This window comes from Phyllostomus hastatus, unplaced genomic scaffold, assembly GCF_019186645.2.
Source record: "Phyllostomus hastatus isolate PE091 unplaced genomic scaffold, TTU_PhHast_1.1 phas_scaffold_78, whole genome shotgun sequence".
Classification (NCBI taxonomy): Eukaryota; Metazoa; Chordata; class Mammalia; order Chiroptera; family Phyllostomidae; genus Phyllostomus; species Phyllostomus hastatus.
Genome location: NW_025334041.1, coordinates 91,388,151 through 91,460,239, shown reverse-complemented (window position 1 = coordinate 91,460,239; position 72,089 = coordinate 91,388,151).

The window sequence follows — 72,089 nt, the reverse complement described above, 5'->3', positions numbered from 1 at the left end:
AACCAGCAGAACACAAACAGAACCATAGATATGGAGATCATTTGGAGGGTTATCAGTAGGAGAGGATATAGGGAGAATGGGGGAAAAGGGGCAGGGCTATAGAACTATAAATTGGTAGCTACAAAATGGACAGGAGGATGTTAAGAACAGTATAGGCAATGGAGTAGTCAAAGAACTTATATGCATGATCTATGGACATGAACCAAGGGGAGGATTGCCGGAGGGAATGGGGGTGGTACCAGGTGGAGGAGGGCAAAGGGAGAATATTGAAACAACTGTAATAGCATAGTCAATAAAGTATATTATAAAAAAGAATTTGGGGAAGAGGAGAAGATAGTGTATGCATTCTTCAAATCTCCATTTTAAAGAAGGGAAAATGTATGATAAAAATAATGCATTTATAGTTCAAGTTCCATTGAAAAATACTAAAAAAAAACCTTCATCTGGAATCAAATGTCCCTTCTAATGGTATTATCTGATGATGAGTATCATTCACAAATGACCATGACCTTCAGACCCAGAGTTGTCTTCATTCAGCACTGAGTATGGAATAGCTTTCTAAGCAAGGTGTCATTTGTTACATGGTACCTAGGAAGAAAGGGACTACTCTTCTGCATTTTGACCACTTTTTGTACAACAGGGCAAATTAAGATAGGACTCCTCTTATAGACCTTTTCATTCTTGGTATATGCTGGCTTATAGTTTTTAAGTACTGGGAACACATTTCACTTATAATTTAGGCTTATTATAGGTAAGCCAAATAAAACTGCTTTTACTTTCATAGAAAAATGTTAAAGCAACTTCTTTAGCATTAAGAAAACAATACCACATGGAAACTTGGATTTATACTAAAGAATGAAAAGTGCCAGAAATGGTAATTATATGAGTAAGTATAAAAGACTTTTTCCCCTCATTAAAATTATTTTCAAAAGGCAATTGACTATTTAAAGCAAAAATTGTAACACTATTATAGAGTTCATAACATATAGAGGTAAGTTGTTTGACAACAGTGTTTCAAAGGATGGAAGGAGAAAATAGAATTATTAGAATTTATGTCATATATGAAGTGTTATACTAATATTAAATTGTGATAAACTAAAAATGAGTATTCTAAACCCAAGAACAGCCATCAAAAAGAAAACAAAGAGGTATAGCTAGTAAATCCATAGTGGAGATAAAGTTAAATCCTAAAAAATATGCTAGAAGGGGGAAACAGAAATATAGAAGAAATCTGTGTCCCTAATGATCATGGAGCTGACAGGAAGCTTCATACAGCTCTGGACTTTCTACCTCCTGACATCTTTTAAGTGAGAGAGAAATAAACATCTATCTTGTTTAAAACCATTGTTATTCTATGTTATGTATAGCTGAACCTAATCAGAACAGCCACAAGCCTACAGTATTCTCATGAAACAGAGAACATTTCTCAGGATCAAGTAGATCTGCACATTGCCCAGAATTTGCCACATTGCCAGCAACTTCAACATAGTTCTGGGATTCACCTATTTGTTACTAAAATTCCAGGGATAGTCCATCTTTTGGATGAACGACACTTACTACTAGTTCACTTGGTTTTTCTTGAAGGGGTAAATACATGTAAAGTACTTAGTGCAGTCCTGAGAATACAGTAAGTGTGCAGTCAGTATATACACTTTGAAACTGAGCCACAATAATAAGGCAGATATACCTCAATTTAGATATACTATATTGGAGTTTGTATCCAAAGTCAAGTGTAGAAAATCAAGGGGGCATTCATTTATATATCAAAAGCTGTGGATCTCTTTTTTGCAGTTATGACTTTACCTCCACCATACAGTTCTGTATAGTTCTTCAAAACCTGCAGTCTTTTGAATTCAGGACTGCTTAGTTATAGAAAATGAGTAAGCCTCCAATTACCATCATCTCTATCTTTATATCTAGCTTAATACCTACATTTCCTTGACCAAAACAACTGTATTTCCACTGCTATCTGTACTTTCAAATTTGGTACAGTCATTTCAGTAAGAATATGAATCCTAGGGAACTAGTAAGTTAGGTTTTTTATATCTCTTAAATTATAAAAGTATTTTTGATCTTAGAAAGTTGCTCAATAAATTTCAACGTTTCCTCCACCATCGACTATATGGAAATCAACAGTACATTTTAAAAGGTACTCAGGATATGAAATAAAGAAAAATCACACTTTTAACACTTTTCTCCAAATCATCATGCAGTAAATCTCATTTGCTAGTAAATGATGCAGAGAAAATTGGGCACACCAATCTTATGATTTGAAGAAACTGCTGCAAACCTATTTTTCTCCTTTTATTGAAAATATTTCATCTGCTGCAGATAAGTATATCTTTTCACTGTAGTCTAAATTTCTCATATCTTATACTGACAAATGATTATATTATATTATATTAGTGCACATGTTTGAAATATTTTGTTTTGTTTTTACTAAAAGTTCAGGCAGATTTCCCTTTGGGATGAGGAAAATCTTAAGCTGCATATTGAGCTCTTGTTGAGATTCTCAGATTTGAGAGTAATAAAGGTGAGTGTGTGTATGTGTTCATTTGAGCATTCAGATAATAAGTAGGTTATCTCTCAGAACTCTTATCTTCCAGCATCCCTCCACAAAATAAAATTATCTTCTAATGTCCTCAAAGTCTTCAAATAGCTCGTAGGCAGCATGGAACATGCTCCTATTTTAAACCTGTAAATGACACATAATTTGAAGGCCTGGGCTTTCACTCAAAAGATTTGTAAGCCCTAAATGCTGGACCTGACATTTTATATATATTTGGAAAATGTCAAAGACAAGCTAGTTAAGATTTTAATGTTTTAAAAGAATATGCTTGTATGTCAAAGAATGCAGCCTATATATTCTCAATATTAGTGCAACCGACATGCATATAAGCAGTCATTGGGAACTTTAAAAAATACTGCATAATGAGAAAAGCGGAAAACTCATGAAAAGAAAATTTAGATTGTGTTTCCATCCCTATTGATTTATTTGCTCACACAATAATGACATATTTTAGTATCTCAAACTTCATGCATTCATTCTTTCATCAAATCCTTATTGAGCATATTAAACTATGGTGCATACAAAGATTAATTTGTCATATTCCCAGCCCTCAAGAAGTTTATAATAAAGTGAATAGATAAGTGCAATATGATTTTATAGGTGCTTTTCTAGAAGTATGTCCAGGGAGTAGTGGGAATATAGAGAAGGGAATAATCAATTTTACAAGAGTATGCAGTCAGAAAACACTTCTAAGAGAAAGTGGGGGTTGAGCTGAGTCCTCACCAGGAGAGCCAAAGCATTTCATTAGAGGTAGGACTGTAGGAAAAGACATGAAGAGTGAACCAGCTGGGCTCATTTGGAGAACTAGAAGCAGGTCAGTATGGCTAGATCCCAGAGTGTGATATGGGCACCCTGAATGATGAGGTTGGCAAGTTTACTGGGATTAGATCACAGATCCCTGTATGCCATGCTGTGCCAAGAAGTTTGGAAGTAAGGAACTGTTGAAAGATTCTAAACAGAGGATTGATATAATTTATATTTAGGCTTGAGCACAGTGATCAGCCAAGAGCTGATTCAGCCGAGCAGTAATTCAGGTGAGAGAGGACAAACTAAGCAGCTGTGGAGAATGAAAAGAAGAAAACATACCAAAGATGTTTAAGTAGGGTAGAATGAACAGGGCTTGATTGCTGATTGGGTATGAGAATTGAGGAAAAGAAGATGGAAGGATAATTTTGAGATTCCTGGGTGTGTAACTGAGCATTATATATTGTATATTGGAGTTATTCATTAATATGGTGAACACTAGAGGAGAAGCAACTTTGTAGAGAAGGATACTAAATTTCACTTTGGACAGGTAAGCTGGAGGTGAATGTGATGCTATCCAGTAGGCATGAGTTAAATAATTAGGATTCACCCAATCACTGGACCTAAGAGTGTGGATAAGATCACCCAGGAAAAGTGCATAGAGTTAATAATGATGACACTAGTTAATATTTATTTCATTATTAAGATCTTACTTGTGCCAAGCATCTGCTAGAAGTTATCTTTGCTACCACCACATGAAATAAATACTTGCATATTTGCTTTTATGTGTCAACTTCACTGAGCCATGGAGTACCCCAAAATTTTTCAAACATTATTCAGTGTATGTCTGTGAGGGTATTTTTGCATGACATTAACATTTGAATTAGTAGACTTAGTAAAACAGATTGCCCTTCCTAATATGAGTATCCCCCATCCAATCAATTGATGGCTTGTTTGAATAAAATAAGAAGGCTGACTGTCCTGCAATTAAGAAAGAATTTCCTTCTGCCTGACTGCCTTGAGCCTGGATATCAGCCTCTTTTTTCTTTGGACTCAAACTGACACATTGACTCTTCCTGGATTCTACACCTGTCAGCTTTAAAACTAGAACCATACCATCCCCTCTTCTGTGTCTCTGTCTTGCTGAATGTGGATCTTGGAACTTGTCAACCTCTATAATCATGTGAGCCAATTCCTTATAATAAATTTCTTTTCTTTGTCTTCCTTCCTTCCTTCCTTCCTTCCTTCCTTCCTTCCTTCCTTCCTTCCTTCCTTCCTTCCTTCCTTCCTTCCTTTTTTCTTCCTTCCTTTCTCTCTCTCTCCTTTTCTCTCTCTCCCCCCTCTCCCTCTCTCCCTCTCTCTCTCTCTCTCCTATCTATTTTTCCTGTTGCTTGTTTTTCTCTGAACAGCTGTGACTAATATAGTACTTATTCTGTTTAACAGTTGAAGAAACTGAGAGGCCTGAAATTAACCAACTATAAAATTGTGGATTCAGAATCCAAGTCCAGTTTATTTGGTTTCAGAGAGTAATGCTTTAGCACCAGGGAAAGAATCTTAAGGAATACTAACATTAAAGGCGAACAAGAGGAAGGAAAAGGAAGGGAACAGAAGGGACAGCAGAGAAGTTGTAAGAAATCCATTATGGTGTTGAACAAACTCAAAAAGAGTTTGGAGGCTTTGGCTAGAAGTAAAATGATGAAGATTTACTCAAGGGTCTTAGGGTTTGCAAACCAGAAATACAACTAGACAATACCCAGAGTGCTTTGAAGAAGAAAAAGTTAAGAGTTATTACAGTTAAACAACCATTCTTGAGAAGAAACACTCCTGTATTCTCAGCCTCTGGATTTGTGTGAGACAGTTAGCAGTCAGATGTCAGGCGGTCTGAATATCTGAGTCATTCAGGGGATCATCAGAGGGTTATCTGGAGGTCTGATGTATGTCCAGATGTTGAGGTGGGACTGGAATGTTCAAAAGCTTAAGTTCCCAGCCTAATTAAAACAAGAAAAAAATTATTTCTTCATGCCTCAGATACTTGATTTTAGTAATTTAGCAGTTTGACTCTAATGACTCCATTTTATTTCTTTACTTTTTCCTTAATGCATTAGAATAGAATCCAAAGGAGGAAAGTGTTTTAAAATGGGGGAAGTTGGGTAGGATGAGGTTTGAAAGAGTCCAATACATTTGGCAACAAAGAGGTCACTAGTGGTTTTTTTTTCCAAAGCAAGCAGTGTCTTTGCAGTATTTCATTATTTGCAATACAAGGAAATAAGGAACTTTAAAATATTATTTATCAAAAACTTTTATTTTCTTATTAAAGATTTTTAAATCTGATAAGAGATAAAAAACTAAAAAATTAGATCGGGTCTCACCTATAAACTATTTGGTGTTGAAAACCCAGTTGCTTTATGGATTCAGATCAGTTAAGGGTGATCATTAATATATAATTCTAGATCTTTGAGATACTCCATTATTAGTTACTGATTTTAATGGAAACACTATTAAAAATATGTCTATAAGATCATAGTCGGTCTAGTTTTTTAGATTGGGTTTCATGGGAAAAGGGTGATACCTATGACCAATATAAAGGAAACTAGGTTCTTTTTGCCAAACAAAATATTCTTGTGAAAATACAGATGGTAAGTGAATGTCCTTTTAAATAAAATATCTTCTAAATCTAAGAATCTGTGAAATAAAACCAGTAGATATGACAAAGTTTTTTATTGATTTTTTTCTTCCTCCACCACCTCTCTCTTAGCTTTCATCAATTTGGTCATGTTTACTTTATCTCTCCCCTCACCATTTATCCTTCTAATAAGATCCTTCTCAATTAGTGGTGTCACCAATCTCCTAAAGGACATTTAGAAATGTGTGAGGACATTTTTTGGTCTTCACAATGACTAAGCATTACCGTTGGCCTTTCATACCACTTAAAGGAAAACTGTCTCACTCAAAACACCATTTACATTGACTGGTGTGGTGGTTACACATGCAAAATACCCATTGTTTCAATAGGTACCTTTAGATTTTAACGTAGTATACTTACTTTAATAAAGTTTAATCAACATTTTTAAGAAACTTCCAAGCAATGCAAGAAATATAGAAAGATTCTGATCATACCTTTTCATAGTGTTGTCATTAGTATTTGGTTCTGCCTTGTTTTTAACTTCCCCAAAGTTAGTTTTCATCATTATTTTATTGTTTTTCAACAATAAATTCTTTTTTATATTTATGTGTTCACTTCCTCACCAATCTTTATTGTTTTCTGTCACTTTCATTTTAGCTATTCCAATGAGTACATAGTATCCCCCTGTAGTTATACATTTTCTTATTGATTAATGAAATTGAACAACTTTTTAAAAGAATATTGGTCATTTGGAAATCCTTTCTTTGAAGGGTCTAAGTTAAATTTTTGTCCATTTTTCTATCTTATTGTCTTCTTTCTTGTTCAATTCATAGGAGGTTTTTTTTAAGTATTCTAGTTATAATCCTTTATCAAATGTGCATGTGTATATTTGATAACACACACATATCTCTCTATCTATCTATCTAATATATTTTCTCTCGCCTGGACAATTTTTATGTAAGTTTCTCAACTTGGGATTCTCTTACCACAAAGATAGAGTAAATTCAGGCCATATATTCACCAATAATGCAGGTTTCAATTTCGACCTGGAGAATTTTTTCCTATACTCAGAGCTGAGAGCAGGAAGCAAATTACTTGCTGCTTTTCCAGTTTGATGGACAAATCTTTTCTAGCTCCTTTTCACTGACTGTGTAGCTATTTGAAAGTCCCAACATTAGCAGGAGTCCCAGTTTTAATTTCTGCACTGCAGGTGCAAGGGTACATCTCCTATCCCTATGTGGGCACTCAAGCCCTGGCCCTCAGCCCTTGATGACTCAGATTCAGGTATCACATAGACACAAGATTGATTTTTTTTGCAGCAGCAGCAGGCAGCAGCAGTGATTTTTCTCTTTGTTTCTCTCAAACTCAGCTATGTATTCATTGTTGTTTCCATCGTTATAGTTACCCAGCATGTCTATGTGCTTGTATCAGAAGGGATGGCTCTGATTAGCTCAGTTGGCCATGATGTAATATCCTATTTTTCATTCATTTTTGAAAACTATTCCGAACACTTTTTCATAGCTACCTATATTCTTTTCTAAAACTTTTTACCTATACTCTTAAGAACACATCCAACCTTCTAAAATACTACTTCATTAGTGTTCAAGTAAAAGGAAATATACTGATTGTTAAGCATAAAAATCTCTAGAGCAGCCCTGGCTGGCATAGCTCAGTGGATTGAGCTCGGGCTGCGAATCAAAGTCACAGGTTCAATACCCATTCCAGGGTACATGCGTGGGTTACAGGCCATGACCCCCAGCAACCGCACATTGATGTTTCTCTCTCTCTATCTCCCTCCCTTCCCTCTCTAAAAATAAATAAATAAAATCTTTTTTAAAAATCTCTAGAGTGGTGGTATAGAAAATCATGTTACATGATTAGGGAGTACTGGGGAGCCAGGATAGGGTGGAGAGAGGGTTTAGGGTAAAGTTACAGGACTATAAATTCATAATAGTCCTTTATTTCCACTATTTCACCCACTCACCTAGGTTGATACATTACATATAGCCCAGTCTTTCCTTGTTAGTTTTTTTTAGTTTTCTGAATGACTTTAATAAATAAAACAGCAAGTTACTCCCTAAGCTCCTCAGTTTTTAAAAATCTTTTTGTAGATCTGAGTATGGTAATCTTGGACTTTGCCAACAGAATTTTTCTTTTTTAAAAAAGTTATATTTTATTGATTATGGTATTACAGTTGTCCCAACTTTTGCCCCTTTGCCCCCTTCACCCAGCCCCTCCACTCCCTCAATCCCCACACCATTGTTCATGTACATGGGTCATGCATATAGGTTCTTCGGCTGCTCCATTTTCTATACTATACTTTACATCCCCATGACTATTCTGTAATTACCTATTTGTACTTCTTAATCCCCTCACCTCTTTACCCATTCCCTCATACACCCCCCATCTGACAATCATAAAAATTTCCCCCATCCATGATTCTATCTCTATTTTTCTTGTTTGCTTAGTTTGTTTTTTAGATTCAATTGTTGATAGATATGCATTTATTGCCATTTTATTGTTCATGGTTTTGATCTTCTTTTTCTTTTTTTAAGATTTTATTTATTTATTTTTAGAGAGGGAAGGGAGGGAGAAAGAGAGAGAGAAAGAAACATCAATGTGCAGTTGCTGGGGGGCATGGCCTGCAACCCACGCATGTACCCCAGACTGGGAATTGAACCTGTGACACTCTGGTTTGCAGCTCGTGCTCAATCCACTGAGCTACACCTGCCAGGGCTTGATCTTCTTTTTCTTAAATAAGTCCCTTTAATATTTCATACAATAATGGTTTGGTGATGATGAACTCCTTTAGTTTTTTTTCCTTTCTGGGAAGCTTTTTATCTGCCTTTAATTCTAAATGATATTTTTGCTGGGTAAAGCAATCTTGTCTATAGGACCCTGCTTTTCATGACTTTGAATATTTCTTGCCAATCCCTTCTAGCCTGCAAAGTTTCTTTTGAGAAATCACTGACAGTCTCATGGGAACTTCCCTGTAGGCAACTGTTTTTCTCTTGCTGCTTTTAAGATTCTCTCTTTATCTTTAATCGTTGGCATTTTAATTATGATGTGACTTGGTGTGGGCCTTTTTGCCTCCATCTTGTTTGGGTCTCTCTGTGCTTCTTGGACTTGTATGTCTATTTTCTTCAACAAATTAGGGAAGTTTTCTTTCATTATTTTTTCAAATAGATTTTCAATTTCTTGCTCTTCTCCTTTCTTGTCACTCAGATATGGCACCCACCTGCTGGCTCTGTGACTCTATGGGGGATTAGGGAAGGGCTCAGAAAAGTGACAATGGCCTCTGCGTACCTTTCTGTTGTGGGAGAAAGCTGTTTCCCAGCTCCTGCCTTGATGATAGAACTGAAGACAGTTCAGTTCTTCCCTGTCTGCCACTAGTGCCTTTGAAGCTGCCTTTCTAGTGCTGGAGCCAGTAGGGAGGCAGTCTGAGTAGGTGAGTCCATGTGTGGGTTCTTTAAGGGGAACTATTTGGGACTCCAGAAGTTTCTTTCACTGACTTAATCCCTGCTAATTTTTTCAATACAAGTAAGGGAGACTTATCTTCCTGGCACTGGAACCTTGGGCTGGGGGGTCCTGGTATGGGACGGGGACTCCTCACTACTAAGATATCCCTCCTAAATTTTTATCTACCTCATGTGGATATGGGACCAGCCCATTCTGCATCTCTGCCTTTCCTGAATGGATGTGGTTTCTTTATTTTTGTAGTTGTCAGACTTCCATTCAGCTCAGTTTCTGATGGTTCTGAGTGTTCTGTATTTTAGTTGTAATTTTGATGTGGTTGTGCGAGGAGGCGAGCTACATTTACCTATGGAATTTTTCTATATGAGTGCTTCCTTTCTGAAGATTTATTCCTTACAACTAGCTCTCCCAAATTCGTCCTGCTTTAATATTTTCTCATAATTCCCCCATGCAGTTTCACACCCTGCTTTAATCAGTTTCTCCTGCCTGTCCTGCCTCCACAGTTACCTCTATGAGATCAGTTTCTTTACAACCCTACTCCACTGTGTCACTGTACGAAGCTCCCAGCTTCCCAACCTGAGTCACCATGAGCCTCCTTTTAGTGTTTCCAGCCCAGGTTCCTCCCCCCAGCCTGTCTCTTCTCAGATATAATTAGCATTGTACCATCAGCAGAGGTATAGTTCCATCCATTTGACTAGACTTAGCCATTCTACAGTTTTTCAGTTTATGGAAATATATTTCTAAAATGCATTATTTAGAAGCCTATTTTAATTTAGAAATTTTCAAAATATACAGAAGGAAAGAGAATAGCCTAATGAACCCCATGTACTCATATCTACTGTCAACAGTTTTCAACTCCTGGTAGATCTTCTTTTATATCTATTCTACCACACCCACTGGTTTATTTCAAAATAAATCTCAGATGCCATGTAATTTCATCTGTATTTTCATATGTGTTTCCTAAAAAGTGGGTATCTTTATTTCAAAAACAGTTATAATGTAATTATCATATCTAAAGATAAAAGCCCTGAATATTTTCTTAATATTCTCAAATATCCAGAGAGTTTTTATGAATTTGGATCCAAAAAGGCATATACATGCCATTGGTTGATATATCTCTTAAGTATCTCTCTCTTTAAAACAAAACAAAACTTTGCATTAGGAAAAATTTCAAACAAAGTAAGCAGACTAATACATGTACAGTACAACTTCAACAATGATTAACATTCATTCTTTACCAGCTATACTTCCACCTACTCCCTAATTTTCATTACATTATTTTTACAGTCTTTTGAGGTAAAGTGAACATGTCTTTAAAGAATACAAATCTTAACTGTATAATTTTGACAAATGGGTATACTAATATAACCCATAACTGTATCATCACATATGACATTTACATCTCCCTAAAGTGTTCCCATGTGCCTCTTACCTCCTCACAGGAAACCAATACTTTGATTTTTTTTGGTTTTACCTTAGATTAGTGACTATCACAGAATTTTATACTTTTATACCAAGCGTCTCAGGATAATGTCCGTGAGATGCATCCATGTTGTTGGATTAGTTTTTTTTCTTATAAATCTATCACTACTACAATATGTTTATCTTTTCTCCTGTTGATGGACATTGAGTTAATGCTAGTTTTTGGTTATTGAGAATAATGTTGGTATAAAACTCTTATATGAATCTTTTTGTGGGTATGATTCATTACTTTTGGATAAATTTCTAGGAATGGAATTGTTTGGTCAAAGGGTATATTTATGTTTAACTTTACAAGACACTACCAAACTTTTCCAAGGGGGTTTTACTATTTTACATTTCCACCAGTAATGTTTGAAATTTCAAGTTGCTGCATAATCTTGCCAACAGTTGGTATTGTTAGTCCTTAAATCTCTTTTAAGCTCCAAGTCATGTCTGTGTGTGTGTGTGTGTGTGTGTGTGTGTGTTGGGGGTTGTAGGATTTCTGGTCTAGGATTTCTGGTCTGGATTTTGATGATTGCATCCACATATGTTTCACATATTCCTCTTTCCTTTGAACTTTCTGTAAATTGGTAGTTAAATCTAGAGACATAATCAGATTAAAGTTCAGTTTTGCTAAGACTGTTTCAAAAGTGGTATTGTGCACTTCCATTAGAAGATTCATAGTAATTTGTGTTCTTTTGCCAGTATAACTTTGGACAGATTTCCAGAAAGATGATTGTTGGATCAAAGGGTAAATATGTATATATAATTATACTACATTTAATTTATAAGATTTCAGGGGATTATTATAAATTATAATATGCTGTTTAGGAAGGTATTAAGCCCTTTCAGTAATTTTATTTCATGAAAATTCACACACACACAGTCAAATCTCATTCTTTATAGTAGCTATGTTCTATAAAGTTGTTGTGAACATTGAACTATAAATACTGAATCTTTGTTCATAGAGGGAAATACAGGGGTAAGTTCCTGCAAGCATCTGGTAATGACATTTTAGTTAACTAATCAATACATAATCTTGTTTCATGTGTACTTCTGTATAAAGACATCTTATTTAACATAAACTGTTGATTCATTAACATTGAACTCACAGTCAAGAGCACTGTAAACTCATGCCTGAATGATGCTTATCTAACATACTTTCTTTGTATGGCAACATCACAGTCTTCTTGCATTTAGGAACATTAGACAGCATGTCAGCACTACATGTGTGGGCCATTTTAAACAATAGAATCACCAACAAAAAGCACAAAAATGTGGAAAACATAGCAGTAAATGGGCCACCAAAAGGCACTTATCTTTACAGTATGAGAGCTGAAACAAGAAGGCAGAGAGAGTATTATACTACATATAATTATAATATATAATTATACTACATTTAATTTATAAGATTTCAGGGGATTATTATAAATTATAATATGCTGTTTAGGAAGGTATTAAGCCCTTTCAGTAATTTTATTTCATGAAAATTCACACACACACAGTCAAATCTCATTCTTTATAGTAGCTATGTTCTATAAAGTTGTTGTGAACATTGAACTATAAATACTGAATCTTTGTTCATAGAGGGAAATACAGGGGTAAGTTCCTGCAAGCATCTGGTAATGACATTTTAGTTAACTGTTTAGTTAACTGACATAACAGTTAACTCTGTTCAACCCTCAGCTAGGAATTCGAGTGTCAGGAGACTCAAACTTCAGCTGTTCGGCATATGTCCATAGATGACCTGCAAAAGCACTACAAGTATTGATTTTGAGATTAGAAATACATTTTAGAGAGTAGGCAAATTCACAAATACCTACTCCATGAATAATGAAGATCAACTGTGAATATATACAATGCGGTTCTCATTTGTTCCAAATCCACAGAAATTGGGCAACGAAAAAAAAGAATGAACTTCCTGCTTCGGCCAACCTGATGGGACTATATTCCCACAAAATTTGGGTTTGATATGGTATCCTGCCCTTCAAATACATATAGATTTAAGGGTGACCATGACTTGTTGTGATAGAAGTAAATAAATTGGGTATTAGATATGCTTACCTTTTACTAAGAAAGTACTCTGCCTAGATGAGAAAACCAATATGATATGTAGAGGTGGAAATGACATGAGGTCTAGAGACATAAATACAAAAGTATCTAAGAGAACTACCTAACAATCCAACTAAAAATAAAGAGAAGGCTGAGGGTTGTGTACTTAAGGCAGAGAATCCAGTTCTAAGATATTTCAGTGCATGGGAAATGAGAGACATATTACCTAATGAGGATGTCTGGTGGCTAGAAGACTCAATTTACCTGGGAGCTGAGAAGTCGAGAGGGACACAAACAGAACAGACTTTGCCTCACCAGTGAAAAGGAAAATAATCTTGACTTCTGTTTGAGGTTGTATGTATAGAAATCCACAGTAAGAATAAATTAATTGAGTCCAGAATATGGGTAAAACAAAACAAAACAAAACAAAACAAAACTGTCTTAACCTGGGTGTGAACCTTAGAGAACAATTTGTTAAGAGTTTAATTAATTAATTTAGCAATATCAAATTAGTATAAAAATAAAACTGAATGTCTATGATTTACATATTGACATAGATTTGATTCCTGCCAAGTCTTCTGTAAATGGTAACTATACATTTTGCTTTAATACTAAGCAAATGCTGGAGTAAGGAACATGATCAGGGATACTATAGGGGGTATGTAAGATAAAGGACATATTCTCCAAATAGTAGTATAACAAGTACCTTTTTCATCTCTAACCCCTCGTACTATTCTCTTAAGAGGCAACAATAGAAAATATACCACTAGAGTTTTGTTTCAGATTCACCCTTAAAATTTCTTTCTAGGTCAGATATCCAGCCTAAGATACTTCTCACAGTCAAGTCACAGCAATAATCTAGTGTAATCTTGGGACCCTTGACCACAACACTATGGAGTCCCTATGCTAAGAGGGACTTATTTCCTAATCTCAACCAGGATTCATTTAAACTCTGCTGTAATTCCCTCTCCTAAGATGCCCTCTCATGTCATGAGAATGACATGTTCTAAAACATCTGTTGCTAGCCTGGGTCTCCCTTTTTTATTGGACACCTTCTTTGCATACACTGATTTCTCTCTGGTTTTAAGAATTCCAAAGACTAGATCTAGAAAGTTTAAAAAAAATCCTTGATATAGAGGGCAAAAAGGTGCTGAAAAATCCCACTGGTGTTGTATACTTTTAAATAATGCAACTTGGCTAATAAGAAGATTATCATGACTATCATAAATGCCTATATTTTATTATTTTCTGACTGTTCAGACTTAACATTAGGAAAACTGTGAGAAGTAATTCTTATCTTTCAGAAGACTAGTATTCAAGAAAACTCTCACTCAGAAGTAGTTTTACTGATTGATAAGAAAAAAAATGGAAGTCAGTAAAACTCTTGTCCTGGACATTTAAAGTAGTAGAATTGATATAAAATAAGAAAATAAGCCCTTTTATAATTACAGGTTCAGTTTGAACTTTTGTTTATATAATTTATGAATTTCATCTTTCAATTAGAACAATATAATACTACTTATAGATTATTTTGCTATTCACAGCTCAGCCATAGCTATCTACCCTCATCTTTTACTCTCCAATTCCAAATTCCAACAGATAATTCAAATGAAGGGGCAGACTGGGCTAGAAGTTGCAAATAACTTGGTGATATGTAATAATAAAATTAGAACAGTTCAAGTCACTTGGAAGACAGGCCCTGATGTAAAGTTTTGAGAGGTAATAAAGGGCCTGATTAGTGATCGTGTGTAATGTTAAATTTAGTGTCAGAGCTAAGAATTGGGAATAGTCTTTAGCTGGCAGTCACTTTTACCTCTCATCTTCCTCCTTGAAAAAATGTCTATGTTGAAATCATTGAGCAAATGCCAAATACCTTCTGGGATGTTCTGATCCTGCCAGGAATAACCCCCTTCCTCAAGCTCTCATGAAGTCTGTGGGAAAGCTTTTGAAATTTCTAGTCTCTAACATGCAACACCTAAATCCTAGCCACAAACAAAACTAGTGAGTATGTGGGTCAAGTGGTCCCTCAGATCACTTGAGTGACCAAAAATGTCCAGGGAACAGAAGAGAAGTAGAGCATTGTTGGTAACGTGCCTATTTAGCACTTATGTGTGACTCTTAACAAAAACAGAAGAAATTGCCGTCAGAATTCTACTGATGTTGGGACCAATAGTCATATTACTGTACGTTTTGACTAATAAACATAAAAAGGAGCACAGTCAAAACCTGTTCTATTGGTACAGTGTAGTGAGATTGATACAAAATAAGAAAATAAGCCCTTTCATAAATTGAGGTTCAGCTAAAACCTTTGTTTATTAAATTTCTAGATCTAATTGAACCATGAATACATATCACTTATGACATTATTTTGTTATTATAAATAATTTGTTGCTATTCACTCCTTAACAATAACTATCTACCCTTATTTTTACTCTCCATTTCCAAATTCCAACAGATTATTTAACTGGAGGATTAGACTAAGCCAGGAGCTGAGGACAAATAGGTGATACTTAAGCGCACAGAAATGGAATACATAATGCAAATATTTGACAGTTCTATTTGATTATGAAATGAGTTAGGTGTTAAGATTTAGAAATACAACTACTTTGAATTTTTACTGATATGCTGAATTGTGGCCTTGGCTACTGATATGGTTGACCACTTGAGAATAAAAGGTAAACATTTGTATGTGACAACACAGGCAAGGTGGCTGGCTTAGAAGAAACTTCAAACCTATCATTATAAATGTAACAGAGAAAATGTAGTCATATAACATAGTAAGAAAAAAGAAAGAAAAACAATAGGTTATCTCACAGGCCTATATGGTAAAAATCCCAATTATCTTGAGATCATTTATCCAGCAATCAAAATGGACCCACTAACCCAAAGGTAAAGGTAAATTTCTGAGCTGCTGGAAAGGAGAAGGAGCAGGAGAAGGAGGGGTGGGGTGGGGTGGGGGGGAGGAGAAGGTGGAGAAAATTTAAAAGATGATTTGAAAGCTATGTACTAAAGCTCACCAAACTTTATTAGTAGAAAATTTTCTAATATTTAAACTCATTTAAATAAGTTGATTATAATATTCCCCTAGCCACAAATTAGAGGCAAAATTATTTTTCCCCCAGTCATTCTAAAATTTGTTGTGTGTTTACTATGGGTGAGGGATAGTTGTATAAATAGTGAATTTAATCCTATGAGGTATATATAATGATTCCCCTCATTTCACAGACAAGGAATCTGAGGTAGAGAGAGGATGATAAATCTGGCCAAGATTACACAGGATAAACTGGTAAAGTCAGGATTCAAGCCCAAGCCTTTAACCAGGGACCATGTGTTTGGGTATTAATGGCAGACACCAGGGTCTGTGACTGACGGGTCAGCAGAGGTTCCTGCTATCACAGTCTACAAGGGACAAGGAACTGTGAGAGAGAAGTGAGCTGGCAGGAGCAAGGACTGCCGGTGACAGGAGAACAAGGAAGGAGGCTGAGGGCTGGGGGTCTTCAGACACTTTACAGTTTTTGTATATTTTATTCACTGTTTACCCTCATTCTACAAGTCAGCATCAGCAATTTGGGGTAAAGCAGTGGAGGCTGTAAAGAGTTAAATGAAATTTCTCAAATTTCATAATTAGTAAATAATGAACCTGGGGTTTGAATCTTGATCTGTCTGACTTGAAAACTTAATTTCTTTCTCTTATGCCTCACTACTCTAGCAAAACCCTGCAAACCCAGGAACTGTAAAAGCATTTCAGTCTGGGCTACTTTATATGAAAGGAAACAGCCTTGAACAATGCCACCCCAGCTTGTAAAGGCTTGTTGAATGCACAAATGTTTGAATGTAAACATGGTTCAACAATGAACATATAAAATTAAGACCCTAATAATCAAGAACCAGTTACATTATGTTGATTATTCTCTGTTTAAGGAAACGGGAAGGTATAACATATTTTTAAAGTCTAAAAATAGGATTAAAATAAAATTCAGTAATGGATTTAAAGGAAGGAACTTCAAGTATCTGGAAAATACTCCTTAGTGGAATATCTTTTTAGATAATTAAAATAAAATTTAAATTATACTTGATAAACAACGTTGGTTTCAGGTGTACAACAGAGTGATTAGACCGTTTATAGGAATATCTCCTTTCTAATAATACCAGATGAAGTTTTCTCTATTGGGAAACAGTACAAATAGACATGGTAAATGACGATTAATACTATTTTGTGTCACAGGGCCCAATAAAAATAGTCCCAACACTTTAATATCACTTCGTATTATGTGGTAATGCTGAACCATACCATATCTAAAAAGTGTTTCTGTAAGTTAGAAGTTATAATTTATCAAAAATTCAAACTATTAAAATGATAAAATAATTGGATTCCCCCACATACTGTACTTTTCTGAGGAAGGACACCAGATGTTCTTCAAAGACCTCTGAATTTAAAATTCAAGGGTTCACTTTAAAGAACAATGTATACAGCATGTCTTAAATGCAATGTTAAACTGTATTTCTTATACTTTTCCCATCTATAGTGCTTCATTGATTATTAGTCTCATAATGATAATTACGATCCATAGCATACCCTCTGAACTATAAAGACAAAATAGCTAAAAACTACATTCAATTTAATTTTGAGAGTAATTTCCTTTTTCTCATTTAAAAAATTAGTCAACTATTGCTGATTTAGTAGCTTTTATATAACTCAAATATTAATTAGAAAACTTCATTTTCTAGACTATTCATGAGAACATTTTAAAAAATGTTTATGGAAAATATTCCTAGAAATAAAAGAAAATTGTGTTTTTGTCTATTGCACATTACTTTTTTTAAGTGCTCATGTGAGGATTTGTTTTGATTTGAAAGAGAGAAAGAAAAACATTGATTGGTTGCCTCCCGTATGCTCCTTGACTGGGGATCAAACCTGCAACCTTTTTGTTGTACAGAATGACACTCCAACCAACTCAGGCACCCGGCCAGGGCTGTGCATTACTTTCGTTGACTTGTATGTTCTTTCAAAGTCCCATGTCCTGGGTGTTTGATGTATTTTTAATAAACAAATTTTAATAATTCAAAATAGCTATTAAAATTTTTTCAGTTGGTTAATAGTCATAGACAACATTCAGACAAATGAGAAATATCACTTTTTACTGAATAGCTTTAATATTTTGCTTTTGTTGCAAAAAAACTTTGTGTGGGAGATAACTACTTAGTTTAGACCTGGATATGTGCACTCAAAAGTGATGCTTTATGTCAATGACAACAAACATAATTATGCATGAAGTTTAGTTTTGTTCCAGCCCTTTTGCTAATTGTGGGGAATTTTAAAAAATTAAACAAATGATTGTAGTTTAAGGTACAAGAGAAAAAATTTTCTTCTTGAGTATTTTTACATGGTAGATGCAGAGCTACAAGTACTTTTTCTAGATTTTCTAAGACATTTCCAATTTTAATACTCCATTTTGAAACCTTGTTAAAACATTCACTTTGATTTTTGTTTCAAAATATTTGGACATCATAGAGAATAATGGCCTAATACTTCTAGGAAAACCTTACTTTTACTTTGATTTCAAATGGCATTTATAAGCATCAGAGTTTTTAAAGTTGGGTCCCACACTCAATAAAAACTTAGCATTTAATTAATACAGAGTAACTGATTTTGGATAAAGCTTCTGATTGGCTTCAGAATTTTATAAAATATGGTGTGAGTTTATAATAACAGAGAGATCTACTTATGAAGCTTTATTATGCCAGAGATAGTGAAAATTTTTCTTCCAGTTTAAGGCTTCATATAACTCATATATACTAATTAATCTGTACATTAGAAAGAGTCATCATATTACTAGGACATTTCAATCATATAAGAATGTACTTCTACTTTTAAAAACATTTACTATAATTATATTATCTAAGAAATCATTTAAATTTTGAATTAGTATGACAGGCCTTGTCAAAGCAACAATTGCATAATTGGCCTAGAATAGTCCTTTGCACATCCAGATGAGTAAACTTGTTAAAAGAACATAATGCCTTGTTTTTTCCTCCTTTAAAGAAACGGAAACATTTTAGCCATAGCAATGTGAAGACAGGACATACCTATTTCTTGCTTATCAAAGAAAATGTTTAAAGAGAAGCTTATTTCCACCAGCTTGACATCTTTTCAGAAAAGACCAGTATTTTAATACCCTTTCTTTTTTCTCCTTACAAATTTCAGTTAGTTCACATTTTCCAGAACTCAGGGGACAATGATATCTTTCATATTAATGTTGCATAACCTTAGTATCCTAATAACCATGCACACACAATGGGTGTGATATTGGTGGCTCCCAAGGCATATTGTTTTTGTGTCGTATCTGTGTTACAAATCTTCTGTGATAGTTATGATATACTTCTTATATAACAAAGATTTTAAATTTTCTTCTTATTCAAGATGAATGCTTATAGTTGCACAAAATGTTCTATATAAATGTCATTATTACCATCTTATATTATAACTCTGAAGGTATTTTTAAGTATATTTTATTGATTATGCTATTACAGTTTTCCCAATTTCTTCCCCTTTAACTCCCTCCATCCTGCACCCTGCCCTCCAGCATTCCTTTCCCTTAGTTCATGTCCATGGGTTGTCCATAAAAGTTCTTTGAGTTCTCTATTTCCTATATCATTTTTGACCTCTCCCCATCTATTTAATGCCTACCAATTATGCTTCTTCTTCCCTGTGCTTTTTACCCCCCATTTCCCCTCTTCCCCCCACCCTACTGAAATCTCTCCATGTGATGTCCATTTCTCTGATTCTATTGCTGTTTTAGTTGTTTGCTTAGTTTTTGATTTCATTGTTTTTCTTTTCTTTTAGGTTCATTTGTTGATAGTTGTATGTTGTCATTTTACTGTTCATATTTTTTGTCTTCTTTTTCTTAGATAAGTCCCTTTAATATTTCATATAATAATGGCTTGGTGATGATGAACTTCTATAACTTGACCTTATCTGGGAAGCACTTTATCTGCCCTTCCATTCTAAATGAAAGCTTTGCTGGATAGAGTAATCTTGGATGTAGGTCCTTGACTCACATGACTTCAAATACTTCTTTCTAGCCCCTTCTGGCCTGTAAGGTTTCTTTTGAGAAATCAGCTGATATCCTTATGGGTACTCCTTTGTAGGTAACTGTCTCCTTTCCTCTTGCTGCTTTTAAGATTCTCTCTTTATCTTTCATCTTGGGTAACTTATGATGATGTGCCTTGGTGTGTTCTTCTTTGGGTCCAACATCTTCAGGACTGTCTGGGCTTTCTGGACTTCCTGAAAGTCTATTTCCTGGGGAAGTTTTCCTTCATTACTTGTTCAAATAAGTTTTCAGTTTCTTGCTGTATTTCTTCTCCTTCTGGCACCTCTATAATTTGGATATTGGAACATTTCAGGTTGTCCCAGAGATTCCTCAGACTCTCTTCATTTATTTGAATTCTTGTTTCTTCATTCTGTTCTGGTTGGATGATTATTTCTTCCTTTTGTTCCAAATTGTTGTTTTGAGTCCTGGTTTCCTTCCTGTCTCTGTTGGTTCCCTGAATATTTTGTTTTATTTCATTTGGGGTATCTTTCACTTGTTTTTTTTTTTTCATTTTTCAACTAAGCTCAATCAGTTCTGTGAGCATTTTGATTACCATGGCTTTAAATTCTCCATCAGATAGGTTGGCTATCTCCTCATTGCTTAACTCTCTTTCTGAAACTTTGCTCTGTTCTTTCATTTGGGCCATATTTCTTTGTCTCAGCACACTTGTTAAGTAGTAAGAGGGCAGGGCCTTAGGTAGTCACCAGAGCAGGGCAACCCTCCTTGCTGTCCTGCCAGCATTGCCTGTGGGGGAAGGGCCAGAGAAGGAACAATGCAGCTCGCCTGCTCACCTATTGCCCATTTTCCAGCCCCTGAAGGTATTTTTTAATGACATCATACACGTGTACCAAACAGGAGAGCTTATTAAAACACTCCATATATTCATCCAGAATGGATCCAAAAGCTTCCATAAAAAGCACAAAACTCAATTCATGTCAGGGGACTGGAAGTGAGAGAGCATTTTTGTTTGTATTTGATTTCTTGGTGCTATCTGTTTATATAACTAAGAAATTTTGTGACTACACATAATCATGGCCAACAGCCAAATCTTCCACAAGCATTTGTGAATGTATGTTATGTTTGTGAATAGATATATCAAATATTCCTATCTTTGTAATTCATTATCTTTATGTCTAGACAGAAACAAATATAGTGCAATGTTTAAGCATTATTTCTGATGCGTGTGATAATAATTTGTGGGGACTATTTAGACAGACTAAAACTATATGAATCAAACGTGGGGCTTCTAAAGGAACTCCTCTTTTTTTTTTTAACTCTGGAGAAAATAATTTGCTCTTTTATTTAACTATTTTTCCCTATGACTCAAGGGAAGCCATGACTTGAATACATTTTTTCTTGTAGGTTATTTTAAATAATGTACTATAAAATAATATATAGTAAATTTAAAGTTCAATAAATAGGAAAATATTTAAGAGTGCAACTTTTAGACAATACTCTTCCTTGAAATTTAGAGAATACTGTTTCTTGACATTTTAGTGAGCATCAAAATTCATAAATGTTTTTGCCCATTCCTAAGTAGAACATCATTCAATATGTAGTTGCAAAAAAACTTACATATCAAAACATAATAACAATCTATTCATTGTGTATGATGCTACTTATATGATTCACCAATTTAATCTGTAAGTGACTTGTGTAGCAATAATTAGCTGCTTAAAACAGTGACAAGGAACTAGATGTTGACTTTTAAACTTAAAGAAAGCATTAGTGGTTTACTATAATTTCTCAGTTTAAGTTCCTCTTCTGGACAAAGTAAGACCTTTGGCAATCCTTAGTAGTCAAAATTTATTCTTCTGTTATGTCTTTCTATCTCCTTCAATGTTCACCTAAATGAGATTCATCAACAACTGCCAAAGCCCCTATTTCATCATCATCCTGTCTCACTCAGCTCACAGTACTGCTTCTCTTTGCTATATCTTTGATATCTCCACAAAGCCTTTCTGTGGGCTCTCCCCTAAAAATACCCCTGACCCTACACCTTCCTTTAGCTGTTACCCTATCTTTCCTCTTCCCATTCAAGTTTTTTGAGAGAGGGCTACCTTCAGTCCTTCCATTTTCTCATCTCTCATTTGTGTGTTTGTTCCCTCTCCTTTTTCTTTTCTTTTGACTAAAATATACACAACATAAAATTCACAATTTTATCCATTTCAAGCATGCAGCTCTATGGCAATAAATATACTTACAATGCTATGCAACCATTACCACCATCCATCTCCAGAGCTGTATGTTACCAGACTGAAACTCCACACCCACTAAACAATAACTCTCCATTCCTCCTATTTCACCACACGTCCCTGGCAACCACCATTCTACTTTCTGTTTCTGTGAGTTTGACACCTCTGGGTACCTCTTATAAGTGGAATTATACAGTATTTGTTCTTTGTTGACTGGTATTTCACTTAATACAATGTCTTTTTGAGCATGTCTTCAGCCATGTTTCCTTTATCCTCTTTGCTATGTGCTTGTCTTCTCCATGTCATTGGAATGTTCTTTGCCAAGATCACCAGTGATCACCTACTTACTCAATACTCTGGAAATTTGTCTTTCTTATATTTCAGTGGCATTCACCTGCAAATAAAACATCTTAATACTCTCCTCTCTTTCATTTCCAAGATATTCCTCCCTCCTGATTTTCCTCCTACATTTCTAGCACTTTTTGTTGGGTTCCTCTCCACCTTAAATAGTCTTTTTCTTCATGTCTATGTACATTTTAGAACATGTACGGTTGAGCTCATCCATTCCATGGCTTCTACAACCATCCATGGGTTGACTCTGACTCTCTATCTACAACCTAGATTTCTCTCCTGGGCTCCAGAGGAGGGCAAACCATTGCAGCTGGAGATCTCTGCATGAATGTGCCACAGACAGTATGTTCAAACCTGCATTTACCATATTTTCATCTGGACTTTTAAATTTTTCCTAGCCGTAACATTTAATTGATTTCTTAAGTCTTCTCAGTTTTGCTCACTTACTATCCCTGGAATATTATGCCCTCTTCTATCCATTCTCACTGTTACTGCTACTTGTCAATTCAAGTATTATTTTTCTCTCTGGAATCACTGTCACAGCATCCTAATGAATCTGCTTCTCTTCAGTTCTATCCCCATCTAATATATTCTCTACCTGTTGCCCGTATGATCTTTCTACAAAGCAAATCTGATTATATCACTTTCTGAATAAAATTTCTGAATGCCTTCCATTGCATTTGGGAAGAAGTCCAACTCCTTAGTATGTGCTGTAGGATCTGGCCTCTACATCAAATGTCAGCACTTGCTGTATTCCTTCTGCATTATTTGTCCCTACAAGCATGATAAACTGCCCTGAATGTACTCTCCTCAAACTGTCTCTTGTTTGTATATGCCATTCTCCTGCATAATATATACTCATCTTTTGGGACTCAGCTCCAGGGACATCTTCTCCAGGGAACCTTCCCTGAAGGTCAGTATAGTGAATGTGATGATATGCTTTGGATTCCTCTAACCTCCTCAGAACTGAAACACTCCTTCCTCAAACTGCTGAGAGTGTAAGTGATAGACCTCAGATAAATTTCATTTTGGAGATTGCCCTTGGTTGAAGAGAGATACTTGTTTAAAGTCACGCCTTCTTTCCTAGGTGCAGCCTGTATGGAATGAGTAATTGATACAGAATTATAAAGGCCTGTTCCCATTGCTTCAGGTGGGACACCTCTGCAGGTCATACTAACTCCATAATTCTCCCACGGAAAGGCTGAGGTTTTGTTGCAACTTCATCATAGCCCAACCTCTCCCCATTCAGCTTCTTTTACTTCCCCCTACACATGCTGATCTTGAAAGCAAGCATGAAAATCTCCGTCTCAGTGTCTCAGTGAACTGAAGAGCAACACTGGGTGAGGATCCTCAATACCACTTGTTTATTCCTATAACTCTTATCACACCATATCACAATTGTCTGTTTACTTGTGGGTCTATGCCTAAACATAGTGAGCATCTTTAAAACAGCGATTTCCAACCTTGTCTTTTTGTCTCCACTCATTAAATCTTTTTGAATAAATAAGTGTGTAATGATTGTATAAGAGATCATCATCTTCAAAAGCCTTGGAGGCTTTTCTAAAATCAATTAAATCCTTCCTGAACTTTATTTCTTTCAGGAATAGTCCCAGAAAATCTGGATTGTTTCTCCCAGGATGTATTTTAAATTTGATGCTGCTCATGCTTCATGAAATTGTGAGAAGCATAGATTTGGAGGTCTGGAAGCCTAAGTGGAATTTTCACAGTCATTTTAAGTTGTGTGACTTTGGGAAAATCAAATAACCTCTTCATGTCTTGGTTTAATCAGCTGGAAAATAGTAATATCTAGCCCATAGACACTGCTTGGTGGTAAATAAATGAGAGAATGTCTGTGGAAAGTGATGATACATAGTAGATACCAGTAAATTTTATCTCCCCCCTTTTTTCTTTTTAGATTAAATTTCTTCTTATAATAATAATAAATTTAAAAGAAATTGCTTAGGTTGGTCCTACTGAGATGATCTCATTAGCTCTCATTATCTCCCTCTCCAACCCATTCACCACCAAGTGGCAAAAATCCATCACTCTCTGCTACTGTTTTTATTTTAGAAGGAGGAAAAAACATCTGTTCAAAGCATCTACTCAATAATGCAAGTCCCTGCTTGCTACAAGTTTTGCTATTGATTGTGAGGCATCAAATTTACAAGTGGTAAGAGGTGTGGTCAGGTATGTTTGAGGGTGAATCACAGGTGAGTAAATGACATGAATGTATCACTACCTGATGGGTTTCAGTGAAGCTTAGGAGGGGCTAACATGATTAACATAAGGCACCTAGACGAGGTAAAAGTATGCCATAAAAGTATGGCAGCAAGGTGTCCCTACTTTAGGTACCAGATTCACCTATATTTCCAGGTTTTTTTCTCAGTATTTGGACAATCACATTTCTGAAGCTTCTTTGCAGTTAAGTGAACCATGTGATAAGCTCTAGCCAATGGCTTGGAGTAGAAGTGATAAATCACATATGTAGGAGAAGTATTTAAGAAGAGGTAATCAATCCTCAGCTAGAAAAATTTTAGAATATTGAAGAATGTATGCCCTGGACAGTCTCCATACCTGGTGCAGCTTCTGCAAAAAGTGAAATAATCTTTCGTTGTGTTAAGCTCAGATGTTCATGTTACTTGTTGCCACCACAATACTTAGTCATTTCTGACTAATACATTAAGGCTCAGGAGAACTCAGGATAAATATGAATAAACACAACAGCTCAGGAATAACAGGAACTATATCTAGCTGTCTCAGAAAATAGAGCTGGAAGGTTGTTCAGGACCCTGTGGATCTCTACTATCCCACCACTAAAATAACTTAGCTTCTCCATTTGAATCTGCTTTTTTTTCTGTGTCTGTAGACTTCTCTTCTTACTTCCAGTTGCCAGATGTCTTTCTCTGCATCATTTTATGTCAGTGTCATTCATCTTTCAAAGAGATAGAACTTAACTGGTTCAATTTGGACAATAGCCAGAAAGTGCTCTTGAACCAGACTACTTCATAGGCTGCTAGATAGTTGACAAATTGGTTTTCTTTGAATCAAATGCCTACCCCTCATCTAATTAGCAAAAACAATGAGACTAGGTCATGAGATACAAAACATGGTCACCCATACTTAAGGAAAAGTTTGGGGACTCTTCTTAAAGTCAAGAACTGTGGTTTGGTGTCCTGTTAGATAGGTGCTGTAGATATTATAGGCACCATGTTGACCTGTCCAATAAACTGGCATACCAAAGCTTAAGGTCAGGCTATTGATCCATTTATACTGACTGGGCATAAAACTGGTTGTACAAATGTCTTAGCCTTGACCTGGAAATTGACCTATGACTTCTAAGTTGGGACAAAATTGTCATTGAGCTATACTTCCTAGATGAGACAGGAAAAGTAGGTCAAATGTAGGAGATTTTTGTGTTTCTGGGTACTTATTGATCAAGAGCTAGATATTTGGGGGACTTATGATCCAGATGGTGGCATAGGCAAACATGACTTGCCTCCTTGCACAACCACATCAAAATTACAACTAAAATATAGAGCAATAACTCAGAACTGTCAGAAATTGAGTTGAATGGAAATCTGACAACTACAGAATTAAAGAAACCACATCCATCCAGACTGGTAGGAGGGGCAAAGACACAAAACAAGCTGGTCCCACACCCATGTGTGGTGGATAAAAATTTTGGAGGGATATCTTGGTAACAAGGAGTCACAGCCTCACACCAGGCTCCCCAACCTGGGGTTCAATGCCAGGAAGATAAGTCCTCACAACTTCTGGCTGCAAAAACCAGTTTGTATTCAGTTGGTAGAATAAACTACTGGAGCCCCAAGCAGTTCCTCTTAAAGAACCCACACATGGACTTACTTGGACTCACTCCCTCTGAGCTCCAGCACTGGGGTAGAGGCTTGAAAGGCACCAGAGGCATACAGGAAGAGACTGAAGTGTCTGGAATCAAGGTGAACAGAGGCCATTACTCTTTTCTGAACCCTCCCCTGACATATCCACAAAGCCAGCAGGCTGGTGCCACTTCTGAGCCTCCATCAACTTGACTAACACTGTTTGCCCCACCCAGAAGATCCCCAGAGACTCTGAAGCACCCAACTTACAGGCCCACCCAAGCTGCTTTTCCATATGAATGGCTGGTCTTGGCTCATGCTTCACAACTTCCTAAATCTTCCTAAATAAGCAACAGCCAGACACAATGAGTCCCTAATCCCCATATATCTTTCCAAGTGGCTTTAGGCCTGGCAGTAGCAGCAGCCAGCCTAGATTTATGGTGTGGCTTCACCTGGGAATCTCCAGCCAAGCACAAGTAGCAGCTATCTCAGATTGCTTTATAATTCAGGCAGGGTGGCCCCTGGCAAAACACCGATCAGGGCAGACCTTGGCCTGAACCACTCACTAAACCCCAGAGCCTGCACACCCAGTGGATATCTATAGACCATGTCAGAGCACCACCACCCTGCGCTTGCACAGCTGATCCTCCATGGAGGGCAGAGGTAGGTGGTCAGTGGTCACAGCCAGTCCTTGAAGCTAACTGGCCTGGGTAAATCCCTCCCATTGACCTTCTAACAATAGTGAAGGCTCAATTACAGGCAGAGGATGTACTCAGCCCACACAAAGGGCACCTCGAGTACCCAACTTGAGTGATAGGGGAGGCTGTGCCACTGGACTCTATAGGACACTTACTACATTAGGCACATTACCAAGACAGGGAATCATAGCAACTCTACCTAATACACAGAAACAAACACAGGGAGGTTGACAAAACAAAGGAACAAGGCCCAAATGAAAGAACAGATCAAAACTCCGGAAAAGGAACTAAACAAAATGGATATAAGTAATCTATCAGATGTAGAGTTCAAAACACTGGTTATAATGATGCCCAAAGAACTTAGTGAGGACCTCAACAGCATTAAAAAAGTTCCGGTCAGAAACAAGGGATACACAAATTGAAACAAAGAAAAATTTACAGGGAAACAACAGTGGATGGATGAAGCCGAGAATCAAATCAGTGATTTGCAACATAAGAAAGCAAAAAACACCAGTCAGAACAACAAGAAGAAAAAAAACCCCAAGAAGTGAGGATAGTATAAACAGCCTCTGGGACAACTTCAAGCAGTACAAAATTTGTATCATGGGGTACCAGAAGGAGAAGAAAAAGAGCAAGACATTGGAAATGTATTTGAAAAAGTAATGAAAGAAAATTTCCCTAATTTGGTGAAGGAAATAGACACGCAAATCCAGGAAGCACAGATAGTCCAAAACAAGATGGATGCCAAGAGGCCCACTCCAAGACACATCATAATTAAAATGCCAAAGGTTAAAGATAAAGAGAGAATCTTAAAAGCAGCGGGAAAAAAGCAGATAATTACCTACAGGGGAATTCCCATAAGACTGTCAGTTGATTTCTCAAAAGAAACTTTGCAGGCTAGAAGGGATTGGCAAGAGATATTCAAAGTCATGAAAAGCAGGGTCCTATAGACAAGATTGCTCTACCCAGCAAAAATATCATTTAGAATTAAAGGCAGATAAAGAGCTTCCCAGACAAGAAAGAATTAAAGGGGTTCGTCATCACCAAACAATTATTGTATGAAATATTAAAGGGACTTATTTAAGAAAAAGAAGAGAATCAAAACTATGAACAATAAAATGGCAATAAATACATATCTGTCAACAATTGAATCTTAAAAAAAAAAAGCATCAAGAAGAACAGAGACAGAATCATGGATACTTAGAGCATTTTGATGATTGCCAGATGGGAGGAGGGTATGGGGGAATGGGTAAAGAGGTGAGGGGATTAAGAAGTACAAATTGGTAGTCACAGAATAGCCATGGGGATGTAAAGTACAGTATAGGAAATGAAGCAGCCAAAGAACCTATGGATGACCCATGGACATGAACAATGGTGTGAGGATTGCCTGAGGGAGTGGGGTGTGCTGGGTGAAAGGGGGCAAAAGGTGGAAAATTGGGACAACTGTAATAGCATAATCAATAAAATATAATGAAAAACCAAAACAAAACAAACTAGATATTTGATTTAGAAAGATTAAAAATAAAGAAATGTTTTTTAGTTGATAATAAGCACTAAAGGCAATAGTTGTTTTAGGGAGGTGTAATAATCAGTGAATTAAATATGGCTTTGATGTTGAAATTAAATTAGGGACTATTTCACTTCACCCTGGGTATATTTATGAATACTTAACTTATTCATAAATATGAAATAAGAGCTTCCTTTTGTTCTTGATGTCACCTTTCTACTTGCCATAGTCTTTTACAAATTCTCTTTTTAAACTATGGTAGTCTATGCTTGGAATGTGTTTATTTACCCTCTTGAAATGTTTATTCCACTTTAAACTCCATTCCTTACCCCAGTCCCTATTGTTTAACCTTCTCCTGAGGTACCTTCTTATTTTTCCCAAAGTAACCCAAATTAATGCCCTCTCAAAATGGCTTCAACTCCATTGCCTCTGAGGTGATCTCAGTTGGGGTTAAGAGAAAATAAGCCAATTAAATTACTATAAATTCAGTTAACACTTTCAAGTAGTTAAGTGACAAAATAAAAATGTAGAACAAATGTTTTAATCAGCAATATCTTCTTACTGTTCTTTATATTATCACAGTGAGGTTTTTCAGCTTCCTTTTGAGTCCACAAATAAAATAGAGTTCAATAATACCTCATGGTCAGAGGTAATAATACATGATGGAGATAGTAGATTTAATATTTTTAGAAAACTGTTGTAACACTGCAAGTAATTTGGGAGGCTGTCATTTATAAAGTGCAACCCTATCTCGGGATGTTAAGCTGTGAAAAAGGTATGCCATGCATTCTACCGAAGTATGTTACATGGTAGACTTTGGGTTGTTGCATTGTGTGGATGTGGTGGTGAGGGAGTAGAGTGAGCACTAACCTTTCAGTGAGACCAGGTTTGGCTTTCAGCCCTGCCTCTTTTAGGGGTGTGACCTTGGGCAGAGCATTTAACTTGTTTGAGCCTAAGCATTACCTTCTGAAAAGTGGGGCTAATAATAACTATAGGTTTGTTAGATGTTTTACATGAGATGCTGTACATTAAAAGCTCTGACCTATAGTGGGTTCTCCATGGGTGTTTGCTGAGTTTGAATCTGCCTTTAAGCACCTGATAGCCTTGAGGAAAGAGGCTCCTGTCCTATCTGGTGGACTGATAGAGGACTGGAAAGAACTCTCATGTTGGGAGAGAAAAGGCCTCAGTCTTGGAGACCCAGTCTCCTTTACATTATTGTTGACTCGATAACAATTTGCTTGTTGTTCCTTCATTTATTTCTTCACTCAGTCATTATTTTTTGAGTCTCTATTTTTTGTCAGGCACTGGGGATAAAAAGGAGACTAAGACATGGTGACCTCCATGAATGATAGAACCTTGTAGGGAAACAAAATTATGTAAGCAAGCAAGTAAGAAGGATTAAATGATCTAGTCTGTAAAAATTTGCAACACTTTCCATTGAAGAAACAATTTTAAAAAACAAGGTAGATTCCCATTATCTTCTATGATTTAAACACTATTGTAGAAGCATGGGTGATCTAAACTAAAGTCTATCACAAAGAAAATTGCCTTCTCCAGGTTTTCTTTGTTAGAGTTGATTTCAGCTGTGGCATCGGGACACACTCTGCTTTTCTTCTGCTCTCACACTCCGCATCTGTTAACTTCCCTGTCAAGCAAGTATAGAAAGTAAATCTTCAAGAGGGAAAGGCATAAGTTAGCACCAGGGAGGTGGTAACAAGAGTTTGGCCTGAGGCTACACACAGGAAAACAACCTAGGAGGCCAGAATCTGGATGGGAGGAGAACTGATAAGGGCTGGAAGTGTGAGAGTGGGTATAGTAAAGAGATGTAGGACAAAGGCTGGAGGTGTTAGGGCTCCAAGTGCTGTCTTAACTGGGGATGGCTGCTGAAGGGTTAACCCTGATGGGTTGAAAGTAGTTTTCCAGGCTTAGCCCCAGAAGAGCCAAGAAACTAACCTTGTTCCTTGTTCACAGTGATTGTATATAATAAACCATTATTTATTATAACATAACATAATTAGTAACTATATTATTTATAAAAATAATTTTCTTGATTGATTGATTAGAGACAGAGAGAGAGAGATCTAATTGCTGGTCCGCCCATCCTTGCATTCATTGATTGACCCTTGCATGCACCTGGACCATGTATGTAACCTGCAACCTTGGTGCATTGGGATGACACTCCAACTAACTAAGCCACCTGGCCAGGGCTATAGTAAATAATTTTAAAATATTGCATTCTGATAGTATTCTGAGGCTGTGGTAACCTCTTAAGAGGCAAAACTCACTGAAATCTAGCAAAATAAATCCAGAAGAGTCTTCTAAAATTGCTACATTTTAAACAACGTGTTGCATGGAGCCTTTCTCAACCTCATCTTGGGACACAAAGAGGACAACTGGTTGTAAAAACAAATTTGGTGTCCCCTTGTCCCTTTATAGCCTAACCTCTTAACTAGGGACTGTGAAACCACGGACTGTAGAAGAAAGACATGGCCTAACAGAGAGACCAGATGGTTTGTGGCAAGATTATCATATCTTCTATCACTGTCCCCTCATAAAACCTGTTCTTCTGGTACAGTCTTGCCCAAAGCATGCTGAGCAATACTTAAAATGCAAGTAGGAGCAGTGCATGGGAAATTACATGGGATGGTGGTGAGGACGAGATGATTTGTCCTTAAGACAGTCATAATGTCCTCTCACCTCCATGCACACCAGGATATTTGAAGAGCTCTTCCTGTACCCTAGACAGAATATTTTTAGTCTTAACTGCCTCACAGTGGGAAATAAAACCCAACAAGATTTTAAATGAATTTCTGTTCCTCTTTGGCAGCTGTATATATTATACATAGTAAACATCTGGGGTAAATCAAGTAGCAACGTGGGAAAATATTTCATATCTCTATTTTGGAATTATGTACAAAGTTTGTCACATGTGGAATATCACATATTCTGTGATAATCAGTTCGAACTGATTATCAGTTGAACATGATGATCTGTAATTAATTATTAGTCATTGCTCTGTTGCATAAGAATATTCGATATCTCAACTCATGGAGAAAATCTGACTAAAAGTTTGCTGGTTTAGAAGTTGGTATTTATCACTGACTTATGCAAGGTGGTAAAAAATTGATTAACAAAGTCTAAAAAAGAGTGAATAATTTGAAAATCATTAAGTTCTCTGTTTAAAAACAAAATTATAACAAAATTTTAGATTCAGTTTCTAATAGAAGAATAAAACCAAAAGGGCATTTGCTTCCTCAACAACTGTACACCAGAACTCTGCAGTCCTCTGGCATGTATTAGTCACCTTTAAAATTCCCCCATTGTGGTAAAAGAGAAGTAATGGCTGAGCAAGTAGAGCTGCCACTATCCCATCCCACTTTATCTTTTATTACTTCTCACTCTTTCCTCCTCTCCCATTGCTTACCATGTAGTTCTAATTTCCTCCCAGCATCCTTCTCATTCCTCCTAGCCTTTTTATCTTCTGTTTCCTCCCTCCTTTTTTATAATCTCCAAGCCTTGTCTCTTTTCTTTCTTCCCTGTCTCCTTCCTTGTCTCTCTCTTCAAGAAAATGCTGCATAGCAGGGGCTCTGGAAGATTAAGGCTTCCAATTTTGGCTTCACCAAGCACTGAGTGACCTTGAGTAAGCTGTTAATCTCTCCTTGAGGCTGCTAACTTGTATCAGTCAAAATTCAATGAGGGAAGCTGAACTGCTATTGTGGGAGGCACTGGAGAAGTGAAGGTATGAAGGGGGAAATGGAAAATCAAAGGGGTCACCCATTAGGCCATCTGGGAAAGGTAGGCATATTCAACTACAGAATAGGGACTGTGAGTAGGTTGCTGGTGGAGAAATCTGTGGCAAGCTATTGCCTCAGAAGGTTCACATTCAGGCATTTAATGATGTGCACTTGATTATCAGGGCCAGAGGTCCCTCAAAAAGAGCAGGATGTAGAGTGGAGAAGAGCGGACAGCTGGAACCTACTGGCACCTCTATGCCTACCCATAACTGCATCTAACCATGATGACCTTCAGAGAGCAATGGATTCTGCCTTACTTCTGCCTTCCAAATCTCATGCAAATTCCACTTTTGGCCAAATCAAGCCCAGAACCATCCAAGGAAGAAGATTCTGAGTTAGGTCTAGCTTAACCAGGTTTTCACAGTACAAACCACTCAAAATGCAGTTATTAAGAGTTCACAACTAATGGGGCTATTGTCAAAAGTAAATGAGACTTCATGATGTAAAGAAAGCACTTATCGCAGTATCTGATACATTGTAAGCATCTAAGAAATGTTGTCATTTCCCCTTTGTTTTTAATCCATTTCCTTTAGTGTTGCACACTTTTCCCTAAGCACTATCACCAAATTTCTCAATGTCATTGTATCATCAATGTTCAGGATAATTAGTAAGTGATGTGGGAATTATGATAAAATAGATATTATTTATTGAATTTTTACTAGATGAATATACTGTACCTTTACATGTATCAACACATTTGACACTTAAGCAGCCCTATGTCACTTCAACTGAAAGTTGAAGAAACTGAAGTAGAGAGATTATTTACTTGCCCCAACTTGCACAGGATTTAAACATGGTACCAGGTTACAGCAGAGTCATGTAAGCCCAACCATTTTAAATGCTCTGTTCCCATTAAGAGTGGGAATCCCACCTGTAGGACAATCATCTTCAGAAATACAGCACCTTCAAAACTTACAAAAGACCTCAGAATTCCTTTTCTGTTTTTATTGTTTTACACAAAACTGGGACAAATTGCAAATCTGCCCTCCTTGGTTTGAACCATAACACCAGTGGTCAGCAAGAATTTGATATGTGGCCATGTTGGGCAAGCAGCTTTGATCAAGCCAATGGAAAGCTGAGGTTTTGGTAGAGGGAGATGGAGAAAAGTCGAAGAATGGTTAAAGTTAGTTTATAATTAGATACAGTTTTACAACCTAAAACTTGCTCCAAGTGGACTCCCTGGCACTTTTTAAAGCATGACCTTGTGACTTTTACTGGAACACAAAATTCCTTAAATTATTTGTCAGTAATTCTCTCTCCCCTGGCCCCACCTCAAGCTGTCTCTCAAAGTAGAAACTCCAAATTTGCACCTCCACAGATTGTACTCAGTGGGCTTTTGCTATTTTTCAACTACTTTTTTGTAAAGCTTAAATGTTTTCATACAGGGCTCATCACACAGTTCCCACTCCCCTCATTTATCTGTCACATAGCCTTACTTCATTCCTCAATGTTGCATGCCTCAACCTAGAAGCCATTTGAGCTTCTAACTCCTGAAAAGTTATGGACTTTTGGAGGACAGATTTCAAAGGGTTTGTTGTCTGGTCTTGGATTTCCACATGAAATCAGCAAAAAAGTAGGGGAAAACCCTTCCCAATTCTATTTCCTACTCATCTGTCCCCTCACTTCCCAAACCATTCCTGAAAGTTCTTTATGGACAAACTTCCAGTGTGACATTCTGACCACCCCTTCTGAGAAGCAAGATCTGAGTTGCTCAAAAGCCAATTGGTGGCACCATATAATTTGACCTTTGCCAAATGTGATGCATTTTATAAATGTGACATTCAGTACTTAGACATAAAGACGAAGTACTGAAAGAGTGAAGCAGAAAAACAAAGATTGTTCCTAAGTAGGCATACGTGTAATCCCTGCAAATGCCCTTGAAAGTGGGTTAATTGTGTGCTTTTCAGTGTAGGGCTTGATGTTTTAAAGTGTGCTATTAGGGAAATACTTGATTTCCTGTGGTTTGGAACACCTGTGGTATGAACACTTGATGGTACTAGAATATGATGAATAATAATGTTTTGGCTATGTTGACAAGCATGTTTGGCATTGATGTGGTTATGTGTCAAAAATAGTGCCAGTGTTCATTGCTTTTATTAACTGTCATTGAAACATGGGACATGAAAATGAGGGTGTGATAAAATGTACTTGACTCAAAAGCTGGTTTTGGTATTTCAAGGTACAGATGGACAAAAGTTTGTGCTATGTAATTTAAAACATGTGTGGTTAAGGTAACCATATTATTCACTGGGTAGAATCTTCCTTGTTTTCATAGAATTATGGAGAAAAATGGGATTATGTATAGAGTCTAGCTAGCTAAAAGAAGACATAAAACCTTGCTTCTTATTACAAGAGACAAAACTCCCTAGGAATTCGCATTTGCAAATTTCTCCTGGGATGCTAGGTTTCCTGATTTTTGTATAGCAGGTCCTCAAATTATGTCGTTTCCTTGTAACATTAATGAGATGTCATAGAAACTTAACTTTTGTTTTTATCAATAAGCCTATGGTAAAACTGTTTTTCTTATATGTTGTTTTGCTTAGAGTTACAGAAACTATTAATGATGTTAAGTGAAGACTTACTGTACCCAAGTTGAGCATGATATTATCTTCACCATTCTCTTACCTTTCTCTAACACATGTCACTAAAGATGCTTTTTTTTTGGTGTGGGCATTTAAATCAAATGGTTACTTTTGACTAAGCATAAATGTTATAGTTTTATTCTCTTTCTAGTCTCTGCTCTCAAAAACAAAATATATACTTACAATGTATAGAATAAGATGGCTGTAACTAGAGTCTTATATTTTTTAAAATGCTCAATTGATAAATTAAAAGGATCTCAGTAAACATATTGAATATTCATTTAGAAGACTATACCAGTTTAACACATGATTACAATTTTAGAATATGTGCAATCATGCAGTTAACATAGTTAAGTAAATCAATACAAATCCAGTTTCCTCACACACTAATGGTGACTTCTAGAACATATATCTGTTCCATTTTTACTCTTGGTGTAGTGCATAGAGGCCTGGCCTGTGTAATAAACTTCAAGGCCAGTAGATTTTTTCAATTTCAAGAATTCCTTTGGGTAGTCAGGAAAATCTATAGAACTATAGACCCTTGGACACTTACAAATTAAATCAGCCAAATAATATGTCCATGTTTTGGAAGAAAAAAAAAGGTAACATAGTCAGATATACTCAATCAATGAGTGGAGAATAGTTTTATAGGAAAAGGGATTCAGTCACACAGTTAGTATTAACAGCAGAAATACTAATGAGCTGATTGAGCCTGAGAAAATAGTGCTGTCCTTGGGCTAGAATTTTAGGATCACTGGAGCTGTGCTGCCCAATAGAACTTTCTACAATGATGGAAAGGCTCTATAAACTGCACTGTCAAATGTGGTAGCCACTAACCATGTGTGAGTACTGAGCATTGGCAATGTGGCTAGTTCAACTGAGGAGCTGAATTTTTAACTTTTTAAATTTAATTAATTTAAAGTTAGATTTAAATAGCTGCATATGGTAGTGGCTACTTTGTTGGACAGTGCAGTTCCAAAGTGTTATTGATAAAGCCCCTTTGAGCAATTTCTTTAATTAACTCATTTATTCATGAATACATTTATGTATACTTTTATGCTTATTAGTTCAACACATTTTTTAAAGCACCTTCTTTGTTTCAGGTATTGAGAATATAATGGTGAGCAAAACTGACCGAGGCCCTACCCTCATGGAACTATGTTGCCTCATGGAATAGATGAAGGCCATTCAAATATTTACCCAGCTGGCAGAAATTAGGAGAATGTGAAGGTTGTAAGGTTATCCATGTGGCTGATTTCTGTGAGGAAATCCAGGTTTTCCAACGTTTTTAAGGTCTTCTATTTCCCCCAAGAGCTTGATCTCTGACCTGGAATTTGAGAGATGTTTGGTCCTATGACAGGGATAGATTTTATCAGTTGACAGTACAGAGATCAATCAAGATTGGTAGAAACAAATTTAGATAATTATCATATTGACTATACATGGAAACAAAATTGCTGTTTCCCTTTAGAAAGAAAATGATCGGAGCCTGGTGGCTTAGAAGCATTAAAACTGTCAAAACTGAAAGCAGAGCAGTTGATCACAGTACATCCAGGGAGTTTTCGAGTCATTTTGTCTCACAGTGTAAAAAGGAAGAGAGGCTCTTAAAAGATTGTCTTTTATTGAAATAAAATATAGAAAAACACACATGCGAACCTAGTATACTTAAGAAGTAAGAGAACTTTAAGGAGAATTACATCTCCTTAAAGTACAATTTTAATGTTTTTGAAAATCTATACCCCTACTGAATACTAGCGAAATTTCTGATACAGGCACACTAGGTCTTTTGCATACACGCCACATGAAACCTCACCAATCTCTTCCATTTAAATATTTCCCAGTGGTTAACTGTGAATAACTGATCTTAGGGTTCAGGAAACAAAACTGTCCAAAAGGAGCATAAATAGTGAGCTGAATCTAGCTTCATGTAGGATTCTAATCTCTCTGGAAGTTCTAGCTGATAATCTAATTTATCTGTGAGATGATATGTGGAATAATTTGAAAATAATTATGTACTCTTAAACGAGAAGCTACTAAAGTACGGCAGCACAGAATTAAAGTAGCATGTGACACACTAATTTTACCTGCTGTAATTTTAATTTGGGGTTTGGAGTCAGGGTGGCAATTCCTCTTCAAAACATCCTAATTTTGGTAAAATATCCAGACAGTACATACTCCATCATTCTGGAGAAAAAAAAAAAAGTAAAAAGTGTACCTAGTACCCTCCCCCACACAGTATTTCACAAATCTGTTCAGCTTTATGGAATACTGCCAGATAGCTGAGCTCTATCCTTGCACATCCCCCTCTTGCTCTGGTACGCCTGAGAGCATCTGAATTAGGCTAAAGACTGCCTATGTCCAGACAATGTTGTGCTTTATTTAATTAACAGAAATCGCTACATAACACACCTATGGAACATTCTGGGGGGGAGGTGTGCTACATAGAACCACTGAGAACTCTTAGGTCAATGCAGCTTTGAATGCTTTTGTCTCCCTACAAATATTGACACATATCTTTCCGTGAGTTACATGTAAAATCTCCATGAGTGATGAGAGTGATAGGACCTTGCTTCATAATTCAAGTCCTCAGATAGCCTGAAGCCTCTGAACTTAGTTGATTATGCTGAGTTCAATTTTCTATAAAACCCACACTGGCTGTATTTTCATCAGGATACGTGCTCACTCTGTCCCCAGAGGTAGTCAATGCAACTAGGGGATTTCTGGGTTGTTATTACCCTGTGCTCAGTCTTTCTAACCTCTGGTTTCACACTGAAGAATTCTTGTTGAGCAGGCCTTCTGTGTGTGGATGGGGAGGTAGGGAGGAGTAGTGTTTGGGGGAGGAGAATTCAGTTCATTTCACTGGTGGTCACTCATGTCTTTCTGTCCAGTCAGTCCTCCAGGCCCATATCATTATACATTTTGTAACTATTTGCATGTAGTTTACTACACAAGCAAATTATCTTGTGCAATACTTTAACTTTTTATAAAGCAAAATTTCAAAAGTAATGATGCTCTGTACTCCCAGCACTCAGCTTCCACATGATCAACTGATGGTCAGTCTTGGTTCATCTACACCCAGACCCTTCAGCCCTTTTCTGTATCATTTTGAAACAAATTCATGAATACTTTGCGCCTGGATGGAGCAGTTGCTGACTTTGAACCTCCTTTTCCTGCAGGAAGAAACTGTGGCTCCTTGAAGCTATCTAGCATTTCATCTCTTTCTTCTAGTACCTATCACATCTCATCTGGAGTTTTAGGTCTTTTTGTACATCCTATCTTTCCTATTGAACCCTCAGTTCCTTGAATGCAGAATTTAGGACAGATTTATCCAATATTCATTAATATTTGTTGAATGAAAGAAGAAGTGTACAAAGATGATTTGCAATGCCCTAGATCCAAATTCAGATCAAAATAGATCCACACCCAGCTATGGGAAACAAAGAAACAGACATTTCTTTACTGTTATTTGACCTGACTTTTTGTTACAGATCTTAAGTACAGACCTTGAGTTTCTTCCAAATGTCAATACAGCCTTTAGGCAAAATATGTTTATCTTAAATGATAAAGGAGCTAAATATGGTGGGAGATATATTTGCTTCTTATGACAATGTAGATAAAAGAAGTGGTTTCATGTAGCTCTCTATGTATTAGTACGAACTTGAAAATGTTGATCCATTTGCATGAAATGGCAAAAGAAATTTGGAAAGAACAATATTCTTCCATAGGGGAGAAGATGGACTTTGAAGCCAGGCAGACCTGGCTGCAAATGCCAGCCCTGCCTTGAGCAAGGTACTTAACGTCTCTGCCTCTTACCTCCCTAATCTGTAAAAATGCAGGAATGCTTCCATGTTTCCCAGGATTGTGAAGGACTAAATCAAATAGCATTTGTGAAACCTCCCCCCACTGCCTGTCATACAGTTGGCATTCTTATGTGTCGGTCATAATATTAGCAACCACTCATTGAGAATTTACTATCAGCTGATACTGGATTAAACAGGTCACAAGTATTATTCTAATTAATCTTTGCAGTAACTTCGAGGACAATGTTGATATTTCATTTTGTTGATGAGGAAGCCAAGGTCTAGAAAACTAAGTAACATTCCTTCTTAGGTCCACACCAAGGCACATCATAATTACATTAGCCAAGGTAAAAATGAAGGAGAGAATCCTAGAAGCAGCAAGAGATAAGGGGACAGTAAACTACAAAGGAGTTCCCATCAGACTGTCAGCTGATTTTTCAAAGGAGATCTTGCAGGCAAGAAGGGGCTGGAAAGAAGTATTCCAAGTCATGAAAGTCAAGGACCTACATCCAAGATTGCTCTATCCAGCAAAGCTTTCATTTAGAATGGAAGGGCAGATAAAGTGCTTCTCAGATAAGGTGTAGTTAAAGGGGTTCATCATCACCAAGCCCTTATTTTATGAAATGTTAAAGGAACTTATCTAAGAAAAAGAAGATAAAAAAACATGTATAGTAAAATGATAGCAAACTCACAATTATTAACAACCACACCTAAAACAAAAACAAAAGAAACTAAGCAAACAACTAGAACAGGAACAGAACCACAGAAATGGAGATCACATGGAGGGTTAGCAACAGGGGAGTGGGAGGAGGGGGTGGGGGAAGGGTACAGAGAATAAGTAGCATAGAATGTAGGTAGAAAATAGACAGGGGGAGGGTAAGAATAGTATGGGAAATGTAGAAGCTAAAGAACTCATAACACATGAACATGAACTAAAGAGGGGGAATGTGGGTGGGAGAGGGTGTGCAGGGTAGAGGGGAGTGAAGGGGGGAAAGGGGACAACTGTAATAGCATAATCAATAAAATATATTAAAAACAAAAAAACATTAAAAAAAGAAAATTAAGTAACGTGCTCAAAGTCATATGACACATAACTAATAAGAGGTAGAGTTGGGATTTGGAGATTTGAATCTGGTCTTTTTAATTCAAAAGAGGAAGTTTTGTATTTATTGTGCTGTCAAACTTTCTTTCATCAAAATTTCTTTGGAACTTTGCAGAGAAAAGGGCTTTTAAAAAAACTTTAAGGGAAATGTCTTTTTTTTTCAAATACTTATTGCTGTTGTCATCATAAGTAACAGAACCTAAGAAATGTGCAGCTTTGTATAACTGGAAATTTGAGTGTGGGAGAGTTAATAATGAAAGGATGGACATTTAAGGCTCATATTAATTTTTATTTTAAACACATAAGAATAGTAGCCCTGGCCAGTATGGCTCAGTTGGTTGGAGCGTTGTCCTATAAACTGAAAGAACAGTGATCTGATAGAAAGTTAATATATTTACTTCAGGGATGCAGAATATGCGGAGACATTTTTGTAACACTAATTTTAGTGACTTAGTAGAAAACTATACCTAAAGGCATAACTTCCATAAGGCATGAATAGAAATAGCAGCACCAAAAAAAGTGTATAAAATATACAAACATTGGACAGTCTCAAGCTAAAAGTTAGTATTAGTAAAGTGTTTAGAACAGTGTGTGATGTATGATGAATATGGATAGGTATTCATTGGATAACATGAAGGACAAGTTATAAAATACCCAATATAGTACGTGACTCAGAATCTGAGTGCTTAATTAAGACTAACGAAAACATTCTAGCATACCTCTAAGAGGGTATATAGTTTCTTCTTTTTCTCCTTATTAGAAATCTGGCATTTCCTAAATCTATTCATTCCATTGGTTATCCCAGTACAAAAGCCTTGAAAGCCTTCTATTAAAATATTCTGGTTATTGGAGGTTTTCATTACTGTCCTCTTTGAACAAAAATATTTAAAGAATTTGTTCTTCTAGAAAATGTAGTCCAGCCTGAAAACCTGTCTTTAAGGTTGAGCTGAAGTGGCTGGTCCTTATGAGCTTCCATGTTCCAGACATAGATTTATTGTAGTAAAGAAAAACCTGAGTCAAGTGTCTGAAGAACAGGGTGTGATTTAGTTAAAATTGCCAATTTTGTTACAGCATGTTTGGAAAGTTTGCCCCCGAACCTGCTGTCATGAACATTTCTTAAATTAACATAATTTCCACTGAATTTGGAAAGTAAATAATTAGTGTGCAAGAATCCCCTGGAATAAGCCATTGTGAAGCCTCACCAGGACAGGAACCTTTGTCTGTGCCACTCACCTTGGCATGCTCAGAGCCTGGCACCTGGCAGGTGCCATAAATCTGTGCTGACTGTGGAATGAGGGGAAACTATTTATTCCACACTCCAGACATAACATCAGCCTGGCTTTGTGCTTATTCTTAAAGCTGAAAGCTTTCCCTGAGCAAGCTCCCAAACTTCTGGATATTATAGCAAATATTCCTCAAATAAGTTTTGGATAATAACTTTGATATGGTCCAAGTTGTATGTGACAAAGATAAATCTGCTGTAGTGTTGTCACATCCTAAAACTAGCCATGGATTTGGATGCTGGCAAAGATAGAGCAGACCCTAAAATGGTCTTAACTGAACAAATGTTGAACAGAACAATTGCTACCTCCAGTTGCTTTTGACACAACTATTTGGTGGGGTGGGAAACAGAAGACCGTATGTTTGCTATTCATGGACGGGATCTTTTCTTTTTTATTCTCAAGGCTTTGGAAGCTAATGATAGTTACTTCTGCAGGGTCCTCAAGGTAGGACTCAGGACAGATACTCTGTACCTGGTGGGGCACCTGGACTTTTGATCCACTTAAAAGTGGAAAAAGAAAAAGAAAAGAGCAGTAGCCTTCCGCCTTTATTAGAAATGGCTCTCAGTGCCACTTGGCTGTGCTCTGCCAGTCTGCTTTGGCGTGGGTGTGGGCTGGGCAAGTCCCCACGAAAAGGTTGTCTACAGGGGAAGAAAGGTTTCAGGGCAGAGGGCAGCATGATAAATGAGTCACCAGATTGAAACACAAATCCAAATGTATTCATTCACCTTATCCTTGTCTCATGCTTAATGTAAGCATTTGAGGAATTAAGTTGCTCCTGCACTTAGAGGACCTCAGTTTCCCCAAGTTTCTATCTCTCCAAGGTTAGCCTTGGGCAGAGAACACACTTACACCGTACGGGCTGCTTGCTGCAGGAGATAATGTTGTTGCATGCATCACTAAGTACAGTGTGAAATTAGTCTCCAAAGGGAAGAGGCATGACCAGTGCGTATCAGATGTTCAGCCAGGGGCAGCGATGTGGCTGTCAAGAAGACTGGGTTTGGGATAACAAAGGAGATTGAAGGCAACCAGAGTTCCAGGCTACCCCACAGTAAAAATGCATGGGGTAGGAGTGGAAAGGAGGGCAAGTGGGAGGCAGTGGATTAAAGCAGCGATGGAGGGGAGATCTTTGCAAGCCATATATTTGAGGTCTTGTTAACTGGCCTGGCCACTCACCAGCCGCGTAAGCTTAGGCAAGTTACTTAAACTTCCTGGGTCGTACTTTCCCCATTTGTAAAATGGGGATAATGAGAGCACCAATGTCATCAGGTTGTGAAGTCCAAATGAATACAGTATCCTAACTGGGGATAGAATCCACAACCTACTCAAGTGCCCTGGCGGGGAATTGAACTAGCAAACTTTTGGTGCACAGAACAATGCTCCAACCAACTGTGCCACGTGGCCACACATCCATGGCTTTGCTTTTCGTGGTTTCAGTTACCTGCAGTCAACCATAGCCAGAAAAATATTAACTGGAAAATTCCAGAAATAATTTATAGTTTTAAATTGTGCACCATTCTGCTTGGTACTGCCTGGGACCCAAATCATCCCTTTGTCCAGTGTATCTGTTAGATATCCACCCATTAGTCACTTAATGGCCCTCTGGGTTATCAGATCAGCTATCACAGTTTCGCAGTGTTTGTGTTCAAATAACCCTTATTTTACTTAATAATGGCCCCAAAGTGCAAGAGTAGTAATCCTGGCAACCTGAATATGCCAAAGAGAACATGTAAAGCACTTCCTTTAAGTGGAAGTGTAGAAAAAAAACATAGCATATGTAGGGTTCAGTGCTACCTGTGTGGGTTTAAGCACCCACTGGAGGTCTTGAAATGTATCCCCTGCGGATAAGGGGGGTACTGCTGTACATGGAAAACATTTAGGTCTGCACCTGGTCAAAAGCGCTCAGTAAACATTAACTCTTATTTGTAGCTCAGGCTTACTTTTGTGATGTTTTTTTGATTAGTTTACCTATGGTGTGTACCAAGACAGGGTTGTTTTGAATCATAGAGGTTCCATGGATATCACTTCATAGTTTGAATAAAATCATGTATGTCTGTGCTGGGAAAGGTTGAAGATCCTTAAGAAATAAGTGTGAATTACTTGGCAAATTCAGTGTTAGAAATAACAAAAAGACTAAAAAAAAAAGGGCTTTCCTTACATCAGTACTCACTTACTTGATAATGTAAGACATTTTAGTGGCTCACTCTCACCTGTTCAAAAAAGGCAGTTAAAGAACTTTGCAAAACATTCTGTTGCAAATCCTGAAGAGACAGTACACATTTCAAGAGCAGTTTCTTTCTTCTGCCAGGATACATTCTCATTAAGTCTCAGGTCAGCCTGCCTTTGGGCTTGGAGAGAGAGTGCTGGCTCAAGGCAGACCTCTGTACCAACCTACAAAGGGATTTGATTTAAAAGTTCATGAGAAGAAAGATGCTGTGAGCTTCCAAATAATTACATGGTCAAGAACTTGTAAAACCTGAAATTCAGCGTGTGATCTAGGTCACAACATGTTTTTCTGAGAACACACAGAGGGAAAGTTATTATAAGTGTGTATGATACATTGGCTGGCCCAGTAGGAGAAGGAGGACAACAATGTAAAATAGAAGCAGTTTTTAAAAATTATTTAAATCCTGAGGAAAGGGGAAATGACAACCTTTTAGGTTAATTTTTACTACCTCCATACCAGAGGACTTAAAACACTTGATACAAGGTAATTTTAGATGTAAACCAGGAAAAACATGGAGGCATAATTATTATATCCAACACATAAAGCATTGCAAACAAGGTTCTTTAGAGATTCGGCTAGCTTTGGTCAGGAAAGCAATTTTTGGTGTGTATTTATGGGTGTCTACCTTCATAGGGTAACCTAAGGGACTAACAGTGGAGTTACTGGAAAGTCATTATTCTATCATGGTCCTTCTATAATTAGCCTATGATTAATAGGTCTCTGGTAGAAATTAACTGTGAGAAAAGCATGACAGGAACCTGGGTTTTAATCTAGGATTTTGTAACTGGAAGCAGAATGGGCTAAACTGAAGTGGGTTGTTACCAAATTGTTTGCGTTCAACCTTCATTTTCTTCTTACCTTATTAAAAAACATTTTCAGGACAAATCTTGTGAATGCTTCATAAATAGAAAAAATATAAAGTTATAAATTAAATTGCCATAGTTTATAAGAAAGGAAAGAACTAAAAGAGAAAAAAAGGTTGAACTTGATATGTTGCATATTTAGAGTCAGAACCTTATAGTTTGGATCTTGCCCATCAGTGACGATGTGATCCTACATAGATAACTTAGTTTTCCAGTCCAGACTTGAGTGAATAACTTAATCTTACTGATACAGATTAGGAATACTTTATGAACATTGTGTCAGTGTCTGCACAGCAAGAAATAAAGACATGATTGCTGAATATTTGGTTTTGGTGACGGGTGATGATAGCAGAACCAGCCAAGAGTAGTCAGAATTACTGTTCTTGACTTGACAGCCTTGATTACTTACTTGGCCTTAATTAGTCAGCTTAGTCAGTCTCCCCTTCACTTCGTACTCAGCAAAGCTGACTGCAGAATTGCTCTCCTCCTTTGTGAAAATGAGCAATGTTTATGTTACTAAGGTCTAAAGAAAAATTTAAAAGATGACTAAAAATTAGAGAGTGGAAAATTTTCATGTCCCGAACCCTCACTTTCTACTTCCTTCAATCACCCAAAGGGCAGCTCCCCACTCCCTTGGGTCACCTGCCTCTAGCCAGTAGCTCTGAGCTTGACCAGCTTCAGAGTCATCTAGAAGGCTTGTTAAAACAGGTGGCTGGGCCCCACCCCCAAAGCTTCTGATTCAGTAGTATGGTGTGTGACCTGAGAATTTGCATTCCTAACAAGTTCCCAGTGATGCTGATGCTGCTAGTCCTGGGACAAAAATTTTAGAACCACAGAGGGAATTGGACTCCTGTCAGCTCCTATATTATCCCCATAACAAGTTCCCTTCCCCTAAATGCTATACCCAGGCTTTCATCTCTGCCTTGGGCCATTGCTTCTATCATTGTATGTCGTCAGTAGGAATCCTAGCCTCTAGCTGCTCCCCCTGGGTGGCCCCGGCTGGGAGATATGTGAAAGAGGGCTAATTTCCCCACACCTCCTGTAAGATTTGTGTGTGTTTTAAATAAAAACAATAGACATAACTAGAGAGAGTTACAAACAGAAGTGAATAATGTGAAACTATAGTAAATATCATTGTTCTTTTTTTTCATTATCACCCCCTAAGGAGACTTTTTAGACTTTTTTTTCCATACTTGTGTTCCATCCCACCCCTCATCCTGGCCCATGAAAGGTAAAAACCAAAGACACAATGCATATCTGTCTATTTTCCATAGTCTTTTGGAGGGTCATAAATCATTGATATACCTAAGATTTTTTTCATCTACCAAAAACCAATTGTGCCCCCTTAGGGGTCTCACCCCCATTAAAAATACATGTTCTAGTAGAGTAAGATAAAATCACTAAAACAATTTAAACTGTCCATAAGTTCTCTCTGTAGGCACATTTTTTAGTTCTTAACCTTGCTCTAGTGTTTTAAAGATTCATTTTGTCTCTTCTCTCTGAATTTTCCTAGTACTTATGTCCTGCTCTTCCTTGCCACTCCTTTCTTTTTTTTAGGAGAAAACCCTTCCCATTTCACCCTTTCAGTTCTAGAAAGTGGAAAAAGGAAAGAGGAACAATAAAGAAAGCCACTTAAGAGATCCATAAATAGTCTGTTTTCCTTCTTAGTTCCCTACCAATTGGCCTCAGGAATGAAACTCTCTGCCAAAGGGGAAAATTCTATTAAAACTCAGTACCAGATGCTTTTGTCCGACCAGGTAGTCTGGTGATACCCCAACAGCATTTCCCAAGGTCTGTGTTACTCAGTTCCCAGGGTCTGTGTTATTCAGTTATGAATTAGCCACATGGGGACTTTGGGTAGCCAATATAGCGGGCTCCAGCCCTCTAGGAAAGGTCGCCTCCAGGATTTCTTCATTGCTGGGATGTACAGAAGTTTCTTATCATCCCTGCAGGCTCTGGGAGCGAGTGAAGGAGAAAATTTCTCTTTTACTCCCTCCCTTCCCACATCACACATATACTACAAATGCACATGTACAGGCATACACACACACACAAAAGCAATACTTCTCACAGACTGAGTAGTCTCAATTAAAAGTAAAAGCAAGAAACCCTTTTTATTTTCTTCTAAATAAAAACACATCCTCAAATCTTTGCACCTATGTGGGAGATAGAATTTTAAACTTTTTACGCAGAATACTTTCAGTTCCTTTCTCCTGTTGCCAGAAAATGTCCCATCTCCTACTGTGAGAAGCCCATTAGAACATCTTGCAAAAAAAAAAAAAACCAAACAAACAAACAAAAAAAACCCCAGAGCCCTCTACTGTGACTAGTGCTTGAAAATTAAAGCTTTTCCTTTACGTGGGGACATCATTTCCTTTACTGAGCTCTACAAAGAAGAGAGGTCATTTAGGACTTGTTCTCCTCCAATCCAAAGTAAACACCTGGAGAGATATTATCAGGTGGTAGTTGGTGCTGGGGAATGTACTGTCCTACTAGTCACATTTTTTTAAATGGAAATCTGTTTTTCATGGAGGAAGGGGACAAATATATACATATATATATATATATATATGCCTCTTCTAAATGGAAAATGTATTATATATCAATTAGGTCACTAGGTAATATATTATATCTCACCCAGGTGATGATGGATTGGCAGCCAACACCCAAAAAGGCAGATGGCAGATGCTTGAATTGAAAACTACATCTGTGCCAGACTGGAGATGGTGGCTCCATTATAATGGCCTTCACCTGCCAAGTAGTGACTCCTACTTCTGGGCCTGAGAAGGACGTTAGTGGTACCTTAGCTGAGCCTGCTCATTCTATACCGAGAAGTGAGATCCAGAGGTAAGATCTTGGCTTGTCCATGGTCAGCCAGATGAAAATGCAAAGAGCCCAAGATCAAACCCAAGGTCCTCTGATTCCTGCCTTTACGGTTTTTTCTACTCATCATTATTGCTCCCTACGGTTCCTTCCTTTTTCTTTGTTGTAAGGTTTTCTTTCTTTGTATCTGGTTTCTTCACAGATACTACTGGGATGTGTAAAATTTCACTGTAGATAAATCTGAAAGGTCTGTCTAGGTTTAGATTTTCTGAAAAACTAAAGGAAACAGAATGACCTTTTTGCTTCTGAATGTGAGGATAAGAAGAGGCCTCAGAAGAGGCCCAGAGTCTCTACATTTTCAGGAGTCTCACAGTGAGGACTTGAAAACATTTTCCTACAGTTGCCACATGACCACAATGGAAACCAAGAAAGGAAATTAGGAAGCTATGGGTGAGGTCTGAACAAAGATTTCCCTTTCCTTTTTGAGTTCCTCTTCTGGCAATCTAAGATGTAAAAGGAAAATTCAATGACATCAGCAACTTTACTGAAAAGAAGATGAAGTGGAGGGGACAAGAGAAGGGAATTTGTAGCCTGAAGCCACCCTGCCCAGCAAAGGCAATGTAGGCATCCAGCAGTTTTAATTAGCAAAATCACCATCTGCATGTGGCCTTGTTGTAGGTTTGGCTCCAGATTCATCTGAAACTTGATCAAATTTCACATCAACAAATGTATATTAAGCATTGATTATGTGCCAGGAAAGTGTTGTGGAAAATGCAAAGATAAACATGCAGAGATCTTGCTTTCAAGGTGCTTATTATGTAGACATAGAGAGAAGGGCTGCATACAAACCACTAAGGTGCAAGACAGAATGTGACTATATTATTAAAGAGGTAAAAACAAAGCTCCCTGGGAGTCCTGGGCTACGGCTGCAAATGAGCTCTTGACCCATGTGTGCATCTGGGCCACCACCAGAAGGTGTGGAGAAGGCCAAAGTACAGGGCACATGATAGGGAGTGGATGGTGGTTAGTTGGGGTGTGTGGTAATAAAGAGGTTATGAGTTGACTGCTTCTAGTTTGTTATTTGTGATCATTGAGGCCAATTTCCAATTTTAGTCTATAGATTTACATCTCTAATTTTGGTGAAGTCCCTCTTTGTACTTGCAAATCTGGGCTTGTAAACGACCCATTGTTCTTTTCACTTGGGTAGTTAAGCAACTAAGTGATTATATGTGCAAATTCAGGGGTCTAGAGACAAAACCAATTGTGTTAGTGGTTGTATAACCTCAAACTGAAAATAGAAAATTAAAGGGAAACTGTGAAAATCATTACTAATGTTTTCCTTCTGAACTGTTAAGAAATAAAATTAGGTACTTGATAGGTGGGGTAGAGACACAGCAATTTTCTAAGTAGCTGATGCCTCATTATTTGAGTAAGTAGGCTCTATATTAATACAGCAACAACAAAAATAAAACCAAACCACGAATATTTTTTGGTCCTTCCAATATCAGTAGAAGTGGGTCTGAAAATAAAGCCTAAGCCTATCCAGGACACGAAGCTTGAAATTTTGTGTGGCAGATGTGGTTAAGAGATCACCAAAATTTTACCCTCTTGCTACTGTAGTGGAGCTGCTGCTGGGAGGTGGCTGCCTAGGCAGAGGCAGTATTTTTCACTATGCCCTGTCTCTGACTTCTTGCATCCAGGTGCTCATCAATAAAATGTGACAGAGATATATATGTCTTTACTAGGCCTAGAATTTTAAGAAGTGAGTGGGGCTTTTCTGTTCTCTCTTGCCCATCTGCTGGCTAGGTGCAGGTGGAAGAACCACAAGATGAAAATAACCCGAGTCTGAATGATCACAAGGAGGAAAACTGCCTACAAACCAGGAACATTTGTATCAGATTGTTACGTGAGTAAGAAAATGCTATTGTTTAGTAGATTGTATTCTTGTACCCAATTGTCTGCTGTCTATACAGCTACAAGGGTCTTTGGTGGGCAGTTTCCCTAGAGGAAGAGTACACTTCCTGCCCATTGGTATTGGGCTTGGTCATATGACTTGCATTGGCTAGTGGAATATGAACAGAGTGACATAGACATGACCTAGACTGCATTTGAGCAGAAAAGTCAAGAGCTGTGGCAAAACTCCACCATTATTCTTTTTTTCTTGTCCTGAGAACAGCTTCAGAGAGGAGCTGCTTCTTTAGTCTAGAGCCATGTAGCCTGGATCCCAGATGAAGACGACAAATGGAGCAGAGCTGCAGCTAATACATAGCCAACGTATACCGTGAGCCAAAAATAAGCCTTTGCTGTTGTTATGGGACTTGTTTGACCTAGCAAAGGCTGACCAATATATTGAACTAGTGCACTGACATTTTCATACTTATCTAGTATAGCATTATATACTAACATATACCCTGAATTTGGAAGAATTAAATGTATGGAAAACTGGAGAGTAGGGAACCATGAAGAAGAGAACATAAATCATTCTTTTAATTATGGCTAAAGAAAATACTCTAATGGAATTAAAAGCCTTATTAAATAGTAATTAACAATTCACGATGAGGTGAAACTGCAAACCAATACATTCATTTTCAAGTACAAACTGGATAACAAATCATTAAGCCAGTGGACTACCTTTGACCCAAATGCGTGGACTCTTCCTACCAATCAAAAGTGCTTGGCAGACTCTGAAGAAGTAGGTTGAAGCCCAAAGAAACTGATGATCCCACAAAAATTCCTATGTTCCTGCAACCCAAGGAACACCAGCCTCCGCCTCCCCCTGCCTTGATAAAATATCAGAGGAGAGGGATGCCAGAGGGTGCAGGCAGGGTAGGAAAAAAGGAACATTTCAACTTGTCAGTTTTCCATGAGATTGGCCCCCTCACATGAGTGGTCGCTTTGCGTGAGGCTATAGAAGAAATAGATAAGGTCATTTTGGAGCTCTAGGACCTTTGGAGACAGGCATGCTGGTGATGTGTGGGGCTGGAAGTGGGGTGGGAAAGGAAGGAAAGAAAAGTTTGTGATGGAACCAAAATGATACAGCTGCCCAGAGGCCCCAACTAGCTAATTTTCTAGGCATCCTGGGCAAGGTACTCTTATCTCTCTCTCTTGCTTAACAGGATGGTTAGACTTCTGAGAAGAAGTGATTAATTGAAAAACATCAAAACAAATTTGGTCATAAGAAAAAAAATGAAAATATGTTCCAGTAGGTTAAAATAAAAAGGCTGTCATTTGGGGCAGGGGGATATATCTCTTTATTTTGACAAGGAATTTATTTCCATAAACAATAAGTTTATGGAAAATAGTGAAGACATAAAAATGATTATTCACAAGCCAGAGAATAAAAAGATCCTCGATGATGTTTGACCAAGTTGCAGAAGGCAATATGTTGCAACCATCAGCTCTGCCATTCTCTACGCTCTCCACTGAATCCACCACAGGAATGTGGAATGACAAGTCTTGTACTCAGTGCTATGTGCTGCCAGCTGTTTTACAAATCTGATTGGCTCTGTCACATTATCCTATGGCTGTGGTCTTACTCAGGTAATACCAAACATTCATTCAACATATTTTATCTGACAATAATCTTTTGCAATTTTTTAACTTGGTAGTCTCTTGCTCATGTTAGTGGATATATGTGATACATTCTGATGACTAAAATATATTTCTCATATGTATTTGGTATTTGTCCATAGTTCCTGACTCACAGCTCCCAAAACCCTTGGAATATACTAAGTGAGGAGAGCAAGGAAGGTGTCCTTTGTTACGTTAATGAGGTGACATTTTGTACCCTCCCTAAGGATGGGGTTAGTTGTCAGTGGAGTCCACCATGTGATCAGAGAGATGAAACCTTCAGTGCCACTCCCCTCCACACACCCACCTTGGGGGAAAGGAGAAGGGCTCCTTGAGGTTGAATCAACTGCTAATGGCCAATGATTTAATCAATCATACCAATGCTATGAACTCTCTATAAAAATCTAAAACTACAGGGTTTGGAGACTGCACAGGTTGGGAGAGACCTTACAGGTGTGCCTAGGGAGGGCATGGAAGCTCCGCACCTTCTCACAGACCTTGCCCTATGCCCCTCTTCCATCTGGCTATTCCTGAATTATATACTTTTATGATAAACCAGTGATCTAGTACATAAAATGTTTCTTCGAGTTCTGTGAGCCATTCTGTCAAATTAATTGAATGCAAGGAGGGGCTGTGGGAACATCTGATTTATAGCCAGCTGGTCACAACCTGGGCTTGTGGCTGGCATCTAAAGGGGAGGCAGTCTTGTAGGATTAAAACCTTAACCTGTGGAATCTGATCCTATCTCCGAGTAGAGTGTCAGAATTGAGTTGAGTTCTCCCACATCAACAGAGTGTCTGGGAATTGTTTGTTGGTGTGGGGGAAACTCCCTTCCCCCACACTGGAAACTGAGTTTCAGAACCAGTGAACGAATTCTAAACAGTAAAGGCGCATTGGCGTGACCAGGACATGGTTTAGCTCCTCTCTGTACGTGGCATTACCTCACGTTACCCTGGTTTCCAGCAGTTCCAGACTACACCAACAGCTCCAAACCAAAAGTGTTTTGGTGAGCAGTTTAAATTTTACTATTCTAAAACTAGTCTTAATTTCTTCTTTGTTTTATTAAAAAATGAAATTATCTGTGTGAAAGTTAGGGGGTTGCTGTTTTGTGTGAGGTGAGACTTCAGCAGCAGTGTGTGAAGTCTGTATCTGGGAATATCTTGATTAAGGCCAAAGGTTAAACTGTGCCTGGTTTAGTATTGCAGGTTTCAGTGAATAAAATAGATATAAGACCATTAGGGAATAAGTTTCCTTTCTTTCACCTGAAAGGTAGTTAATAGAGAGTAAAGGCCATCTGGTTTCTGCAAAAAATATTTTGAAATGTTTGAAAATACAGCAGCAAAAGATTTATTTAAACACCAAACCTTGATGTTAACAAAGCACAGGTATTGTGATTCAAACTTTTTATTTTGTCGTAAGTTCTTCTAGATTTGTATTACTATTATCACTAGTCTGACCTTGCTATTTTCCCAGAAGAGCAAACTGGAGGTGAAGAAAGTAGTAGACCATAAGGCCATAAAAGTGATAGAACACCCAGAAGGGATATAAGAAACTAAATATTGATCTTTGTTCTTTCAGTTCAGACTCTTGTGTTCCTAAGGGTGTCATTACAACTATGGTGGCATCAGTTAATCTGATCTGCTGTTCAGCTGTGGTCCTGCTCAGCAATGAAAGGACACTTTGTTCATGGGCTTCAGCGGACAACCGGAGTTTTCTACAGTGAAGGTTATAGTGAGAACATTCCTCTCCTTGTGTTATGTAAGATATTCAGGTTATGTAGGAATCTAAGGCAACTTGCTTAAAAAATGGCACAACTGAAAAAGTGATACAGCTTACACATTTAAATTAGCATTATCCTTCAAAGAGTCATATCGAGAGACATACTTATCCTAGTAAAGACACTATTGCCCAAAGCATTTTTGAACTTTTTATTTTACAGTTGCCTTTAGAACCAAGGTTGGCTTTTGTGAAACATGTAGCCTTTCACCTCAATTTTAGCCATGACACAGAAGGTTGATTACTTAACTCCAAATAACTTGGGATATTAAAAAGTCAAGTCTATTCATTCATCCATTCATCCATTCATTCATTTATTTAATGAATATCCATGGAGTGCCCTGGTGTGGCAGGCTGTGCATTAGAAGCTCAGGATTCAGCAATGCACGAGACAGTAATGGTCCCTACACTGTTGGAGCTGACATTGTAATTGAAAAGACAGACCAAAACCACCCCCACAACATCATGCTAACAAACGAATTTTAAAAAATACTTGCCAGTTGGGAAAAGTTGTATAAAGGAAACAGATAAGGAGCTGAAATAGAGAAATAAAAAGAAACAAGCAGAAACAAGCTTGTTAAATGGGAAAAGCGACACCCAAGTACAAATTAAAGGATATCTACATGTCACCATTAGGGGTGTTCAAATGAATAATCTTACATTTTGGAGAATAATATTGAAACTTCAGTGAACTGGGTAGAGCCCATTTTTCCCACAGCATTTTTTTTGTAGGATATGGGAGTGTGACCCTAATCAACAAAGTGGCTTTGAAAGTGACATCAGTTACCACAAATAATCTGTGATAGTAAATAGGTTGCATCTCACATGGCATCCCTGATCAAGTGGTAATGGACATTTTTTTCTTTTGGCTGAAACAAACACAGACGATTTATTTTCTCCTCTAAAGCCATTTTGACTGTCCCATCTGCAAGGCTCCAGGATCTTCAATCCTTCCTCTACCACGGAGAGTGAAGCCACTTGGGAGATGTTCTACAGGTTCCTATCACTTTATGCTGTGTCCATTACTTGCAGGCCAAAGTGGGATGACATCAGCACCATGTTGTGTTCTCAGAGCCTTCTCTAGGATGATGCCATCAGTCTTGAGAAAGATTCTGAGGCTATGCCCTTGCTTCTTGAGAAATCATGCTAAGAATGATTAATGATGCCTGTTACGGGCACAGATGGGGTCACATTACATCAGTTTGTCCATTACTGACAATGTTATGTTTAACTGTGAGATTAAGGTGGCGTCTGACAGATTTCTCCATTTTACAGGTATCTTTCTCCCTTTATAATTAAGAAATATTTTGTGGGGTAATATTTTGAAGCCATGTAAACTTTCTATTCTCTAACATTTCACTGCCAAATAACTTGCCCAAGTTCATAGCTAGTAAATCACAGAACTGTAACAGGAAGCTATTTCTTTGACTCCATCTCCCAAGTACTTCACTCTGCCACACTTGTTGTATTCATTGACACATGAACATTTCAGGTAGGGTATGAAGAATTTAGAGTTTCTAAAGACTAAGGTCTAGGATCTATTTAGGCATTTATTATTTATTAAATGCATTGACTAATAAAAGTTTTATTAGATACCCTTATTTTGTGGGAAATAATTAGATTTCCTTTGATGTGGCTAATAAATAAATGGTAATACTATTAGATAAGTACGTTATTATTACTCAAAACAAACAGATGTCGTGGCCAATTCTCCAACCTCTAAATATTCTTAAACAGGATCCTTTGCCCATCTCCATTCTGAATGCCAGTATAGATTTGTTGAATAGAAGATTCTGTGTTGCATGTGAAACAATATCTCTCCTTAGAATAATCACCTATAACTCTAAATCAGGTGCTTCATTTTTTTAAACCACACTGTGGTGGCTTTTACGGAAATTGAATCCTCGCTGTTGAGTCTTTCTAAACATCAGGAGCTGTCCCAGACTTCCTGCGGCGATGTACTCCATTGGGTTGATTTTATTAGGATAAGAGGGCTGAAATGTTACATAATTCAATGAGTTTGTAGATTTCTTATTCCCAGAAATTAAAAAGAATCTCTATGAATGTCAGATTCAGTAATTATCAAACTGAACAGAATTTGGCTCTATTTAAGCAGCTGGTGCTCTCTCTGTAGTCACCGCCACAGCTGCATATTTACACAGGACCCCCTCTACTCAGACACCAGAAATTCATTAACTATAAAGCCTTGCATAATTCTGTAAAGAAATACTTCTCTGGAACTTTCCTAGCTTCTAAATTAGATATTATTGAAGAGAATTCATTCTCTTGGTGCAGGCTTTCTGCTTTCCCTGTAATGGAGTGGCTATCTATGGCCCAGCATACAAACTGGCTTGGGTTTGATGAAGTTGAATTAATAATAATAATAATAATAATAATAATAATCCTCCTTAAAGTAACAAGCAATTAAATTCTGGGGAGAAAGTTGAGAATAAGATGTGGATCTAATTTGCAAGTGGCCGAAGCCTAGCAGTCTCCTTCTGGCCTTAGGTACATATATTGGGTTGATTTGTACTGGAAACATGAACGCATAATTTTTACCTTTAATTAAGCATGTTTTTCCAATAGTATTCTTGCCAAATGCCCAAAGAAATATAGAGCTGGATAAGGATAATAGCTTATATCCATATTTAAGGTGTTTAGTGTAAATATCATTTAACCTTCACAAATAACTCCTTAAAGAGCTACAGTTATTATTTCCCTTCATGAAAGATGAAGAAAAGAGGGCCCAGAAAGTTTAAGCAACATCCTGTAAACCCAAACAGCATGACTTCAGGGTCAGATCCTGAGATCCTAAAGACAGGCAACACTGCCTCCCAAGCTCTGCTGCCTCTCCACTGGGAGTTGGGAGATTTATTGTGCTTTTCATAGGAGGATGGCTAAGTGCTCCTCTTGAATGTAATGATTACTTCCCACGGTAATCCTTTTATGCAGCTTGTATGCCAAGAACTAGTGGTCTATCAAATAGATAAGTGACTTGCATAAGGCATTCCCTGTACTCCTGGGAGATCCAGGTAGAAAGTGAAGAGGCTCTTACCTTCACTCTTGGGAGTTCACCAATGGTTAGTACTCTTTTCAATGTTCATCTTAAAAGACAAATAGCATTCTTTCCAGTCAGAGTATACTCATTTCATACTTGTTCTGCATCTCTCCCCTGGGGCCAAAATTCCTGGCAGAGAAAATGAAACCAGGATAATAACCATTGTAGAGATTATGAAATTGCTTCTTATCTGAATTTATACTCTATCTTTTCTTTAGTGCTTTCATAAACCACCCCAGACTGATAGAATTATTTTCTTATGACTCATAGATATATTTTACTTTTCCATTTTTATCCTCTTTATTTTCAAGGAGATCAGATGGTGAAGTAAGATTCACCCAGTACAGCTATGTGCAATCTTATTTAAGCCCAACACATGGACTGTGGACTGAAAAAAAGTGCTGAGCTTAGTATTACATATAAAAATACTTTTAAAAGTTTTACAAAAAATAGTCTAATTATAAACTTCATTCATTAACAAGCATTTATTGAACTCTTTCTAGGTGTAAAACACTGCAGTAAGTGCTAAGATACAAAAGTAAATAAAACATCATCCCTGCCCTCAAGATGCTTATACTCTTGTACGTGACATCGTATGACCGTTTGTCCGGGACTGCCCAGAATAGTCTCAGTTTACAACTGTTTTCCCAATGTAGTTATAAATAGCACAACTTTTACTCTCAAAAGTGTCCTAGTTTGGCTGGTACATTATATATACTCTCAAAATAATATTTCGCACTAGATGATATTTTTGAAATACTTATAAATCTTGGATATAAATAAACAGTACAAACAGTGAAGGCCCCAAAAATGTACTGACATTCTGTCTTCATTTTGGGATCACTATTTCTGTCACGGTGTATCAGCTGAAGTTAAGTTCATTGGGAAAGTGTGACATTGGTTTCACATTGGTTTGAAAAATGCAACTACTGTTCAATCTCTGTAGGGAGAATGGAATAAGTTGGCTAGAAAACTTAAGAAGATGAGCAAATACTGTGATGAGTGGAGATAATAGTATGTATTATATACTCAATTCCAATTTTGGTAAGAACTGAAGGTACACAGGATGCAGGGGTCCTTCATGTCAAGGGGTTGTTATGTGGAGGAGACAAAGCAATAATTGGAAGCATTTGGGGTCAAGAGCCTCTGCCTGACCTTAGAATTCCAGGTGGCATCTGCCTTTCCTCCTCTTGGACTCTGTTCTCTACCCCATTTCTAAAGGTATTGGGCTCATTGGTCCTTAAAGCTACCTGCGATATGCTTTTGTGAAAGGTTTATAGCTGTACAACTTCTAATTACAAATCATTTTGTGTACTGTTGTCTGAATTTGTATATGTACGTGTTTTGATATTGAAGACAAGCTATTTTTAGTTTCCCTTTGGGTATGTTTGGAGAAACTCTTAACTGTTGCTATGCTGCTATGGAGACGGTATCCACGTATACTGACATGTTTACAATTGTTTAAAACACTATAAACTTTCCAGGGCAAAGGCAAACAGCTTACTTCCATCAGAGTTGCTCCATGCTTCCTTTTTTTATGAGTTTATTTATTACTCTCAGATCCATGCTGGAATCTGCTTCATCTGTGCCTGCATTAAAGGGTAGTTTTTTTGTTTTTGTTTTTTGCTGATGTACATCATTATTTAATTGATTTCACATTCATAACTACAGAAAGACTGAGAGCAGATGAAAGTTTCCCCCTGAAGTAAAAAATATTCCTTGGTTTTGGTAGGAATTGAGAATTGAATACCTCATAGGCTCCCAAATAAAAAAAATGGAATAAAACCTTTTGAGAGTATGTTGACAATCTACCTACAATTTGCCAGTGTGGGAGACTTTGATAGCCATTTAATTGTAACTATTAAAATTATTTTTTGTGCATACAGAATGACTTTAATGACTATTCTAATTGCTTGGAAACATGCAATCCCAAAGCCAGGAGTTTTCGGGCTTACTCCATGCATAGGGAAAAGTAGGTGGCTGAGAATCTTGACAGTTTTTGAAAGGAGAATCTTAATAAAAATCCACGTGAATTGAAGTGCATAAGAACCATGTTTGTTTGAAGATACAAAGAAAGTGATTATTGGCAGGGTTGTTTTCCAGGATTCAAAAAATATTTGAAAGTGGAACCTGTAATTGTGAATCACACAATGATGAGTCCTGACTACATAAAATGGCACACATTCTGGTAAAGCATACTGTTCTATAAAGTTTTAAACCCAGAGTACTTTCATCTTTAAAAAACTCCTTTTACCAAAACTTGGTATCTTTGTAAGATAAGTACACAGTAAAGGAAATCTTAGCTGTAACGGAGGAGTTTATTTTCCTTTTTCTTCTACTAAAATCTCAATTTTGTCATCTACCTGAAATGGTCATTTTAAGTCAATGTTCAAAAAAAATCAAATAAATAAAAAGTCCTTTGAGGTTTGGGAATGATTTCATGGACAGCTGGTTGTCCTGGGCCTCATTTGTATGTAGAGGTCAGGGAGCCACAAAGCCAATAGTTCCCAACAGGCCTCTTTGCAGCAATGTTTATAGTTGTCTCTTTTATCACTCACCATCCGATATTCCATTCTAAGCCTTACATAGGACAAGGTTTATGTGACCTTTTTCCTTCCCCGTGGGAAGGATTCTTCCCTGCCTCCTGGAGCTTAGCAGCAGCTAAGATGTGACCCCAAGGTCACATTGAGATTAGGACTCAGTAAAAGCTGGTGGCGTGGTATTCTACCATTCAAGGCAGCGAAGGGGGAGGGTTTACAGGAGATCCAAACAGGAAGTGAATCTGGCTTAGCAGTAGCTTATGTCAAGAGGCTAGGAGATGCAGCATTTATTCCCCTGAGCTGGGTGCCTGGGAAGAGTGGTGTCAAATGGCTCTGGCAACTGGGCTCCTTTGGGGCTACCCTCAGGATAAGCATGAAAAGGGGAAGCTGGAGGGGAGCAGCAGGACGGCTTTACACAGAGTGCTCCCCAGGCAGCCATTAACTGGCTTAACTCCAGTTCAGATTTCTCTTAAGAAGCAGGTTTCCGTTTCTGTTCTGTTGCCTCTAAGGGGATTTCCCAAATTAACCTTCTCTAGGCTTTCTTGAGGGACTGTTTTTGAGGGCTGGTGGGGAATTTCCCTCCTCTGACCTGACTGGTGCTGGGGGAGACATTACTGATCTTCATCTGGGGATTTTCTCACAGGGCTTTGGCTACTTCCTGTTTCCCAAGAGTCTCTGCTGTCTGAGAACTGAAGCGTTATCAAAGGGGCAAATAGGCTTTAGGAAAAAAGGAGGGGTGCTTTTCTCCCCTCCTCCAGTTCTTTGGGTTGAAGATCAGGCCCAAGGCCCTTGCTGAGGGCTTCAGACTGATTACTCTAAACATTCTACAGGAACTTGGTTTGGACAGTGTAATCACAAATCCCCCAAATGACTGGTTTATTAGAATAGCCCACCTGTATTTGGTATGGATAAAAACTCGTATGTTAAAAGAAACCATTAAAGAATCATTATTCCTTTTACTTAATGACAATGCCCTACCACTTCTTGAGTGCTTTCTGTGTGTTGTACACAGTGCTAAGAACTTTTCATACATTTCTCATTTGATCCTGGCCACAACCCAGAGAATCAGGCCTTTTTAAGACCCATTTGACAGATGAGCAAACTGAGGCTCTGAGAGGTTAGGTAACTTATCCAAGTTTTCCTGGCTGGTATTAGGCAGACCTTCAAGGCTACGGGATCCCAAAGCCCAATCTGTATTTATTCAGCTATAAATTTGTACCATTGTTGGCATTTGTTTAATAGGTCTTTTAGGTGCTATTACTGGCAAAATAGTGAGAAGGACCCTGAGAAAAAGCAACTTTCTCCTTCCCCAACAAGGAGTGAAAATATTTTAGCAGGGCAGTGTTGCTAGCTTAGCTCTATGCACCTGCCAGACCCTTTTGCTTTCTGTTCACCATTTTAGCATGACCTGGAAAGACCTGCTGACCTGGGAGGTGGTAGGAAGCAATATACCAAAGAAGCTCTAATCAAACCAATTAATTAGTTATTTTTCTTAGAAAACCCTCCTATTTAACCAGTACTTTCAACTTGCTACTTCTTACCCTGGCCTTGTTCATTTTATTAAGGTTCTTGGAAATAATTTTTCCAAGGACAGTTCCCAGAATACCTCTGACTCTGCTCTGGCCCAGAGAAAATAATGTTTTAGAATTACCCTACCTCTTTGATTCTTGATTGTTCTTAAGCCAGATCAAGTCTGTGTGTGTGTGTGTGTGTGTGTGTGTGTGTGTGTTCTTATGGTGTGAGGTTCTTAGGGGGGTAGATCATTACCACAAGTTGACTTTTGCAAAGTTTTCCAAGTATTTTTGGTTCCACCAGAGAAGCTATTAATACAGGTAAGAGTATTGGGGTAGCACCAGGATTGATGTGGCTGTTCTTGAGAGTTCCCAAGGAATGGGAGATGCACCTGCTGCTGTGATGCCCCTTGCCCTTTGCTGCAGCTGTTTCTCTCCAGGTTCTGCCTAGGAGGGCTCCTCACCATCTTCTTAATCCAAACAGTAAACTCTGATAGCTAAGAATTTAGCTGTTGAGAATTTACTGCTACCAAGTGATTTACCTACATAAACTCACTTGATCCTTACCCATGAAGGTAGGCAAAATGATTCTCATTTAATTTACCAGCAAGGAAACCAGGGCTTTGGGGGGTAATAATTGGCTCAAAGCTGTCTAGCTAGTAAGTTGATGGCTGAGATTCAAATACCAGCCTGTCTGATTCCTACTTGTGGCTTTATTGGGGAGGGGGAGCAAACTTCATTTACTTTATTTTTTAATCAGTAGGGAAATATAGCTTTAAAGCAAACAAAAGTTACCGTTTCAAGTAATAAAGTAGTAGAAAGAGAACAAGATCCTAACTAGCATGATGCCAGTGCTGAGGAAGGAAGGAGGCATGGCCCAGAGGCCCCTGGCCCAACAGAAAGTGATATTTGGTAAAGGGGGTGCTGCCCCTCCATTGTGCTGAGGGCACCATAACTTCCTTCTTTTCACTGTTGCCAGGGTGTTTTCTCAGTGGTTTTGCAATTTCAGGGGGCTAAGTAAGCAATGGTGGATTTAGGCTTTCATTCCTTATGCTTGGGAAAAAACGATAACAAGCTTCCTAAATCCAGTACTTCAAAACTCTTCTGAATTCCAAGAATCCATCTTTCAGTGTTCATTCTCAGACAGTGGTGCATATTTTGTAATCAAAATCCCCTTTCCTTTTAATGGCAGAATGCCACTGCTCTTCCCACCATTTTCTGTCAGAAGAGCAGAGGAAGATGGCCTCAGGGGCTACCCAGGCAGCTGGTGAGAAGGACGCTCTGCTTCCCAAGTGCAGTGTGACATGTGCCTCTCCTGTGTCATGTGGGGTCCAGGCCAAAAGATGTGATGTGCAAAAGCCTCACTGGCACACCCTGAACCTTTGCAGTCTTTGCTGGCCCCAGAGCTGGTGCTCTTGGTCACCCTGGTTAACGCATCTGGAATGTTGCTAGCAGGGTTTTAGTCTTATAGGTACTTATAATGCTGAAATTAGTAGTTACTAGTATGATTTAAAAATTTAGTTTTACCAAATGAAATTACTTATATAGCTACATGAGTTGGAATGATCGGTGTCAGTGAAAAGATACAAGATAAAATGTATTCCTTTTACTTAGAGATGACCTTTACCTGTGATTGTGGAAGTAATATTCAATATTATTTCTTGGGGGATGTTTTCAAAACACTGTAAGTTAAATCAGATTATACAAATGTGTATCAGAGTATTAGCAGTGACTTAGGCATTGTCATTGACAATAGTTTGAATGTGATAAATTTCAGAATTGCATAAAAAATATTCCTGCTGTTCCCACTCCTCCAAAAGAAAAAAGACATTAAACACACACACACACACACACACACACACACACACACACACACACCTTTGGGTTTGAAGTTAGGCTTAGTTATTAAAACAAAATATCAACATCACAGTGAAAACTGGTCACTGGAGTTAGATCTCACGTCTAAAATACTATTTCTCCTCGGCACCATCTTGCCAACATTCACAGTGTCCACAGGCCCACTCACACTTCTTTTCCATGGTATTATTGGAAGTGAGGCATTGGATGTAAGGAAATTTTCCCAAGATCTTGGGTAAAAGTAACAAAAGAAGTTGAACTCTCATTCTCTACTATGGTATTCCACCTAAGATGAATGGCAGCATTTTGAGAAGAGATGGGAGTAAGAAACACCAAAGCATATATCAGTTTGAGAAGGCCTCTTTTACATTAAGGATATTGTATAGTGGAGATGATTTCATAATCTCCAAAATGACCTTGTACAGAAACAGTATTGATAGTTTGTTAACTAACTCCATAAAAAATAACCATGCATAGAACATGTTTGCCTGCTTGAAAAAAACCAGGACATTCATTTAGTAATTATTAATTTTCATATTAATATGTGAAAAAATATTTAAGAAAAGGGCTATAGCCCATTTTTTGTTTTCTTTAACAAAATTTTTCTAAAGGGTTACCTATATTTGCTGCCTTTAATTTCTTTTTTATTATCACTTACTAAAACTTGCTCCAAACATGTGTTTTTCCCATGGACTGTTGTTTCCAAAGACATCAATGACCTACACTTTTCTAAATTCCTCAGTCAATTCTCAGTCCACAGCTTAGGTGTGCATCAGTAACATTTCACACAGCAGATTACTCCCTTTTCTCTGACAGTTTCCTTTCTTAGTTTCCTTCTCCTCACTGAACATTCCTTCTTAGTCTCCTTTGTTGGCCTCTCCTCTTCTCCTTGATCTCAAGATCTTCAGGGGCCCCACGGCTTACTCCTTGGCCTTCTTCTCTTCCTTACTCACTTCCTTGGTGATCTCACCCAGTTTCATGCCTTTAAATATCACCCATAAGCTGCCTGAACTTAAGACCTTCATCCAACTGCCCACTTGATGCATCAAATTTGACAGGTCCAAACTTGAACTCCCCTTCTTCCTTTTGACATCTACTGTACCTACAGCTTATGTTCCTTTAGGTGCTGGTGACTCTAATTACTTCAGGCCACAAAACCTGTAGAGTCATCCTTGAGTCTTCCCTCACTTTTTTTCTTTTGTCACATCAAAATCTTTTTAGCTCTCCTTCAAAATATATCTGGAATCCAACCACTTTTCATCAGCTCCATGGCTACTGGCCTGGTCTGAGCCACTGTCATATCTTTCTTGGATTATTAGTGACTTCCTAACAAGTCTCCCAGCTTTTGCCCTTGCCCCTTGCTTCTACTATAAGCTAGTCTCAAGAATTCAGTCAGAGAGGTAACTTCAAATATGCAAAACAGGTCATGTCACTTCTTTGCTCAAAACTGCACAATGCTGTCCTATTTCACTCAGAATAAATACAAGTCCCTACAAAGACCTACACAACCCAGATGACCTCTCTGGCTTCGCCTCTTGTAACTTCACCTTTGTTCATTCCCCTCCAACCGTACTGGTCTCCTTGCTGCTCCTCGTATACTCCAGACTTGCTTGTTCCTTTGGTTTGGAATGCTTTCACTAGGTAGCCACATGACCCATTCCTTCACTTTCTTTACATGTTCCCTTAACTCTCACCTTCTCAGTGGGATTTACCTTGCCACCTATTTCAATTGAACTTGCCTTCCCTCTCCATACCCAGCATTCCTGATTATCTAACCTGGTCTCTTATTTCCTTTTCCCATAATACTTATCTTCTAATACTTACCCTTCTAATGTCTATTAAAATTACTTACTTACTGCGTTTATGGCTTATTTTCTGTTTTCCCACCCGGAGTGTAATCTCCATAAGGACAGGAATCTCTGTATATATTGTTCACTGATTTATTCTCAGCACCAGATCAGTGTCTGCTACAGGGTAGGGAATTAATACATATTTTTGAATGAGTGAAAGTTTAAATCTTCAGAGACAGGAATGATGGAATTGAGAAAAGTCTATAAAGATCATATCTCTGTTGATTTGGTGATTTCAGAAGGGATTTTTATCTCTTTCTGATGATGAAAATGAGCATACAACTTGATAAACTCACATAATTAAAAACACTCACAAGAGTTTGTTCACTTCAACTGTTGCTTTTAAAGAACTCAATAAGCATCTCATTCTTCAATCCCTTCTTTTTTGGTAAGCCTCCTTTTAAATACTCAGATAACTGGTATTTCTGCCCTGAAGGCATCGGAAAAGCATTTAGAGAAAGGATAGAATTTACCAGGCTTTGTGGTCAAAACAACTCCTCCGTATTTTTTCCGTACTGCCTTTGAAGAATAACACTTATAGCCCCTGTCTGGATAGTACTCAGAATATTCATAACCTTGTGAAGGGCCTTGAATTTATGTGACCTATTTTCTCAGCCAAAAGTGGGTAGGGTTTTGACAGTAAGTTGGTTTGTGGGTAAAACTGTTGACATCACTGGTCCAAGTCTGATGACTACATAGCTGTTACATGTTTATGTTAATACTTCCCTTTTTGAGACATTTCAAGAAGCACTTTTCTTGGTAGTGTGAGTTAGACCATGTGCTAATGACAAAATTTCTGAGGCTGATCAACAGTGTTTTCTGATAAGCTTAGTCACAGAACCATGAGTGCTCAATAAATGACAACATGGTTGGTATAGAGGTTAAAAAAGGGTCATTCACCTCATTCTCTCTCTCATTGGAAGTCCTAAACTAGTATAAGCAATTTTATCCTCCAGTTTTCACCCGTGCCCTTTTTCCTACTCCAGGGAGACCTTCAGTGGATTTACTATAATAGCTGTGTTATGCATGTGATAGATAGAATCAGTTATTATGATTAAATAATTGATTTATGTTTTTTAAAAAGCAGCTGTCACTTGTAAAAACAATTCTATTATTTAAAGTAACTTTGTTTAAATAGATTAAATTTATCACTCCATTTTAAACACCAGGGTTTGAAATTACTTTTGTATTTTTTTAAGATTTTATTTATTTATTTTTAGAGAGGGAAGGGAGGAAGAAAGAGAGAGGGAGAGAAACTTCAATGTGCGGTTGCTGGGGGCTGTGGCCTGCAACCCAGGCATGTGCCCTGAATGGAAATTGAACCTGTGATGCTTTGGTTCGCAGCCCGTGCTCAATCCACTGAGCTACGCCAGCCAGGGCTACTTTTGTATTTTTTTATTAAAAGCATTAGGAGAATATGAATTTCAGACAGTTTTAAAAACTACCCATAATTCTTTCTAACTGCTATGATCATCTATATGTATTCACTGTTAATCATTTCCCATGTGCATGTGGTTATTCTTATAACTGAAAGGAATACCATTGTCACTGGGTGGTAGTGGGAACCCTTTGGGGTGAGGAATCTTACTGATCACTCTGTGTATACTCATAATTTAGCATAGGACCTAGTACAGACAGGTGCTTGAAAAGTCATTGCCAAAATAATAAATTAATAAGTGGATTTGCAGAGGATCTAAAACATTAGATTAATTATTTTGTTGGTTTATAGGGAGAGGCCAAATTCCCCACACTTGACAAACATTAGCTGTTCTGTGACTTCCTCTTTTGCCCAGACCTCTAAGAGCAGCATAGGGAGGATGGGAGAGTCCGATAGTGACGCAGTTACTCTTCTGACTTGCTTGAAAGCAAAAGCATAGTTCCTTTTACTTCTTCATTCTTTGTCCACAGATTACCTGGGACTAGACTGGCCTTAAATCACTGAGACTAACTGAATACTAATAAACAGGTTGCTGATCCTAAAATAAAATTGCAAATCAGGTTTGGAGTTTGACATAAAAGCCTCAGACACAGGTTTGTTGCTAATTTAGATTACAAATGTCATAAAAAAAGAAACCAAAAAGGTTAGCTAACTTCTAAATTAAACACTGTTCCTTAGAATAATTACCATGTGACAGCATCTGTGTTCTCTGGTAGAATCTGAATAACACTTTATTCAGATTCTGAGCCTTGCTCAGAATAATGTTCTATTTTGTCACCAAATAGTACTTGAATACATGTTCTGTACTCCTGGATTGCAGGAAGGGTGTTGCTCTGAACAATGAATGACACACCCTCTGCAGCAAGGCTCAATTTTGCAGGAACTTTTCAGGTATTAAAAATCCCTTTCTCTGTGCTCCCTGCCCCACACCCTCCACCCCTATTCATTCATAGGCTAGAGACATGAGATTTGTTATTTTTTCTAAATCTAAATGGACTGAGTCAGTCTCATGTAGTCACCATTAAGGACAGATGATGGTAGCATGGAGAATACTATTTGAATCTTCTTTCCATAGGAAACTGGCTATGAAAAGATAGGCCTATCAATCATAATTTGAAAGGGAAGTTACAAATCCTTTTGATGGACATTTTACAAGCTATCATTGCAGCAAGTAGAACTGGGAACACTTTTTTCACTGAGCAAATGCACTTGGTCATTTTGGACATTTCCATTTTGATAGGTTAGCTAGTGGGAGACGGTTCCTAAGCTTACTAATAGTTTTTCAGCATTTCATGTTTCCCAATCTAAATCTGAATTTAAGGAATGATGATCTGTCTCCTTTTATATCATGACAACTATAGAATTCCACAGAATTTTGTCTAAAATGACATGAACTTGTCATAGTCTAGGAAACTGTTCTTCATTAGGACACAGCATAGCCTTTATTTGAAAGCCATGCAAGTATAACAAACAATGGCTGTGTTCTGTGTATTTTTCTGTTACTTTAATGCCTTTAAATTTTAATTATGGGAGTAGAAGACATAAGTTGTATTATTCAGCTCTCCTTTATGTTCCTTAATGATGACTGTTTTTTTCTTTCTGAGTTAAAAAGAAAGTTTTTTAGCTTAAAATCTTGTATATTCTGAAATGATCACCATACAGAGACTGATCACTACTGTACTTGTCCCTTAAAATATGTTCTGTTTTCTTCCATAACAACAGAACCCCTAATTTTTAAGCTGGACATATAAATATTCAGGAAAAAGGGGGCCATTTCCCAGTTTCCCTTGCAAAGGACTAGGCAGACATGCTAGCAGGAGCTGTAGCAGATATGACAAGACAGGGGCAACATAGCAGATGAGTGGGTGGAAATGTCATACAAGCTTTCCCAACTTTGCAGCTTTATACGAAAGAAGGATAAACTATCTTGTTTAAATGACTGTTTTCTGGGTCTCTGTTTCTCAAAGGGAAAAATATCTATTTAATATGCCATGAAGAAACAAACATACTGTACCAACGCCTGTTGGCTCATCTGTCCAACACCCTTTTCCATAATTGACACTCTCTCCACACTCACATAGTTAGAGTGAGAGTCTCCAGACTCTAGAACATAAGTTGTCCTTTGGCTGAAAGACCATCTCCTGACCCAGCCTGGGCCAGTCAAAATCTTTCCCCAGAAACTTGAAAATAAGATGGAGAAAAAGAGATTTGTCCCTTTGAACCATAAGACTGTAATAGCAAATATCTGAGCTATTGGCAGCTTTCTTTTCCACCATGTGTTGGGAGAAGTAGAAGAAAACAGGCTGCAATGAGAAAGGACAATGAATCAGAGCCAAGGAGAGAAGCAGAGATTTAGAGATGGGGGGCTGAGAACATTCTTAGAGTTCCCCAAGTCCTTCATGCATGGTTGTCTCAGCACTGTTGTTTACTATTTCCCATCCACCCTCCATTGTCTTCTTTCTAAGCAGTGCTGCTGTTGTTCTGGATCTGCCCATCCCCAGAGGGGGTTGCAGATCAGTCTAAGACAATATGTGTATGCACTTCACTGGCAACTGTACTGACCTAGTGATGGACACACACCCTAAATTGTCCCACTATGATTGAAAATTTATATTTCATGTCTAGAGGAGATGTTGCGCTTTCTCCTGCTGAACATAAGCAAGGAAGTGTATAGTCCTGATCACTATTGTCAGCTCTCTTGCCACCATGAGGGTGACCATCCTGGGAGAAGGGCAACAATGAAGATGGCAGCGGGAAAAATTCTAAAAAGCCCGAGCCTTTGATGACATCTATAAATACTCTAGTGTATTAGATTAAAAAATGACCTATTATAGAATCAGAGGTCACCAAACTTTTTCTAAAAGGGCTAGAGTAGATATTTTAAGACTCACAGGCCATAGAGTCTTGTTGCAGCTAATCCACTGTGCTATTGTAGTTCCAAAGCAGCCCTACACAATATATATATATATATATATGAATGGCTGTACACGTGCTCCAGTAAACAGGCTTTTGTCTTCCAACCCTTGTTATAAACCAGTTAGAGTCAGAATTTTCTGTTACTTGTTATCAGAACTACTATACATGATACATGGGTTCTAGTCCATTTATGAGGGCCAGCTGCATCTTGCCTTTGGAGTCTGTGAGGAACTCCAGGGTCCAGAGCTCATGGCCAAAATATTTCACCAGGTGTACAACATGAACACTAACCAACTACAAAGATGTCTGACAGCTGTCTTGAGGTGCAATGGCTGGAGACCGCTCTGCCAGTATCTCCCCAGCAAGTCCTCTTTGTTACTTAAACAGGTCAGAGTTTATTTGTTATTTATTGACAAGAGTATCCTCATTGTTCTTCATAGGTTTTCATTTTGGGTACTTCTTTAATCATTTTACTCATTTTTCTGGCCAAGATGCTGATCAGTTTTCGTATGTCATTTCTTCTTTTTGATTCTCCACTTCTTTAGTCCAGTATTTCAGTGTCAAGATGTAATACTGACTTTTTAAAAAATTAGCCAGACAAAAATGTTCCTTAGTAATGAGCTCCTTTTTGAATTCCTGCAGGCCTTATGATCAATAATATACAATCTACCATGTGATGCATGAGGTGTGACTATAAAGTATCAGAAAGACTTTTAGCACATTTGCCACTGTTCAGAGACATTTAGCGTATTTTATTCAATGCAGTTGCTACAATCCAATAATGCTTTAGTTTCTCAAAAGGGCTTCAGAATTCCTCCAATCTCCCCACTTTATTTTAATATCTGGCATTGATGGAGATCTATCACATTGTCACCAGGCATGGCTCTAAATGAATTCCTTCCACTTACCAAAAAAAAAAATTGATCCACCTTAAATATTTGTAATCATTAGCTTTTTCCTTTTCTCCTTCCTTTCTCACATTATTGTTAGACAGCAAGCTATGCTTAATACACACCTATTACTCTTTTAGGTGCTGGCGAGATGAAGTCCCTATTACCAATATGTTGTAGTTAAAAAGGGGAAAAATAAGTAAATAAATTATAATAGAACCCAAATTTGTTCAGGCTTCACCAGTCCATGAGCACCAACATGGTCCTCCTAGGAGAAACAGCCCGGATTTTGCAGGCTTTGTCCCACTTACATATGTAGACACTTAACCTCCTACCAGGCTTTTCACATGGGCTCCCCCACTGACCACATGCTTTTCCATTTCAGCTCTGTTCCTGCTTTCAAGTCTCTGAATGCCAAGTGTCTATTTTTTTTTCAAAACTTTTATATAATGTTGGAGGAAAGCAATACTACTTGTTAGATCAGTTTAAAGCTTTTCATATTGTTTTCAAATAATCCTAGAAAAGAATTTAACAGGGGAAAAATCTCTGTAGTAGGCAGCCTGACTGGCAGCCAGTGTGTTTAAGACAGTTTGGAGTAGAGAATTCTCATTGTTTTCCAGACTGACCTAATCCAAAAAAGAAAGTGCTAATTTAACCCAGTAAGCAATGTAGAGTTAAAAAGCAGGAGGAAAATGGGCCAGGAGAGTGACTAAGATCACACTTCCTTCTTCACCTTGGCCATTCTCCCCCACCCTCTTTCTGGGGTAGATTTTAAAAAGACATAACTTTCTGTAGATGGTGCCTTTTTGTCATCACATAGCAACAATAAGCTGTAAGAGGTCAGGAGCTCTGTCCATTTTCTTTAGTGTCATCTTTGGGCCCAGTACAGTGCCAGACACTTGCTAGCAGCTCGACACATATGGCAATGAATGAACGAACGAACGAACGAACGAATGAATGAATGTCAAAATAGTGTTAGTCCTTCAATCCATATTTCACTGCAGCCCAGCTGTCTTCCATGAGGTGAATGTCCTGAGCCTCACTGGGTGCTTCATTTTGTTTTCTGGGTCTTGGTGCAGAGGTGTCTGGGCCACTTCTCTTCCCAAGTCCTTGGTGATCACAGCATTTTTCAAATTTTCTCCCACATTTTTTCTCTAGGAATTCAAGCATGGTCCTTGGGTCATTGCTTGGAAATAGATATACTCGAACCCCAACTATAGACTAGGCTCAAACTTAACGTCTTGACTTAATGATAATATAAAGTGAGAAAAGCTACACTCGATATACATAGAGGGGCATAGCAAAGGAGTGAAAATAAAACAAAAACAAAAAACAACCTTTGAGGATAGCAGGAAATCGGAGGGAGGGAGACAGATCGTGCACAAAAGACAATGAATGAAACTTAGCCTGCTTTATATATTTGCCTTTTACCAGCCCTAAAAATTTTGTCTTTGTAACTTAATTGTAACCTCCTCCTCTTTGTTTTATAATTTCCTTTTTCTGAGTGCACTACATATTTGCTATTACATATTTGTTGACTGGCTGACAAAGAGAATTAAGACATTAGTGGAGCCCCACTACTTTCCCCCTAATAGTTGCTTTTCTATATTGATTGTTCTATGGTCACTCTGGGCCATGAGACTGTGGATAATGAAAACTCAATTAACCCTCATTTGTTCAAATCAATAACTAGCTGGGGAATACACAAAATGTGCCAACCATTGTACTAGATGGAAAGCCACAAAAATTAATAAGGCATACCTCTAAAAATGCATGCAGTGCAGCAGTACAGATAAAGTGTGTCAAACAACTACAACGTAAGGTAGAAAGAGTTCCATGATACACTAGGAGATCACATAACTTGCTATGAGAACACAAAAGAAGAAAAGAGAACTCTAATTTGTGAGCTCCGAGAAGGTTACACAGAGGAGCTCCATGAAGAACAAGTATGGTTTTAACCAGTGGAAATGGGTGGAGGGGCCATGGGCAGTGGGAACTCTGTGAAGAAATAGACAGAGGTGACATTCAATGCACAGAGGAACACACAGTGATGTTTCCAGTATTTTCCCTCATCCATTATCAGTCATGTGTCAGTCTCTTGAAACATAACCAGTAGAAGAGCTGTTATGGCATGTTTTTTGAGTTTGCACTGAAGAAATGCGTTTCAGTGAACAATGCTGCTGGCAGCACTCTAAAAGGATGATTAGAGTACCACTACATGTAAATCAGTCTGTCCAATTCTGCATGCAAAGCAGATGGCTGTTAAACATTTGTTCCCTCCTTGGTATTGTCTGCCCTATAAACGCTAAAGAGTAGCTGAAATGGAGAATTCTATCACGATAAAGGCATTTTTTCCTATAATTTGTTCATAATGCACTCTTGACTAACAAACAGGCAAGCTCCCTTGCTCCCAGGGGGCAATGCTCCAAGTGCACACACATTCCAGAAAGATTAGCTTTTCCCCTGTTGCTGCTAAGAGCCCTGAAAGCCATGGAAATCAATACATACAACAATTTATCACTGACAGATTAAAATTTTCTATTGATTTCTTCTGGAATGAGGATTTATGCCACCCAAAGAGCTTTATTCTTTTAATAGACAACTAGGCAATGAGTTGTAATTTTAAGTTTTGAAATGCTTTGGCAACAGTTTTTATGGAACACACAGAAGAAAAATAACAAGAGGCCTGGATAATTTCAAACTCTCGCTGAGTTCTACAGTAGTGATTGCCCCTTGCCTGCCTGTGCTGACCGAGCCTGGGGACCCTGAAGAAGATGCTCTGTCCCTTGCTATGTATCTAGGATTGGTGTCACTTTGTGAGCTCTGGGCATCTGGTGGGCTCCACCTCTTTCTTTTCTTCTGGAAACAATTGTCTACTCAAAATGTAGTCTGAGGCTATCTCCAGAGTCTAGCAAGTCATTGGTATTCGGAGGATCCATCCTTCAAGCAGGCTTTGTACTAGTGCTTTTCAAACTTGAATGTGTACATGAGTCTCCCAGGAGACCCTGTATAATGCACATTCTGACTCTGGGGTGACACCCGAGACTCTACAGTTCTAACATGCTCCCAGGTGTTTTCTGGAGCAAAACTTTAAACTCATCCCTCTCCAAGGTAGGAAAGACAGGTGGTGTGACAGACAGCATGCTGAGCACTTTAGAGGCCATTTGATAACATAAAGCTCTAACCCAATGTTCCACAAACATCAGGAACAGAACCCAAAGGGAGAATCTGAGCTCTTCACTGGTCTTTATTCCTGTGTTTCTCTGAGGCAATATGGGGATAATAGACAAAGAGAAAGAAAATAAATTGTTCATTTCTCTATCCACACATTTTAATCCCTTGCTCTATGCCAGGGGATGCACATTATAATAAAATAGATGGAGAAGTAGTTTATTTCGAAAAGGCATACATTGAAAACATTCCCCTCAACCCCTTTATTTTTGTTAGGTAACTTTTGCTCCAAGAGACCCTATAAGGAATCTGGCTGTTCAGCATTTCGCAGCAGAACAACATTATCTGCCATTGTTCTTTGTGTTCAAAGATACTTCTGGCAATGATGTTACTATTCCTGTGTGAGTCTGGCAGAAAGCCCTAAGATGTGACCTAATTTC